Genomic DNA, 72,089 nt, shown 5'->3' on the forward strand with positions numbered 1-72,089 from the left:
CTTGCCTGACCCACTGGTGCTAATTTTCACTGCTACGAAAGTAGCAGTGAAAAGATTTGTGGATACAGCTGATTTTCGGATCAGCCGTCTCTGCGCCGGAGCAATGAGGAATGATCACTGATGATGAACTTGCGGCGAGTCAGAATGTTCATTATCAGGAGACACTGATAATACACATAATGATTATGCCCCTCAAACTTGACTTGTGATTTTAATTATGATTTTCCAGAACATATGTCATCACATTGGGGTCATCACATTGGGTATCTTATACCTTACCAACTATATTATTTTCATGAAATAGGAATTTGCTCTCTCACTATAATATGAATACTGATTGCAAACTACAGGCCACATCTACCTGAACACTTACCGTGGCCACTCAAACCTGTTTGTTTACAAGCTACAGTATACCGTTACCACAGTATTATGTCCAGCATTAACACTCTGATATTGTATAAATTACCATTTGGGAGTTTTATGTATAGTAACTGGTGGAGTGTATGGGACACATCAAGATCAGATCTCATCCTAATTTAGGAGATCAGTCATCTATATATACCTTCCTCATATCACACCTTCATTTTGGGATGTTTGAACCACCTAGAACACAGCTCAGTCTGTGACTCTATGATAAGTCACTCTGTGACACTTACTACCTACATGGTTCTCATTAGTTATCTGTTATTAATCATAAACCATTTGGGAGAACTAATTACAACATAGCTAAGTCAGCGACTTGTTATCTAGTATCATTGTGATACTGAATATCCTGAGGTTCTACTTGCTATCCATTATTAATCACTAGCTGGGATACACGTCGTTGACCAGGTTGAAGACTGAACCCTGAGGTACACCTGCAGCATTAATTTTTTTACATTGCCCTCGCCTATATCCTGGATAACTATGCAAATTAGGAGTAAATGACAGTGCAGGGAGCGTATTTTCATACTGTTTGGAATGGGGTATATCAGGAGCAGATTGACTTACAGAACAGAAGTCAGTATAGCTCATGTTTGCCTACTTATAAATTCTCCCTCCCGGGAGAAACCTGGGGAAAATAAGCAGGTGAGCGGGGCCGGCAGAGCTGAGTCATTAAGCTCCTCCTGCTCGCAGGTATTTGCCGCGAACGTTGGATATTTAAAATAGGAGGCGGAGCTTAATGAAACTATTTTCATAGAGTCGCGTCATTATGCCCCACCACCAACGGACAGACTCGCCGATCCCCGTTAATACTCTCCCCATTCTGCCCACTTCACTAGGAAGTGGGCAGAATGCGGGAGAAGTGCCTACCCTTCCGATGGTGCAGGGGGGTTACCCGAAAAATCAGGAGCCTCCCACGACTTCCGGGAGGGTAGGCAAGTATGGTATAGCTTCCAAATCACCTGACTTTCAGGAAGCACTGCAGAACAGAGGGGATGGTTCAGCTACAAACATATTCTATCGCAGCTGCTAACATGTCAGCAGCTGCTTTAGCTGTAATATGGTAATGCAGCAGAAGGCGTTATACCTCCTGCATGCATTATTGTTATAAGCTGCATCCAAGGACGTAGCATCGGATCATCTGCATTCGCTTCAGCCAGCTGAGTGACCATGGGGTTACGCAAGCCTGCCACCGCAGATGAGATCCTGGCCTCTCCACTACCCCTAACGGCGGCGACACGCCTCCATTTTGGGAAACGGTGGCCATCGCCGCCCACTCCCCTGCCAGAAACAGCAGCAGACTGTCAATCACTGACAGTCTGCTGCCAGACTGCATAAGGGATTGCAGACCCGCATTCAACATACGCAGTATGAGTCAGGAGCATGCGCAGATGCCTGATAATCGGGAATCTGTGTGATCCCTGTCACTGTGTCTGTAGTTGAATCACCCCCTGAATGCAGACCAACATGGAAGATCATGTCTAGCAGGGGTGCCATCGGAGGGGAATGCTGGGACTGAAGTCCTGTTACCGGGGATAAGGGGGCCCACCCACAGTGTCATTGTGTGGCTGCGATCAGTCTCCGCTGCTAGATATTTAAAAGAATATAGACCTGTTCTTCAAAAAGTATTTTGCATGCCCGTCTAGGTAGGGGGTACCCCTGAGTTACCCCAAAATAGTACAATGAAAGCAATTATGTGTTTCTACCTATACATGTGGCGCTTACTCTACTGGAACCAAGAAGAAATGAGGTACATGGTTTATATGAAGGACCTCACTGCATTTCGTGATATTAAAAGCAAATTTATTTCCATATGTAAGAACATAAGGTCAAATCCAATTTGAATGTAAAATAATAATAAAATCATAGGAGATATCACACAATAAGTAACATATGCATTTCAATGTATGAAAACTAAAATCGTCGCACACCTAGGGACTACATAAAGAAGATCCCATAAAGTGACAGTGTGCATATAAGTACATATAGGAGGGAAAAAAGACGCCTCCACCTTGACGTTAAGGAAAAAGGGCAGATCGTACCAGTCTTGGAGAGATGGAGCCGCAGGTGTTAGAAAAGAATACAAGGTTTCCCGGATACACCCTGTACTGGCTCCAAACTTTTTTTATCCAATCTGGTGGGCTCATCCGGCCAAGGAAATATTGTCTTGAACTTGTGGGCACTGATGGATCACCTACCGACGCGTTTCGAGACGTCCCAGTCTCTTCCTCAAGGCTTGACACAAATTTTGTTTTAATTGTTTTGCAGACGACTCTGTTTTGTTACAGCTCCTGTGGCACCAGATGTTAGGCGCTTAATATATACATGATGGAGTAGATGGGTCGGAGAAGTGTCACTGGCTTAGGAGAAGGTGTCACTGGCACCAGCCAGCTTTGGCGGGGGCATCTATGGTCTGCGTGCGATAACACAGGATGGGGTCGCCACAGCCCTTTGCCAAGGGCACCATAAGCTGGGTTTTCCCGTGGGGGCATTAACGGCCTTGTTAGGGGTGCCACTGTCCTAGTTGGGTGCACCACAGCCTGGCGTGGGGTCACCACAACCTTAGTTTTGGGCATCAATGGCCAAGTTGGGCGCACCACACCCTTGGTATGGGGTCACCAGTACCCGAGTTTGGGGCATGATCTGCTGTGATGTTGGCATTAATGGCTGATTTGGACTTGCCTTGGGTGGGCATGCCACAGTTTGAGGTTTGGGCACCTTAGACCGAGGTGGGCGTATCACAGGCAAGGCTTTAGTCAAATATGTTGACCGCAATGGGCGAGGTGGCGACCAATATGGTGACCTCTTCGGGCAATGTGGGGGTGGCACAGGGCAAGTTTGGGATGGCATAAGGTTAGGTTAGGTCCGACGTGGGGATGAAACAGGGCATGGTGGAAGAGGAACAGGGCGAGGAGAGGATGGAACATGGCGAGGTGGAGGAGGAACAGGGCGAGGTGGGAGTGGCAGGGGCTGTGGTGGAGGGACAAATAACCTATGTGGGGTCACAATATAACAACCTGAGTTGGAGATATCACCCTCCGTGGTGTTGGCATCAAAGGCCGAGTTGAGCATGCCATAGCCTGGGGTGGGCATGCCACAGATTGAGGTGGGGGCACCCTAAGCTAATTTGGGTGTACTAGAGGGGTTTGGTAAAATAGGTGACTGCATTGGGAGAGGTGGGGACCAATATGGTGATTTCCTTGGGTGATATAGAGACCAAACAGGGCAAAGTTGGGATGGCATAGGTGAGATCGGGTCCGATATAGGAATGGAACAGGTCAAGGTGGGAATGGAACAGGGCAAGGTGGAGGAAGAAGAGGATAAGGTAGGAGCGGCAGAGGCTGTTGTGGGAGAATAACAAGTGTGGTGGGCAGATAAAAAGCCTATGTGGGGGAGCAATTTGGCACAACAGCCCCGGGTGCCACAGGAGCAGTTGTGGTTGAAGCAGAATTAAATATCTTTATGTTCTGTCCTCTCTTTGTGGTTCAGGAGAACTCTCTGTATGATCTGGTCTTTTTCTCACTGAAGATATGGCAGTAAATTGCCTGGAGGTGAGCTTATATAGCCAAAAGGACCATGGGCCAGATGACAGCACAAACCCTAATTTAAAAAAATAACATTCAGTATAAATACAATATACACTGTCTATAATAACCAACACACTTGTCAATCAAAAGATTTCCTTTTTTTTCAGGAACTTCTCTTCTCTGAACCAGCATAAAGGGCTCTATTTATTAACATTATTTTTATTAAAATAAAGTAAAAAAGGGTGTTTTCACACCCTTTTCACATTATTTTAGTTTCACCTACATTTATTAAAGGGAAATTGGAGTAGAATTCCTAAAATTCTACTCCAAGCCCTAATTATCACATATTTTTAGTAATCCGATCGCATTTCCCATAATGGGAAATGCAATCTTCCTGGGATTTACTAAAAATTAAATGTGAAAAAATACCGGGGAAAGCCCTGTGATAATAACGCCACCTGGAGGTGGCGTTATCTAGGCTTTTCCCTGGTTGCCGGCTTCGGCAGCTGATCACTGGGGCCGGCTCCGGGGCTCTGCGCTCTGCTCTGCCTGTTAGAGCAGAGCCCCGGAGCCGGCCCCAGTGATCAGCTGTGTGGTCTAAACAGACCACACACTGATCACTGCTAAAAAATAGTAACTAAAAAAACTTACCTGAGTCCAGGGCCGGTGATCGGTGCTCCAGTGATGTTCTCCGTGGCTCCGATTAGCTGGTCTCCCATCCTGCACTGAGACCCGGTCAGCTGACCCGGTTCACAGTGCAGGATGAGAGACCAGCTGACCGGAGCCACGGGGGACATCACCGGAGCACCGATCACCTGAGGTAAGTGAAATTAAGGGGGGCCACTGCGGTCGCGGAGGTGGTCGCAATCATGGGTAGTGGTGGCTGGTCGCCGCATGCGTGGACACCTTGTCACTGTATTTTTTTAAGAAAAATATAGTGATAAGGCCGCGGAGGGGTTTTGCAGGGACAAAGCTTTATCGCATGTTCTGTCCCTGCAAGGGATTTTCAATAAATCCCTGTGATATTGCCTGAATTCGTAATGCGAATTCAGTAGGTAATATCACACTACAATCTGCATTTCAATGCGGATTGTAGTAAATAGAACCCAAAGTCTTCTACACTTAAGTTTTAGCGAAAATGTTTATATCATTTTTACATTACTTTGTCATCAGAGTATTTATTTATATATAGCATTTGTTTTACCATATCACATTTTTTAAACTCATGAACACTACTACCCTGTAATAACAACCTTTACCTCTGATAACTAACTTATGTCAGTAAATCTATCCGTCACTAATTGTCACCCAGTAATAACCGCAATATATTACACTCTGGGCCTTATTCAGTAAGGATCGCTATTCTAAAGCGTACGCAGATGGCCGAATGTTGTGTAATGCACATGCGTATGCATCGCAGTGCTCGTGCGCGAAGGCATCACTGTGATCACGGAGACCAATTAGCGCCATCGCAGACTGATTGACAGACAGTGAGCGTTTGGGGGCGGTGATGGAGGATGGTCAGAGAAAAGCAGGCGTGCCTGTCCATTTGAACGCTGTTGCCTGGGCGTGCAGAAATTAGCCATAGCGATTATATACACAGCATGAGTACTCACTGCATGCAACAAGGTTAGCAATTTAGGATCAGGGCTGCTGTAATTCTGCATGAGTGTCGATGGTACTCGATGTTACCGATGTTAGAGGAGATTTGCAAGGTATTACGGATGTGAAGTAGCGGTATTGGGAGTTAGTGGGCGTCTCTATGCTGGCAATGTGACGGCATTGCGATTGCATTCATTAGCATATTTTCACAGCAGACCTGCGTGCGATTACGAAGCTGCGATCACAATAGCGATCCGTAGTGAATCAGGTCATCTGTTAATTACTATATCTAAGAGGCTCTAGCTCTATATAGAAAGAGGTCTGTAAGCCTTTCCTCCCCCTTATCCGTAACTCCCACTAGACTAGGAAAAATACATTAACTCCTGTTTCACTGTTATAATAATTCTGGTTACCTAACTTATACAGGGCCTGATTCAGACCCGCTCGCGAGCGCATAGCACTCGCAAGCGGGTCGATGGTGGGCACTTCACTCGCTCCGGGGCTCGCTACAAGACAGGGCGGCTCTGTTGTCTGATAGTGTCAAACGGTAGCCGGGCTTACACTGCACATTTGTTAGTGTGTACAGTATATATATAAATAATAATACAATAATACAAATATACCAGGATGCGCAATAAATAACCTCTAGGAGTCCTTTTGACAGTTCATCAATAATGATTCAGAAAGTCTTTAATGTGCTTGCAGTCAAGATGACCCAATAGACTGGTTGGAGCCTTTAACTCTTAGGAGATGTACAGTATTCTTTGAACCAAAAGGACTTGATAGCTTCATAGCTAATCCAAACGATACTACAAGCGAATCTGGATGGAGCCAGTAAGAAACTGATTGATTCAAGATAGGACCTCGCCAACACCTCTTGGTGTTCAATCAATGGCGGGTCAAGGCCTTTATAATACTGTATATACAGTCAGGTGCATAAATATTGGGACATTGACAGAATTTTCATATTTTGGCCTCTATTCACCACCACAATGGCTTTGAAATTAAACAAACAAGATGTGCTTTAACTGCAGACTTTCAGATTTAATTTGAGGGTAATTACATCCAAATCAGATGAAAGGTGTAGGAATTACAACGGTTTCTATATGTGCCTCCCACTTTTTAAGGGGCCAAAAGTAATGGGACTATCAACTCAAAAGCTATTTCATGGACAGGTGTGGGCTATTCCCTCGTTATTTAATTATCAATTAAGCAGGTAAAAGGTCTGGAGTTGATTCTAGGTGTGACATTTGCATTTGGGATCAGTTGCTGTTGACTCTCAATATGAAATCCAAAGAGCTGTCACTATCACTGAAGCAAGCCATCATTAGGCTGAAAAATCAAAACAAACCCATCAGAGAGATAGCAAAAACATTAGGTGTGGCCAAATCAACTGTTTGGAACATTCTTAAAAAAAAAAAGAACGCACCGGAGAGCTCAGCAACACCAAAAGACCCGGAAGACCACGGAAAACAACTGTGGTGGATCAGAAGAATTATTCCCTGGTGAAGTAAAACCCCTTCACAACAGTTGGCCAAATCAAGAACACTCTCCAGGAGGTTGTCAAAGTCAACAATCAAGAGAAGACTTCACAAGAGTGAATATAGAGGGTTCACCACAAGATGTAAACCATTGGTGAGCCACAAAAACAGGAGGACCAGATTTTGCCAAACAACATCTAAAAAACCATTACAGTTCTAGAACAACATCCTATGGACAGATGAGACAAAGATCAACTTGTACCAGAGTGATGGGAAGAGAAGAGTATGGAGAAGGAAATAAACTGCTCATGATCCAAAGCATACCACCTCATCAGTGAAGCATGGTGGTGATAGTGTCATGGCGTGGGCATGTATGGCTGCCAATGGAACTGGTTCCCTTGTATTTATTGATGATGTGACTGCTGACAAATGCAGCAGAATTAATTCTGAAGTGTTTCGGGCAATATTATATGCTCATATTCAGTCAAATCCATCAGAACTCATTGGACGGCGCTTCACAGTGCAGATGGACAATGACCCGAAGCATACTGCAAAAGCAACTAAAGAGTTTTTTAAGGCTAAAAAGTGGAATGTTATGCAATGGCCAAGTCAATCCCCTGACCTGAATCCGATTGAGCATGCATTTCACTTGATTAAGACAAAACTGAAGGGAAAATGCCCCAAGAACAAGCAGCAACTGAAGACATTTGCAGTAGAGGCCTGGCAGAGCATCACCAGGGAAGAAACCCAGCGTCTGGTGATGTCTATGCGTTCCAGACTTCAGGCTGTAGTTGCCTGCAAAGGATTTGCAACAAAGTATTAAAAAGTTAAAGTTAGATTTAGGATTGTTTAGTTTGTCCCATTATGTTTGGCCCCTTAAAAAGTGGGAGGCACATATAGAAACCGTTGTAATTCCTACACCGTTCACCTGATTTGGATATAATTACCCTCAAATTAAATCTGAAAGTCTGCAGTTAAAGCACATCTTGTTTGTTTCATTTCAAAGCCATTGTGGTGGTGAATAGAGGCCAAAATATGAGAATTCTGTCAATGTCCCAATATTTATGCACCTGACTGTATTTATATCTTGGGATTGTTAGTTTATGTGGAATCCCAATTAGTTAATAATTTCAGAGCCTGTTGCGATCCACAGATATAAATTGCTACCTGTATTCATAGTGGGAGCATTGGGGCAGAAAGAGTCTCCCCAGCCTACTTTAGGAGCTAAAGGAAGATGAGTGTGAGATCCAGATTATTAGCCAGCAAGGTTATCTAGCAGGTCTGTTATAGTGTGAGCCAGAGCTGGCCCTAGCCAATTTAGTGCCCTAGGCAAAATTTTGGCAGGTGCCCCCTAGCAGATAATCGCACCACCAATTTTAAAGTGGGTACACAGCTGAAAGATATATCTGTAGATTATGGTTCTTCATTCACAGTGAACAACCATCTTCTCCGGTCCCCCTGGCCGGGGGTCGCATCGCGACCCCCTACCTGCCGGATTCTACAGCAAGTGTACGGGCGGGTGGTATATATATAGTGTGACACAGTTAGGTTAGGGGTCCCTCTCCTGGGTAGAGGACTCCTTCCTTACACACACACACAGCAGCAGGGAAGCAGCACACCAGTCTGGATGCAAGTACAAGCTGGTCGGCGCCAGTCTTTATTGTACAATGTCAGAAATAACATAAAGAAAACATAAACATAAATCCTAGCCCTGTCGGGGCACTAACTTCACAGGTAGTTCCCTCACTACCAGAACCTGGCAGGGCCTAATGCCCTCACCAGCAACAAAAGCACAGCACAACACTTACAGATAGGTTTTTCCAGTGTCTCTGAGCAAACTCCCTGTCTGCTCTCCCAGGTGAGACAATCAGCCCTCAACACACTAGGCTTATATTGGCCACTCTCAGGTGGGAACCCAATCAAGCCTGTAACCAGGCTGCGAGAACCAAAACCTGGAGTGGCCGTGGGTGGAGCCCTCCCTCTCCTCTCACCCACAACCCCCAGGTCCCAAACCGGCTTTTCAAAAAGCCGAAACTCAAGCCTGCTACACTGCAGACTTTCTCCTGGGGATTTTAAACACATAAGACAGGAATCTGGGATAAATGTCCCTGCCACAGACCACTTTGCCAGTGATCCTATCACAATAGATATATATAATTCATGTAGATATATATAATTTATTTACATAGTGAGTGGACTAACTACCAAGTGCACTATGTCAGTCTGTGCCACTGACTCTTTTTAGACAGTCACTGCCCTAGCTCAGCCTCACAGTCATTACCTTGTGGGATGATGACATCACCATCTCGCGAGAATCTGACTGTACAGAAGCTTCTCAGCTGCCGCTGTAAGAAAGAGCTGGGTCACTGAGGAGAACTACACTGTGCAGTGATTTAATATCGCAAGTAGTGGGGGAGTATGCAGACAGTGTGAGGGCCACGTGGGCAACCGTTCCAGTCGTCCCGCCCATAATTTCAGATCTGGACCAGACTTCGGCACCCGAATAATCCGGCACCCAGGGCCATGCAGCCCCAGACCACCTAGTTGTGGCCCTGTTTTATAGACTGTGCTAGATAAATGACAGAAGCTGGCATGCACAACCCCTACACTGTCAGACCCATTATCTCCATAAATACTTAAAAATAGAAAAATTGTATATTTTGCAGAGGAAAACAGAAATGCAGTTATAATACTTATGATTTATAGCAGACTGTGTGCCAGCTAGACAGATACGATGATGGGCCTATTTTTATGTGGGGGCCTGGAGCTGTAGTCCCATGCACCCCATTTTTAATCTAGCCCTGATGTGCATTCAGTGATTTTAATGGGTGCTATAACAAAAATAATATTGGGGTAAAGGTTTTTGTTTTCCAATTACTGTGTTTTAAAAGCAAAAAAAGTGACATGTCACAATATTCTGGTCTTTCTCAAATATAATGAACATTGCAGAGCTAAACATGTCGCTACTAGTTTGTTGTATAAGTGATTTCTGTTTTAAAATATGAAAAGATCAGACATATTAAACATATCTGATCATACTGAACTAATCACCAAAATGTATTAGATCTCCCATCACTAAAGGGGGGTATCCACTTAGTGAATTTACCAAGCGATTGCACGATAACGACGTCATTATTGTACAATCGCTTGCAAATCGTGCATGCATTGGGCATGTTTTGGTCGGAAGCGACCAGTGATGCGCGTGCCCGCTAGTCGTTTCCGACATCTATCATCGCCCGTACATGCTGGTCAACATTCAGTGTGCCTACACTGAACGAGTGAATGTTCGGTCTAGGCACCTCACTAGACATGGAAACGACAGCACGATTACAATGTCGTAATCGCGCTGTCGTTTCCATGTCTACTAGTGGATATGCGGCTTAAGAATCCCTCTCTCTTGAACGGAACCCAAGCACTACCAGCCATATCACTACGCCCCTTCTTCTCCTGTGCATGTGCATCCCACACACTTGGGCACATCCCACATAAACTGTCATTTAAATACATGAAACATATATGTTTTGTTTCTCGTAAATTGTACATACATATCCTTTACTACAGGCTATTTCTTAAAGAATGAATAAATTAGGCATGTTTTACCTCAATATACAACTATATATAAATGTCATATATAACATTTGTCAATCCATGTACACATAATACCACAGAATATGTATGTTTATTAATACTGTATTTATGTTAAGCCTTAACCAGGGTTACAATGTGGTTAATGGCGTTACCAGCACGGTTATCCAAAGCACTTTATATTGTAAAATGTGACCTTTGGGCCTCATTCAGACCCACTCGCAAGCGGCTGTCCGCTCGCAAGTGGGTCGATGGTGTGCACATGCGCCAGCCGCGACGAGCAAAGGACTTTCCTTCGCTCGTTGTGTCTGATCAAAGGGGGCGTGCTGTCGATGTTGATTGACAGCACGCCCCCTTTGGTGGGCGTGCCGGGGCGTGCCTGCCAGACGGAGGCGTTCCCAAGGGAACGCCTACCGTCAGAAGCCGGCCCCACTGACATCACTAGTGATGTCAGTGGGAGTGATTTTGGCTCTGATAGAGCCAAAATCACTCCAGGGCTTGTGGTCGAAAAACCCGACCACAGGCTTCTGGTCGCACTGGCGATGGTCACGATGGTAAAGACCATCGCGACCATCATCATGCACGCTCGTATGTGCTGTGGGTGGTGACCCACAGCTATACGAGCGTCCAGGAGGACGCTCCATTTTTATGGAGGTCGGCCCTCATTCAGAGCGAGCGCTCTGCTCAGAGCGTCCGGCTCTGAATGAGGGCCTTTGTCTCCTTCAGTAAGATCCTCTCACTAGGCCTTTAAGGGGCATACACACTAGATGATAAAGTGAGCGATATGGACGATAACTATATTGTTATTGTTCACATCGTTCAATATCGTCCAGTGTGGCCATTTTCCCAGTAATCTGCGCATGCGCAGAAAAGATGTCCCCGGGAAAGTAGGCATGCGCTGTAGATTCTGGCATGCTCAGTGCAAAGGAGCCGCGTCAGAGAGGAGGGGGCCCAAACGGAGGCTGCACACAGGCCCCCTCCTCTCTTAAAACGCCCCTGATTATGACCTACTACATCTGGAATTTACAGTGTGATCGCTCCCCCCCACAGGCATAGGAGACTGCTACGTAGCAGCCGGGAGCAGTCTCTCAGTGCAGCCCAGCACACAGCAGCGTATGCTGGGTTGCTGTAATGAAATAGGGAGGGGGGGCGGCGACGGACCTCTCCAGGAAGCCCGGGTAATTAGTACCCGCTCCCCCCCTTCTCAGCGCCCCTGCATATCAGAGCACTATACATAAGTCATGCCATGCTGCATTGTAATTACATGCGATGCTGCTTCTGTGCAGATATACACCTGATAACTGTCATGCAGCATGTGTTCCAGATATATCTGCTGAACGGCTGAACTGAACCATTCATAAGTATTCTGATCCTAAGCCAGAAACATTGCGACACCATGGGAGATGAAGCTTGGTCCTAGCTGGAGTACTGCCAGCATCTATCAGCCTGATGTGCGAGTGCCTTCCTTCCAAATAGAAATTCTTACTGTGACTTCTGGAAGCCGTGGTACCATCTTATATATAAATTAATTGGTCTGTTTGTTTGTATGTCTGTCCGACTATGCATTCAGACACCCCTCACCGAATGGGATGAAACCAACATGAGGTGGTCCAGTTGGATCCTGGCCAGGGTTTAGGTGGGTTAGGGTCCCAGACGGACCACACGTTGATGTACGCCGTGCAGAACTTTGACCCCGGGAGCCTGTCCTGAGACTTCCACTGGATGGATTTGGATGAAAACTTCAAAGAGTGGTAACATTGGATCCCAGAAGACATATTAGGGGGTTGAGGTCCCGGTCAGACCGCCCGTTGGTGTATGCTGGGCGGAACTTTGACCCAGGGAGCCTGTATTGGATCTTCCACTGGATGGATTTGGACGACATCTTCACAGAGTGGTAACATTGGATCCCAAAAGACATACTAGGGGGTTGAGGTCATGGTTGGACCTCCCGTTGGTGTAAGCGGGGCAGAACTTCTGTGAAGTTTTCATCCAAATCCATCCAGTGGAAAACCCAGAACAGGCTCTCTGGGTCAAAGTTCTGCTTGGCGCACTCCGACGTGAGTTCTGACCATTGTCCAAACCACTCCAAAGTGTACCCAGCCTTAACATACTGTAGGAGTTATCTTAAGGGGTTAACAATACTATCAGGACTAGTTTCAAGAGAGCAGTGTAGAATATCCAGTAGATCGAATCAACACTTTAGACCAGTGGTTCCCAAACTTTTTCAGTTCAAGGCACCCTTAGGATCTCCTTAATTTTTTCAAGGCACCCCTAAGCCAAACTAATTACCTGTAGTACTGTCCTTTATGTAGTGCCCCCTGTAGTAGTGCCCCTTATGCAATGCCCCCAGTGGTAGTGCCCATTATGCAATGCATCCAGTAGCATTGTCCCTTATGCAATGCATCCAGTAGTAGTGCACCTTATGCAATGCCTCCTGTAGTAGTGCCCCTTATACAATACCCCCAGTAGTAGTGCCTATTATGCAATGCCTACAGTAGTAGTGCCCCTTATGCAATGCCCCCAGTAGTGGTGCCCTTATGCAGTGCCCCCTGTAGTAGTACCTATTATGCAATGCCCACTATAGTAGTGCCCATTATTCAATGCCTCATAGTAGTAGTGCCCCTTATGCAATACCCCCCTGTAGTAGTGCCCCTTATGCAATGCCCCCTGTAATAGTGCCCCTTATGCAATGCCCCCAGTAGTAGTGCCCATTATGCAATGCCTCCAGTAGTATTGTCCCTTATGCAATGCCCCCAGTAGTAGTGCCCTTTATGCATTGCCTCCTGTAGTAGTGCCCCTTATACAATGCCTACAGTAGTGGTGCCCCTTATGCAATGCCCCCTGTAGTAGTACCCATTATGCAATGCCCACTATAGTAGTGCCCATTATTCAATGCCCCATAGTTGTAGTGCCCCTTATGCAATTCCCCCTGTAGTAGTGCTTCTTATGTAAGTCCCCTGTAGTACTGCTCATTATGCAATGCCCCCTGTAGTAGTGCCCCTTATGTAAAGTCCCCTGTAGTTATGCCCATTATGCAGTACCCTTTGTAGTAGTGTCCCCACACCCCAGAACTTACCTGACTAAAGTTCACGCTGGGGACCGCTCCTCCTGCTTAACTCCCCCTGCCGCTGCACTGACTGGATCAAGCTGGATCCAGCAGGCGTGCAGGATCCTCACAAGTTCCCAGTGATGCATTGCGCTGAGGCACGGGTGACGTCATGGCATCACCCGCACCCCCACGCACTGCATCACTGGGAACGCTGAAGCGATCAGAGACTTCTTTAGCCTGTGATAGCTTCAGAGGCCAGCAATCCAATTTCTGTAGGAAAGTTGATTGCGATCTACCGGCGGGAACTCCGCAAGCTATTGGTAGATCGCAATCAACGTTTTGGTCAGGCCTGCGGAGATGACAGCAGCTTCCCTCCGGCCGTGGCACCCCGGTGACAGGGCGCACAGTTTGGGAACCACTACTTTAGACAATAGATCTGATATGTATATGTTATTCCTACTGCTGTTGATCTACAAGTCCCAGCATCAGATACATGGAAAACCAGCCTGGTTTATTTGGTATGATTGGTATATTATGTTCTCTATTTAAACTCCAACATTTATTAGTGTTCTCTTCCAGAGACAAGACAATTTGCTGCGCTCTAATGTATGGCCGCTGTAGTAAACTGCCCCCATGGATGACATTTTCATGGAACAACAAAAGTTATCCTTCATGCATGATGGGTCAATATGGACGTCTCATCCACTCATAACATACTTGCCTGTGCCAGTCCTAGATAGGGAATTTCAGTCTTTTCAACCAATTGCCCACATTTATATGGAACCTGAAATGGACAACACCAATTGGCTCACCTTTGTTTTATTCCATGCCTCCACGGAGTTTTGGGACATTATAATGGTTTTTGTTGTGAATCAAGATCTCTTTCAGTCGGGGTGATTCAATTATTGCGTTGGCTGCAATATTTAATGAGCGTCTAGTTTTGCAATTCAGTTGCTCTGGTGCCTATTAATGATCGCGCTCTTCATGCCCTATTAGACCGAGTTTAGCCGCATAAAGAGGCTAAACCCGTCTAAAGTCCTGGTTAGGGCGCTCTAACAGCGGTTAATGCGCTCTAACCCAGGGCCGTAACTAGGGGGGGGCTGAGGGGTCATGTGCACCGGGCGCCATCCTCCAGCGGCATCGGCCACATACTTCTTTGTGCCGGAGGTCTGCAGATAGAGACCTCCGGCAGTGGTGCGCGCCGGACAGGGGTCACTGAAAGTCGGCGCAAGATCCCGCCCTCCCTCCTCCCCTCGGAAGTTAGGGTAAGAGCTCAGGGGGGGGAGGAGGGGGCGGAGAGGGACGGCAGTGCTGCACAGGGCGCACTGCCGTCTAGCTACGACGCTGTCTAACCACGGGTTTCTCTGCCATTTTTGCTTGTACCCTCCGGAGGGTGTGAGCAGAAGTGCTGGTGCCGGTGGCTATCACATTCAGACGGAGCATTAAAAGAATAGCCAACCTGAAAACAATTGAATTGCCCCCAGTGAGACCTTATCTTCCTACCTCGTACTATAAACGCAGTACGACTTGTTTTGGTGTTGCTGTATAAATGCAGCACTCCATGTCTGCATGTCCTTACTAATATTCTCTTGCTTATTTTCATGTGTTTACTTAAAAGGTCATAAAACATAATTCAGTGTCCCCATTGTAGACCATCATATCAGTGGGCCTGATTCAAAGTTGTACGCTGTGAGCATCGATGCTAAAATATGGTAATGCCGCAGGAGGCGCCTGAAGGCGGAGTACACCCACTGCTGGCACTGCAGATCCGAGTGATGCGTCGGAAGACGCAGCACCGGATCACCATCGGGCAGCCATCGGTCATCTCAGTAAGCCTGAACTTGCTCAAAATGGCAACCGGAATTCCTCTGCCTGGGCCAGGAAATCTGGGCCTGATTCAGACCCGCTCGCGAGTGCTATGCGCTCGCAAGCGGGTCGATGGTGGCCCAGTACGCATGCGCACGACGGAGCCAGCTCCGTTGTGCGCATGCGCGAGACCCGGATAGCAACGGGCAATCCGTTGCTCCGGGTCTCATAACAAAGGGGGCGTGCTGTTGATGTTGATTGACAGCACGCCCCCTTTGGTGGGCGGGCCGAGGGCGTGGCTGCCCAGATGGAGGCATTCCCATGGGAACGCCTACCGCCTGGAGCCGGCTCCACTGACATCACAAGTGATGTCAGTGGGAGTGCTTTCGGCTCTGCTAGAGCCGAAAGCACTCTGGGGCTTGCGGCAACGAGACCCTACCACTAGGGTCTCGTCGCAAGCCCGATGGTCGCGATGGTCTTGACCATCGCGACCATCTTCCTGGCCGCTCGCTATAGCTATGGGTGGTCACCCACAGCTATGCGAGCGGCCAGGAGGCCGCTCTAAAAAACCAGAAGGCCGGCCCTGATTCAGAGCGAGCGCCATGTCTCAGTTTTGTAAAACGCTTACCGTCGCTGCACCCACCCCCCAAACAGCCCCAGCATATCACCAATGCTATGGCTTAGGGGGCACTATGACCGTCATCGCAGACAGAGATCAGCACATGCACAGTACAGATCCTGCTCATGCGTTGATCCTAATTATGGAGTTGTAAACAATCGGGTTGACATACAACTCTGATTGAGGACCAATATCCATTGGTGAAGAGCACTCAGGCCCGAAGTAGTATTAATCCACCGATGGCCATCGGTGGATTAACCATTGATGGACATCCCTCCCTGCATGTGTTTAGAACAGGTGGCGGGCCAATCAGGTGATGGGGGTTGGGCTTAGTGGCATGTCAGTTAGAGCGGGGCGATGCTCCGTTCCCCCTGTGCTGGCTAAAATAAAAATATTGCTGAGTCCATGTTATAAGTGGTGGAGAACCAACGGACCTCCACCATCAATGGCAAAACCATCGGAAACCAGAGGCAAGCCATCGATGGTTGTTATCCAACAATGGTCAATGGCCATCCCAACCCAATGCCCAGTTGTGGCACAACAGGAAAGTCATGCATCTAGTACACACCACCACTCATCACATGAGCTTCTGACCTTCTCTTATAGAAGGAAGAATAGGGCAGGCAAATAATAGCACTATCGTTTTGTCAGCAGTCAGTAAGATAAGCTCCTCCACCACCACCACCACAGCTTCAGCGGATATGGTTGCTGATGCCGAACATTTATAGGGGTCAATTCAATTAGGGATGAAATGAGTGCCGGGCGATGCCCACGATGTGCCATTCTGACATCGGAACGCTGACAACGGCACTTTACATTATCTCAATTTTGTCACTGAATCCTGCATTTAAGTTTGCAGCCCTATAGGGATGTGTATTATATAAGCGATGTAGGAGCTACTGTAAGTGTGGCTGACGTGCGCACACTGCAATACCGGCATCGCTCCTCATTGAGTCACCCCCACAGTCTCTGTGACATCACTCATTAGGAAAGCTCAGCCCCAACTGTCATTGATGACCCTCCTCACAGTGTAGTGATCTGTTACAGTCAGTGGCGCAAGTTCATCGCAGTCGCCTGGAGGCAAGTTAGAGGCGTGCCCCCCCCCCACCCCGAGAAAAGGAAAAATAAATAAAGTGCATATATATATATATATATTATATATATATATATCTATCAATATATTTACGCGCACAGGCGTATAGCGGCGATACAAAATTATTCTTATCGAGACTAGTAATTAATAAATATCCCACTTTGGCGCCCCAGATCAGTCTATATATAAATGCGTTCAGTTTATAGATCCCTCACACAGCTCTCCCCTGTCACTCAGATCCCATCCCCCCCCCACCCCCCTACACACACAAAGCTGCCTCAGATCTCCCCATACAGCTTTCCACCCCCTCACTCAGCTCCCTGGCTCACACAGGCACCGCACTCCACCCACACACTTCAACCATCTCACACAGACTCCCCACACAGACACACATCCCCCATCTCACACACACACACACGGGCGCCGAGAGGGGGGGGAGCGGGTACAGATTACCCGGGCCCGGGCTTCCTGAGGGGCCCGGCGGGGGCCCGGGTCCGACGCCGCCCCCCCCTCCCTCACAGCAGCCCAGCACACAGCATGTGCTGAGCTGCAGTTGGAGACTGCTCGTGGCTGCTGAGCAGCATCCACAGCAGTCTCCTATGCCTGTGCGGGGGAGAGATCACACTGATCGCGCCCCCCCTGGCTTTGCGCTGGGCTGAGGGGGCTCAGAGCGCCCCCCTCCCCGGCATGCGGCGCTGCAAATCTTTTTTCTTTTTTTCAGCAAGGGGGCGTGGCCACGCCTTCCGAGATTAGGCCACGCCCCCTATTACCGTAGCCCGCCTTGGCTCTTGGCGGCCCTGCACACACACACTCCCCTCAGCCCATACGGCTTGCACTTACTATGTTTTTCAGCCACAGAAGCCACTGCTCAGCCTCTGTCGACTCCCATCCGCTCCCCAGCGACAGCTGCCGGCAGCACTGATTCCCGTCCACGCTCCAGTGCCCCCACAGTGACTGCTGCTGCACAGCCCTTACACACCCAAGCCCGCCGAACTGTCTTCCTCCGGCTCCTCAGTCGGGCAGGTTCAGCCTCAGGGAGGGTGGAGGTCACGTTATGTGACGCCGTCCGCCGTCAGAGCAGTCCAGTCAGGAGGAGCGCTGCTGATGCAGATCGGGGCTCAGCTCGGCGACTCCTCTGTTCCAGCACAGGCACAGCAGGACACGGAACTGGTGACAATGGAGGAGTTGCCCCCTTCACGGCTGGCGCCCGGCGGCAACTGACTCAATTGTCTCCGGCAGTTCCGCCGCTGGTTACAGTTTCTCAGTGCTGCCAGTTCCAGTTCTATTGACACCATACTCACAGCTTATATCTTGGCTTTGGATAGAATAGAATAGTAGATATGGCTTGAAGCACGGACGTCCTACTGTTAGATAGATTTTAAATAAAGTTTTATTTTTAACTGATAAATGTGACTATTTAGTTTACATGTATTTACTTTCTACAAATGTGTCTATTTGGTTAAAAGGTAGATATAATATAAGCCGTAATGGCTGTCCAGATTATAGGAGATAGTCCAGGGTCACATTTCTGTGTATATAGCACAGGTACTATGTGATATTATTAACACTTTGTCTATATCAGAAGGATCATTGTTGAGGGTCTATTGTTTGAAATTAGATTCTAACTAACGTTCTATATAGACATCAACAGTGGGCATAAATAGTATTTGTACCTATAGACATTAGTGCATATTGCTGTACACATTATTATTATTATCTATTTTAATGTATTTTTTGTTTCTGTCTTGCACTATTTTTTTGGTTGTAATACTATGCCAGATGATAATTTTAATTATATTTAATAAAAGGTATGTTTTAGACATATAGAGGTATTCAATATGGGTGCGATAACATCATTTTTGCTTTAATATTGGAGCTATGACGTCATTATCGCAGGTTTTAGTTTTACACTGTATTCAATATCAAAGACTTATCGCAGTTTTGAAAAGTCTTTGATAAAAAACGGGGATAACTTTTCACCATTGAATAGGTGTCGAAAAAAAGTGCAGAATTGGGGTTTAGGGGTGCAGGCTTAAAAAAAATAGCCTGTACCCCTGGGACTGACATTTAAAAAAGAACTGTGTCAAAAAAAGTAAAAAAAAAATAGGGACACCCCAAAAAATTAATTTAAAAATTGGGGTGAAAAAAAAAATGGGAAAAAATTGTTTAACAATAGGGAAGTAGGTTCAGGGCTATTCTGCAAGTATGCGGCAGGTGTTTTCTAGAATAGAATTATAACGGCAGGTGCACAAATGCAGAATTTTTAAAAACTTACTTTAGGGACTTAAAAATATGCTAGTACCCATTTTCATGTACCCCAAATTTGATGGGACCACTTAAAAAAACGAAAAAAATAACCTAAGTGCTCTTCTGCAACACTTCAATGTCGGGAAAAAAACACCTGCTGCGGCTATTTAATTCCCTGACTTTCATTTAAAGGCTAAAACGGGGGTACCCATAGTGATCCCCCATGCTTTTACAACTTTAGGAGGGTCTTACAATTTTTTTAAGGAAAAATTCGTAACTTTACGCAAATCCAACTTCGGAGGCTCCCGTTTTCGTTAATTTTATATTGAATACGGGGATAAGCGGGCGCGCGCCCGATACTTTAACGCAAGTAAAAACTCCGATATGAAACGTTAACTTCGACAGTGAAGTTAACGTTTCATATTGAATACCCCTCATAGATCTTTGTCTCTCTCCCCTGTTGGGGTGAGCCCTTTCCAGGAGTCCTTCTTTCTCTTTTGTTCTCCCCCATAAACATCCTTGTGGATGCCTGATACTGAGGCCTTGGTATAGTGCTCCTTCGGAAAGTGAGTGTGTATCAGTGTTTGTCCCTAACCTGTTAGTTGTTTGAATGAATCTGTTGCATTTTGCTGCAATTAATTCTTGTTAAATACAAAATGAAGATTTCTAGAGATATCAAATATTTAAATTTAATTGCAAATTAAAAGTCCAGTACAATCAGAGTTACAACAAGCGGGTTGGATTCCGGCAGCCGGGATAATAACTACGGGCCTGATTCAGAGCTGTTCGCTATTTGTGGTCGTTCGTTCAAAAACAAGGGGTGGCTATTCAAATGATCCGTTCGCAAATTGCAGTCTGTTCCCACCTCTAAGTCTGAACGAGCGAGCAAAACATACGCTCGTTTTTTTTATAAAAACGCCCCCTGGCCGCACGCACCATACGTCATGTCCGCTATTTATTAGATTAATCGAGTACATCGTACAGCGTATGAACTGCTCGCTATTCTTGTGGTTGGTGTTTTCAACCGCTATTTTGCGAGCAGTTCTGAGTTTAAAAAAACCAAGTGACGTGGTCAATGACGCTGCTGTATTAAATATGCACTCCCTTAAAACGCCCGTTTTGACCTTTAAGCACGCCTGCGTTCGGATCTCCACTCCCCGTTTTCAAGCACCTTCCCCTGTTACCACCCACATACGCCTCATTCTGTCACTCAAAATAGCAGGCCCTCGCTATATTGCGTACCAACGATTTTCGGCCGCACTGACTGGTTCGCGCATGCGTACTAAAAACCGTACGCATGCGCAGATGTGCGAACATCGCTCGGGACGAGCGTACTGCCGCTAGCGAGTGGCTCTGAATGAGGGCCTACATCCCCAACAAACATTAGGCTGGCTAATCTTATCAAGGCCCGAAGTATACAATGTGGTTTTGTGATCTGCAGAACTACAAGTACCAACACAGGCTCTCACGTCCTGGCAATAGGGAATGTAGAGGCGCACTGATTTGTAAAATAACACTCCAAGCAATTAGATGCAACATATACAAAGAAAGATTAATTCTTTATCTACATGTGACACACCTTAAATAAATAATAATTAAGTGGCTGCTCCCAATTAGTGATAGGGATTGGTACCCAAAGTGAATATAAAGAAATGAAAAAAGAAAGCGCCTACTAGTGTCTAAAAAATATAAATGAACCACAGGTGAGACCAAAAATTAGGATTATTTCACTACTTATCTGGTAAAGAATTCTTCGGTCATATGACCATTGGGAGAAATATATGGAAAAAAAAAAAAAAGAACCAACAAAAAAAAGGAGGATCAATGTACAGCAAAACCCAAGGTACAGCAAACCCAGCGCGTTTCATCTGTAGGACTTGATGAAGTCCTAGAGACTAAGGGCCTGATTCAGAGCCGGACGCAATTTGCGGATGGTCGTTCAGGAAAAAGGGGTGGCTATTCAAATGAACAGTTCGCTCTTTGCGGTCTGTTCACGCCTCTATGTCTGAACGAGCGAACAAAACTTGCGGTCGTTTTTTGGATAACTACGCCCCCTGGCCGCTCGCATCCTACGTCATGTCCGCTATTTATTAGATTAATCGAGTACATCGACCAGCGTATGAACTGCTCGCTATTCTTGTGGTTGGTTTTTCCTACCACAATCTTGCGAGCAGTTCTGACTATAAAATAACCCAGTGACGTGGTCAATGACGCTGCTGTATTAATTATGCACACCCATAAAACGCCCGTTTTGACCTTTAAGCACGCCTGCGTTCGGATCTCCACTCCCCGTTTACAAGCACCTTCCCCTGTTACCACCTACATACGCCTCCTTCTGTCACTCGTATTAGCAGGCATTCGCTATTTAGCAAACAAACGATTTTCGACCGCAATGACTGGTTCGCGCATGCGTATTATGATCCGTACGCATGCGCAGTTGGGAAAACATCGCTTGGAACGAACGAGCGGCCGCTTACGAGCGGCTCTGAATCAGGCCCTAAACGCGTTGGGTTTGCTGTACCTTGGGTTTTGCTGTACCTTGATCCTCCTTGAACAGATAAGCATATAATATTTACTTTTCTTGTACGTGTGTTTTTTTACCATTTTATGTCACTGTGTTATTAAAAAACTTTTTTTAACATTGAAAAACCTATTATGACCTCTTGATTGAGCTATATCTTGGGAAAAGATTGTTTCTCATAAAAAAGGGTCTAATTTAAGTTTTCCTTGTGTTCTATATAATAACATACAGTGCGGTACAATACACACTACGTTGGTTCTTTTTTTTTTCCAAATATTTCTCCCAATGGTCATATGACCGAAGAATTCTTTACCAGATAAGTAGTGAAATAATCCTCATTTTTGGTCTCACCTGTGGTTCATTTATATTTTTTAGACACTAGTAGGCGCTTTCTTTTTTCATTTCTTACACATAATATATATATATATATATATATATATATACATATATTATTATATTATGTACGCATTCTTATTGTTATGACACAAAGTCAGTGAGGAAGTGTTTCATCAATTTTATTGACATGCATAAAGATGACTTGGTTGCGCTGTGTTGGAATACATTGGTGGTCTATGGTGCGGCAGATCGGTGCACAGTAACATCCCTGTTGCTCTAAACCTCTATGGACTTCATAATCCATTTCCGCAGGCGGCGCACATTTGCGTAGAAGCCGTACTTCCCATCGCGGTCACATCCTTCACCCCATGACACAATTCCCATCTGGTACCAGCGGCTGGTTATTGGGTCCTAGGAGGAGAAGAGACTTGGTAACTTGGCATGCGGTGCTGGTAAGATGGAAAAGCGATCACATGGTAAAACGGAAGCATAGCAGGACACTGACCAAAGGCCAAATATTTGACTTTTCATTTCGCCCTTGCTTATGGCGTAAACCTGGACGGTGGACACACATGTGCAAGTGCCTGAGGAACTTCCATTATGGCTCCAGTAATATTTATATAGCCAGGGCTGACACTGGAAAAGATTTACCAAGCCACAGTAGCTGTTTAGGGGTCTATGGACTAAGCCTTGGGGAGAGCTAAAGTACCAACCAAGCAGCTCCTGTCACTTTACAGGCTGTGTTTGAAAAAATTACAGTAGATGATTGGCTGGCACATTTTATCTCCATCCTGTTTGTCTCTCCCCAAGGCTTAGTACATAGGCCCCTTAGTCTGTTTGAAGGTAACATATCTCCAGAGCAACATATTTGTTCAAAGTTCTACAGGGGACATTAGCAAGGGTGAGTGTCTGAGCAGGCTGGAATAAGAAAGGTTCATTGAGGAGATTTTTCCAGTAATCATTAATGGGAGCACTTCTATAGCATGTCCAGGGGCTGGCTGGCAACTTTTAGCCTGGGGGGCAAATGCATGCAGGCGGCCCTGGCAGAGGAGTAGCGTGTAGCCAGAGTGCCTGAAGAACGTGCGTGCTACGTTGCCCCCCCCTTCAAGTGTTCCAGGGAGGAGGCGGGTCCATATGGGATTAATGTAAAGTAAGAATAAAGGGCAGCCCCCTGTCGTGGTGCCCATATGCAGTGCCCCCCTGTGCCCCAGGAGAGGACCCCCTTATGCAGGCCTCCAGTAGTGATCCCCCCTATTCAGTGCCCCTTATACAGTGCCCCCAGTAGTGGTCCCCCCTGTGCAGTGCCCCTTGTGCCCCCAGTAGTAAGCCCCTTATATAGTGCCCCCCCTGTGCAGTGCCCCTTGTGCCCCCAGTAGTAAGACCCTTATATAGTGCCCCCAATAGTGGTACCCCCTATGCAGTGCTCCTTATATAGTGCCCCCAATAGCAGTCCACCCCCCATGCAGTTCTCCAAATAGTGATAACCCTTATGCAGTGCCCCTTAAATAGTGGCCCCAGTTGCAGTCTTCCCCCTATGCAGTACCCCCAGTATTGCCTTTTATATAGAGCCCCCAGCAGCGGTCCCTCAATACCCCCAGTGGTAGTCCCCTCCCCTCTATGTAGTGCCCCTAGTAGTAGTCCCCTCCCCCCTATGCAGTGCCCCCCAGTAGTAGTAGTCCCCAGTAGTAGTAGTCCCCCCCTTGTAGTGCCCCCCAGTAGTAGTCCCCCCCTTGTAGTGCCCCCAGTAGTAGTAGTCCCCAGTAGTAGTAGTCCCCCCTTGTAGTGCCCCCAGTAGTAGTAGTCCCCCCCTTGTAGTGCCCCCAGTGGTAGTAGTCCCCAGTAGTAGTAGTCCCCCCCCTTGTAGTGCCCCCAGTAGTAGTAGTCCCCCCTTGTAGTGCCCCCTGTAGTAGTAGTCCCCCCTTGCAGTGCCCCCAGTAGTGGTCTCCCCCTTGTAGTACCAGCCCCCCCCCCAAGTAGACACACGTATTAAAAAAAAAAAAAAACACCTGAATCCCCGCTCCCGTTGCCGCCATCCGCTCCTCCATCTGTCCTCCCGGGCCGGGCCGCTCTGCATTACGGGAGAGACGTCATGACCCCTCCCCCATTACCCACTGCGGGAGCTGGAAGATGGAGCAGCTCCTGCAGTGGGCGCAGCAGCAGCTAATGAGAGTCTGTCAGACTCTCATTGGCTGCTGATCAAAACAAACACACTCCGTCCGGTCAGCGCTACACACGCGGTACAGCCTGTGTCACAGAGACACAGACTGCCCGTGGCCCGCGGGGCACATGGCACACTGCCCCCCGGCCCAGCCCGCCACTGAGCATGTCTTCAGTCTAAAATGGGTTTGTTGTTGTAAGGTAGATTTAATGGTAATAAGATGTGTAACTGTGGGGAGAATCTGGGGGAGATGTGCCAAACCTTGGAGAAAGATTAAGGGCCATATTCAATTTGAGGCGAAAACGGGTTATTTTCGCCTGTTTCCATTATCCCCGTATTCAATTTCAATGACTTTTCGCCGGTGCGAAAAGTCTTTGTAAAACAACGGGGATAAGTTTTCTCCTCTGAATACGTGGCGAGAAAAAGTGCAGAATTGGGGTTTAGAGGTGCAGGTTATAAAATAATAGCCTGCACCCCTGGGAATGTCCCCTAAAAGTAATGTGTGACAAAAAAAGTAAAAAAAAAATTGATTCCAGAGGAGTTCCCAAGTATGCGGCAGGTGTTTTCTTCATTGCGGGTGGTAGCGGCAGGTGTATTTTTGAAGAATTTTTTAAAAATATGCTTGCACCCATTTTCATGTACCCCAAAATTGATGGCCATAGTTATTTTTCCCAAAAGAAATAGCTAAATGCTATTCTTCACCTGTTGGTACTTTATCTCTCCCTAGGTTATCTCTCCAAGCTTTGATAAATCTCCCCCTTTACCTCTCTCCAAGATTTGATACATCTCCCCCTGAATCTTAAGAATCTCTTCGAAACATAAGGATGAAAATATTTTTTTACAAATACCTTCATGACAAAGGGACCTCCGCTGTCCCCTTCGCAGGCATCCCCTCTCACGTTGTCCTCAGGACTGTAACCTGTAAAAATATAGGTGACAGTTGTGTGCGTAGTCCTATGACAGTCCAACATTCTTCATGACATCCGTGAAACAAAGACTCACAGCCATTGTACAGTTGTTGCAAATTAATAAATAGACAAAACAGTCAATCTGTGTGTATCTAGCATATTAGAACAGGTGATGGTAAAGTTTTATAGGCAAAACAGGCTTCATTTTAAAATGTACACATACATGATGATGGAGCATAGTTTCAAAATTAACCAAAACATTTTTGAATCCAGAAAATCCACTTATTTACCTGCGCAGAACATGTTTTCTGTTACTTTTATCTTAGTGGAGGCTTTGCATGTATCCTGGTCAACAAGAGGAAGATTTATCTGCTGGAGGACCTGGGGCAGCTGTGGGCCTCCTGTCGTCCATGATTCCTTAAGGTTCCCCCATCCTGTAACTCTACCTTTGTGTCCTGAATGCTCTAACCTGTAAAGAGACCATTTGTGTCAGATAACAGAGAGACCAGGCACCACTGACTTGACGCAATATGTCAGGATTTGGAGGCCATTTGTTGTCTAGACCAAGCATTGGCTGGTTACTGGAGGGCCCCTTACCGCTGTGCAATCTCCAGCGTGGGCAGGCAGACAGGGTGGATATAATTGGTGAAGGTTAGAGGCTTTTTCAGTTGCATAAGTGCAATATCGCGGTCAAGATTTTCTTTCCAGTTGTACTTGGAATGGACAATAATGCGTTCAAGCTGCAGGATTTTCTCTGTTGTCCTCTCGTACCTACATGGGCAGGAAAAAAACAGCCAACATTAAACATTTACGGTCCATTGTTTATTTTATTCTGTCTGGTAGATTGTACATTTATTTAAATGGATAAAATAGAAAAACTAAAACATTACATATTTTAAAATCAACCTAAAACCAAGCGGCACACTTAGGGAGGGGTTGCGGTTGCCAGGACTCCCTCCTCTCTATGGCTGGAATCACTACTGTAGTCACATTAGTTTATAATTCCATTAATTAGCATAAAATAGGGCTAAATTAAACAGTGGCGGCACTTCTTTCTATTACTCACATAGGGCCTGATTCAGAGCCGGACGCTATTTGCGCTCGCTCGTTCAGAAAAAAGGGGTGGCTATTCAAATGAACCGTTCGCTCTTTGCGGTCTGTTCACGCCTCTAGGTCTGAACGAGCGAACAAAACTTGCGGTCGTTTTTTGGAAAACTACGCCCCCTGGCCGCTCGCATCCTACGTAATGTCCGCTATTTATTAGATTAATCAAGTACATCGACCAGCGTATGAACTGCTCGCTATTCTTGTGGTTGGTTTTTCCTACCGCAATCATGCGAGCAGTTCTGACTATAAAATAACCCAGTGACGTGGTCAATGACGCTGCTGTATTAATTATGCACACCCATAAAACGCCCGTTTTGACCTTTAAGCACGCCTGCGTTCGGATCTCCACTCCCCATTTTCAAGCACCTTCCCCTGTTACCACCCACATACGCCTCCTCCTGTCACTCAAAATAGCAGGCATTCGCTATTTAGCGAACAAACGATTTTCGGCCGCACTGACTGGTTCGCGCATGCGTATTACGATCCGTACGCATGCGCAGTTGTGCAAACATCGCTCGGAACGAACGAGCGGCCGCTTACGAGCGGCTCTGAATCAGGCCCATAGGCCCTCATTCAGAGGCGGTCGGAGGATGCAAGCGGTCGCTGAGAAACTGGGCGGCCCCTTGCATCCTCACCGGCCGCCTCTGTTTCGGTCGTTAGGCTGTGGGTTTACACCCACAGCTCTAATGACCGCTAGGGTGATGGTCACGATGGTCATAGACCATCGGGGCTTACGACGAGACCCTAGGGTAGGGTCTCATTTGTCGTAAGCCCCGGAGAGCTTCTGGCTCTGATAGAGCCGGAAGCCCTCCACTGACATCATTAGTGATGTCAGTGGGGCCTCCCCCAAACGGCAGGCGTTCCCATGGGAACGCCTCCATTTGGGCTGCCAAACGCCTTCCAAACGGGGCGAGCTGTCAATCAACATCGACAGCTCGCCCCCTTTGGAAAGAGACCCGCTACGACCGGTGCTGTCGGTCGTAGCAGGTCTCACGAAGGAGCACGAAGGAGCCGGCTCCCTCGTGCGCATGCGCACTGGACAAACATCGAATGAAGCCCATAAAGCCTGATTCTGAAGACAGATCTCTGTTCACGGGGGCGCAAATAGTGATTGTTACCCTAAAGCGCAGAAGCCATTCTACGCATTTGTGCAAACCTACTATGGATTCTGAGTCAAACGGATCTCTACCGGATCTCACTTTGCATGAAATGGGCTGAAACTGGGCCGCAACACACAAGAGATCTGTCTCGTGTTATTGTCATGGGCGTGTAGCTAAAGCTATTTGCGGTTCTGAGTCGTGCATATGCAGAAAAGTAGCCTGTTTCTGACAGACCTAGTATGGGGTTGGTGCAAGTGACGATACTAATGAGGATGTCAGTTCCTGCAGTATGCATAAAATCGTTGGGGGGTGCGGCTTCCGGCTTGAAGACGTACGGGCTCTCACATTAGCTTAAGGCAGTAAATCTATCTTCTGCGGCTTCACGCAAAAACAGTTAAGGTGCGTATCCAGTGGCGTCCTTACCTGAAATCGCACCTGGTGCGGGTAGGGAGGACAGATACCCTTCACGGCTCAGCCAGGCGGCTGGAAGATTAGGGGACGTGGTCTCGCGGGTGGGCGTAGCCTGGCGGGTGAAGGCGTGGCCCCACAGGCCGAACCCCCGTTTTTTGTTACACCGGGGGTGCTGGAGGTGCAGGCTGCCCGCCGGGGACCAGCCTGTTTGAGTGCTGGCTCCCTCGCTGAGCAAGGAGCCGAGTGCTGCACATAATGCAGCACCCGGCTCCTGTCACTGAGGGGGAGCCAGCACTTTGGTGTCACCCCTCAGCTGGTGACACCCGGTGCGGACCGCTCCCCCCTTGTGACGCGAGTGAGCGTATACACTAGCAGATAGTGGAATGACAGTATGATTACAACATTGTAATAGTACAGTCGTTCATCTCCCCCTGCAGTGCCTACACTGAACGATATGTCATTCGGTGTAAGCACCCTCCCTCATTTTTGAACATGGTCAATCTGTCGTTATCGTCAGATTGACCAGCATGTTCAGGCGATGATTGATGTCGGAAATGACCAGCGGGAGCACACATCGCTGGTCGTTTTTTAAATTTTCATGCCTGATTTATGAACGATTAATCAACGATTGAGCGATAACGATATCCTTATCGTTCAATTGCTCATTTTAATCGGCTAGTGTATACCCGCCTTTACTTTGTGCCTGACTTGAAAACAGGCCTATAGTGTTGTTCCTTCACAGATCTGATGCTTAATTAATACAACTTTTTTAAGATCCATGCATAGGTTTTATTTTACAGCAAGATGACATACTCAGGGGCGCCAGGAAATCTGTAGGGACCTAGTACTCAGGAGAACCAGGAAATCTGTAGGAACCCGGTACTAGGGGAAGGGATCAAACATATGGAGGCTCACTACACTTGCTGCAGAAGGCATGGTCACCCCATCTTGGTATCATGACATGGTGATGAATGGGACTGTATGATATTACCCATCAGTGATGCTGTGTAATATTGTTGGTAAATTAAGCTGTATAATTGGTGGTAAATGGGAATATATGACATTACCCATCAGTGATGCTGTGTAATATTGTTGGTAAAGGAAGCTGTATTATTTGCAGATGAATGGACTGTATGATATTACCCATCAGTGAAGCTGTATAATATTGTTGGTAAATGGAGCTGTATAATCAGTGATGAATGGGACTGTATGATATTACCCATCAGTGATGCTGTGTAATATTGTTGGTAAATGAAGCTGTATAATCAGTGATGAATGGGACTGTATGATATTACCCATCAGTGATGCTGTGTAATATTGTTGGTAAATGAAGCTGTATAATCAGTGATGAATGGGACTGTATAAAAATTCTCTTACTTTGCACGAAAGTGTTTTCCTATCCGCACCAGAAGGTCGTCAACTGTGAAATTCTTATCCCAGGGAGGGTAGAAGATGCAATGAGCAGCTGTCAGCACCCAGCGGTCACTTATTAGACTGGCCCCACAGAGCAACTCCTGAGGACTCCTCTTAAACAGCATCACCTGCCTGTGTACAGTAATGAGCAAGGTTAGAGAGCATATTATTTATTATAAGACACACATATAGAGTACTGTTGTTTTGTGTTTTATGCAGATGGAATAAATCAGGATAATTAGGCCACAGATTAAAACAATGTTGCTGCCTTTTACCAGGGCCTCCAGGAGATGCCAGAGGGGAAAGCTCAGGTACAGGAGATATGGCGCTGTAAATTGCAGAGCCTTGATGACACGAGTCATGGAAAATTGCGCTGTGGATCCTTGAGGAAGTGGGCCGATCTCAGACACTGGCCTACACTTTAGGACAGTGTTTCCCAAACTCATTCATCAGGAAGCACAGTGCTTGGTTCTATTCCTGGCCAGGGCCGCCATCAGGCGGGACTACCGGGACTGGAGTCCCACGCTCGGGCAGTTGTCAGAAAGGAGGGGAAGTCCTCTCCTACAGCGCCCCCATACAACTAGGACCCACCGCATCTCTAAAAGCTCTGGTCCGTCCAGAAACGCACGGGTGCATCATTGCCCCGGATAGGAGACTGCACGCGAATCGGGTAAGTTCAAACGTGCTGTGCCTTGAAGGGGCGGGGGGCTCGATACACAGAAGGTGGCCTAGCTGGACACGCAGAAAGGGGCCCAGCTGGACACACATAAAGGGGGCTGGCTGGACACACATAAGGGGGGCTGGCTGGACACATACGGGGGCTGGATGGACACATAAGGGGGGCTGGATGGACACATAAGGGGGGCTGGATGGACACATAAGGGGGGTTGGCTGGACACATAAGGGGGGCTGGTTGGACACACATAAAGGGGGCTGGCTGGACACAAGGGGGGCTGGTAGGACACACATAAGGGGGCCTGGCAGGACGCACATAAGGGGGGCTGGCTGTATGCAGTGAAATGGGGTCTGGCGGGACACACATACAGTAAGGTGGGGCTGACTGAACACAATAGAGGGCAGGCTTGATATTTTTTGGTCAACTTTTTTTTTTGTAGGAATAAGGAGGAGGGGGAAGGGGGGGAGCCTGCCAATTTTGTCAGTCCCAAGCCCTACAATTTCTGATGGCAACCCTGTTCCGGGATGACACATTTTAAAAGATCCACAGGTGGAGCTATTGTGATTCTGTGAGTAGACCTGGAAAACATGCACTGTTAGTGCTCTTTGATGAATGAGTTTGAGAAACACTGCTCTAGGGAGCCCTGGAGGGCTGCCTAAAATTAGGAAGTCTCCTGGACTTCCGGGAGAGTAGATGAGTATTATTGAGAATCTAGATTGCGGCCCACAGACCTTCATTGATATCTCAAACTTAAAGTTGTATAGCTATTTTCAACTTACAAGGCAAAAATAGATCATTCTGGAAGTCAATAGAGATTATCTATGAAGATTTATACATCAGACTCCAGTGTAACAATATGTATTAGTGAAACCACATTTTGTTCTCCTACCATGGCGCGCTACCATGCTTGGCCTCCTCTCCATTAACAACCCGGCCTTGGATGTAGGATTCCAGGAGCTCATGCTCGGTCTTGTCCTCTATTTTCTTCTGTTCGAAGAGCGGCCTCACACCACACACTGCACGCAGAGACCGAGATGATGAAATAATGGACGTTACCAGGATTGACAAGTCACACACACATAGGTACCAGCCCCCAATATGTCACAGCTTTCTCATTACAGACCACCTTAGGAGAAGATCAGAGCTGGAGCCAAGTTGTCAGCAATTGCATCTGCATGGCGTCCTCAAATCTAAATGTGGGTATTAGTCAATATATTCACAGCGTGAGCCATCCATCTATTTGGCTGCACCGCCCTTATCTATACATTTGGATCAATATCAGTCATCATTATCACAGTTCATCAGTTAATCAGATCAGTCTTTGTATACACACAACTCAGGACAGCCGCCAATTCTGCTTACACACATAAGGGGGGCTGCAGCAAATTGATGCCCCAGTAACACCCAGTTATGCCCATTCAGCTGCACATGGGGGTGTGACCGTGATGCTAATGACTCACAATCGCCGCCGTATGTGAGTGCTTGGCTACGGAGCATGCACAGTGCTCACAATCACAAGGTACATCTACACTATGGGCCTGTGCTCAACACTGCATCAGCCTGTGTGAGTGTGTAGCTCTGGTTCAGGGTCCCATATTATTTTTGCCCTCTGAAGAAGTGCTATACTACAGCAATAAAATGCGTATGGCCGCAAACTCTTGCTGGACCAGTTTTTCTTCCACCTTTATTCGGGACAGCTCGGTCCCTCAAACGCATCTCTTGCTTTAAGAGGCTCATCTTTTTGGGTACCTTCCACATTGGAGGCTGGTTCTGGCGTCATATTCTGGACTACCATCGTGAAATTGTGCTTGTATATCTCATGTGAATCACCTCTCCTATTTGTTTATAAATATTTGGACAGGCAGTTGTTTATATGGGACTTGTAGTTCCTTATACAGATTTAGGGCCACATTCAATATATTACGATATGATAATTAACATTCCTACTCATGGCGAGCGCTGGAACAACTCATCATTGCTCCTGCACGGGGACAGTTGGATCCTGGCCAGGTTTTAGGGCATACTTGCCTACTTTTGAAAAAGCATTTCAGGGAGATTGTGAAAGCAGCACCTATGAGCGCAGCGGTAAAGTGGGCGTGTACTGATACATCTCAGAGGCGTGTCATAAAATTGATTTACATCCACATGTAAATGAGCCCCAAAGCAGTTAGTAAGATCTACTTGTTGATGAAAACACACTGATACTTCTCAGAAAATACATGTAACCATAGGGATCATTGTGCCTTATAATAACCAATGCAGAGAAATTATACTAATAATCCAATTTGAATGTATATATCTCTGTTTTTTATTTTATATAACAGTGTCATAATGGGGTAAGGTGAAATGAGGGAGATTGGTAGACTCTTCAGGGAGACAGGGAGATTGCTGCTATTTCAGGGAGTCTCCCTGACAATGAGGGAGAGTTGGCAAGTATGTTTTAGGGGAGTTAGGGTCGGACCTCCCGTTGGTGTCCGCTGGGCAGAATTTTGACGAACACTTCAGAGTGGTAACATTGGATCCCAGAAGACATACTAGAGGGTTGAGGTCCCGGTCGGACCTCCCGTTTGTGTACGCTGGACAGAACTTTGACCAGGGGAGCCTTCCACTGGGTGGATTTGGATGAAAACATCATAGAGGGGTGGGCAATAGGTCTGGGATACCTAACGTAATAAATTGAAGATTTAAACCAGAGCAACACCGGGTACTTCAGCTAGTAATTCATATGCGCAAAAGAATTGTATTACTGTATTTGGTACATTGCAGTATGATGATTTAACATGTGCATATTTATTTTAAGAAATTGTATGTTTCTGATTGGCTGGAACGCCATTTATCATACACAACGAGTTTTAAAACTTGTTGCGTATGATAAAGTTTGTTGATAAATGGCCCCTGTGACAGGCTGTAGCATGGTCAGCAAGCAGATTTGGTACACATAACAGTTTTGTCAATGCCAGGGGATTATGCAGATAGAAGTGAGGTCAGTAGCCAAGGTCAAAACAGGAGGTTCAAGCAAGCCCAAGTGGTCAAGCAAAAAGCAGGTCAAAAAGCAAGCCAGGTCAGAAGGACAGCGGAGACAGTAGACACTCAAAACACTTAGGGGTATATTTACTAAAGCGTGGGTCTTTAGAAGTAGAAATCAAACAGCAAGATAAATGGTACCAGGATGTAGAGTGGACTTTGCGCTTTAAAATCTTACATCTCTATTTAGTGACTACAATAAGACATGTTATCATGCAGCATTTTCAGATTACAGACAAGATTTTCCTCACCTGCCTCTCCTTGACCAAAATAGTTTGTATCAAAGAACGTCTTATGCTGTGCATCATCTGTGCGGCCTGCCTGGCCACAGGTAGAACATGGATTCTCATCTATAGGGCCATCTGCCAGAGAGAGAGGTCAAGACACATGCAAGGTTGGGTGTTCAGAGGAAATGGATTTATAAAGTTAGAAAAAAAAAAACATGAAAACTTTCTGTTAACATATAAAGTTAAATATGCTTTAAATTACAAAACAGGCTCACCAAAAAGCTATTAAGCTAAACCTATGCAAAACAGTAATACAAACATTTATTTTGCTTTTATAACTGAGGAAGAGAGGTCACATGATCAACGGAATGAAAAAATAAACAAACACCTGCAAGTTATGTATACGTGGTACACTTGCGTGGCGTAAAAACGTTGCAAAAAGTCGGCTTCAAATAACCACGCCACATAACAATCTTGTTTCATACCTTGACAAAGCTATGAAGGAAATGCACGTCGACATATCCGCTGTTATGCCGTCTACCATACAAACCCATACTAAACTGACCGAAATTTGAAATGTACAAAACAATAATTATGTTGTAGTGGAAACGAGAGGGGGGTGAGGTTAAACATTAAATTGACAGTTCAGATCCTCAAACATCTCTATGTGGAGGAATGCCTGAGGACTGTACTATATAAAAGCAATAGAAGGAAGACTATTTAGAATCCTTCATAATCTGTGAATCAAGTAATTGTACAATTTCATACAAAATAGTGCTCAGTAATAACCTAATTAAGAATGGTAACCAGAAGAATCTATTGTGACAGATTTCAAAATCTATCATACATAATGACGACTTGATGTGGCTGTTTTAGGGGACTTAAGTATGAGATTATACCACAGCTGCCATATTGTGATGACAACAGTATTTTGCAATTGCCACCGTATAAAATATACACAGGGTCTGATGACAGAGATGGACGCAGTTTGCATCCCCGCTGTGTTTTTGGACGACTTTGGGGAATCTACTTCACTAGAATCCTGGATTAATACTGAAGCAAGAACCTCAAAATCAACCGCGTACATAGATGGCATTTGCAACCGCGTACATAGATGGCTGATTGTTAAGTACTGTACATGCGTATGCACCACAGTGCGCAGGCGCAGGATAGGACTGCGATCACACTGCAATCACACATGTACAAAGAAAGCCATCGCAGAGTGAGTGACAGGACGTCAGCATTTGAGGGTGGTGACGGGGGAGTGGTCGGAGAAACAGAGGCGTGCCTGTCTATTTGAACTCCGTTACATGGGCGTGCTTAAATTAGCCACTGTGACGGCATACGCAGCTTGTGTACTCACTGCGTGAGGCTTGTAATTCCTGAGTCAGATCAAAGCTGCCGTAATTGTACGCAGAGGGCCGATGTTACTCGATGTTACCAATGTGTAAGCAGGAGTGTGAGGTCTTACGGATATGAGAAAGCGATGTGCGCCTCTACGCTGGCTGACCTGTAGCAGGACATTAGCATACTTTCTCAGGAGACCTGCATGCGATTATGGAGCTGCGATCGCTGCGATCGCAATAGTTCAATTAAAAAACAGCAACACTTTTTTGTTCAATTTTATTTGACGTTGTAGAATGAGCAAAAAGACTAATGGTATTTTATGAAGAAGAAAAAAAGAGTCTTCTGAAAGTATAATTTGTGTGGGTACTGCTTAAAAAAATTCCCAATATTGATGTTGGAATGTGATGAGCGTAAAGGAAAATACAAAACATGGACTCAGCACAAGACTAAGAAAACCCCTAAAGATAATCTTTAGAATTGTGACACAGCATCCATTATTTTCTATGACAGACAATATGAAAGTTGATTATCGTCATTGCTTACCACAATAATTCAAGTTGCAATATTCAAACGTCTTATTAGGGTGTGATACATAGCACCATACGCCCTCATCATCCCCGTCTGGGTTCCTGCAGTAATTTTCTTTCAGGACCACCTCTTTGACGAAGTCCTTACGGCTGTGCACCTGAACGGCTGGCGAGTCCCAGGCTAAGCACGGAAGCCCTGACACTGACACCGCCAACGTCCCCTCATACTGCGCGCCACGATTCATCTCGCAGGTTGTGTCATCCACCTTCACTTTATCCACCTGTAGCTTTATAGGCTCAACGGTAGTCTCTTTCTTACCTGTAGGGATCAGAAGGGATGGATTGTAGTGGCACGTGTCCTGATCACAAAGCGCAATGTTTAAAGAAAAGAAAACCCATATTTACTAAAGTGAGAGTTTTTAGAAGTGGAGATGTTGCCCATAGCAACCATTCATATCTCATGTATCCCCAATTTCCAGGGACAGCCTCAAGTTTTAGGGAGTTGAAAAGTCCCTATATTTTTATTTACCAGCCACTCACCCGACAACCAGCAAAACAGTGGGGATCTCATCCCTACCAGTACTGCTACAAGCAGGGGTCATTGTTCCCGTTCCGCAGTCTCAACACGGGACGGGGTACTATTCTACTCTGTTTCTGGTACAGAAGCCCAATGCTTCTCATCACCCTATCCTGAATTTGAAGTCTCTGAACAAATACCTCAGGGTTCCGAAGTTCAGGATGGAAACGTTACGTTCCATCATTCTGGCGATGGAACCCGGGGATTACATGGTCTCCCTGGATATCCAGGACGCCTATCTTCATGTGCCCATAGCACTGGCATACCAGAGGTATCGGAGGTTTGCTATCCTGCAATGTCACTACCAGTTTCGGGCATTGCCTTTTGGCCTTTCCACGGCTCCGAGGGTGTTCACCAAGGTGATGGCAATTATGGCCGCCCACCTTCGGGGCCAGGGCATACGGCTTCTGCCGTATCTGGACGATCTTCTGCTGGCGGGCTCCCCGGAGGTACTTCGACATCTCCATCTGACCATTGCTTGTCTTCAAGCACAGGGGTGGTTGATAAATTGGAAGAAGTCATCTCTGATCCCATCACAACGGATGGTTTATTTGGGAGCCCTTCTGGATGCTCGTCAGCAAAGGATTTTCCTGACTCCGGAAAAGGTGTCTTCCCTACAACTGCGGATACACAGTTGCCTGAGCAGTGCCAGGGTGTCGGTACACTCGGCCATGAGAGTCCTAGGGTCCATGGTGTCGGCATTCGACATGGTGGAATTTGCCCAGTTCCATTCCAAGCCCCTGCAGGGGCAGATTCTATCAGGGTGGAACGGGTTGCCTCACCAGATCCGATCCCAGACACTGGTTTTGTCCTCGGAAGTGCGCCAGTCTCTAGCTTGGTGGCTTCAGCCAGCTCATCTCATCGAGGGTCGCCCCTATTGGATCCCGGACTGGGTTCTGCTCACAACAGATGCCAGTCTCCGAGGTTGGGGGACAGTGACCGTCTCGTTGTCTCTTCGGGGCCGTTGGTCTGCAGAGGAAGCAGTTCTTCCCATAAACGTGCTGGAGCTGCGAGCCGTGTACAGGGCTCTGCTGTCGTCAGGCACCGCTCTTCACGGAAGGGCAGTGCAGGTGCAATCCGACAACGCCACCACGGTGGCGTACATCAATCACCAGGGAGGAACTCGCAGCCGAGCTGTGATGTCAGAGGTGTCTCAGATCCTGGCTTGGGCGGAGCGCCACCTTCCAGCGATCTCGGCAGTCTTCATCCCGGGAGTCCTCAATTGGGAGGCAGACTTCCTCAGCCGTCACGACGTGCATCCCGGGGAATGGTCGCTTCACCCAGAGGTGTTTCAACTTCTCGTGGACAGATGGGGACTGCCGGAGTTGGACCTGATGGCCTCTCGTCACAATTACAAGTTACCCGTGTATGGCTCAAGGACAAGGGACGCAGGCGCAAGCCTGGTGGACGTGCTGTCAGTGAAATGGACATTTAACCTAGCGTATCTGTTCCCTCCGATCTCCCTGCTCCCTCGAGTACTAAGAAAAATCAAACAGGATGGGGGCACGTTTCTGCTGGTGGCTCCAGCGTGGCCCAGATGTCCTTGGTACTCCGATCTCAGGAGCTTGTCCGTCGATGCTCCGTTCCTTCTACCTCAGTGTCGGGACCTGCTGTCTCAGGGGCCTTGCATTTACCCAGATCTGGGTCGGTGGTCTTTGACGGCATGGCTCTTGAGACAGCCGTCTTAAGGTCCCGGGGCTTTTCAAGCTCTGTCATCGGTACCATGCTGAGGGCGCGTTAACAGACCTCTGCACGGATTTACCACAGAGTGTGGCACACTTATTTTCAGTGGTGTGAATCTAGAAACTTTGATCCTCAGGTGTTCAGGGTTTCTAGGATTTTGGCATTTCTGCAGTCAGGTCTTGACCTGGGCTTGCGTCTTGCTTCCCTGAAGGTTCATGTATCGGCTCTGTCGGTGTGGTTCCAACGTAGAATCGCTGCACTGCCTGACGTTCATACCTTTTTCCAGGGTGTTCTTAGAATCCAGCCTCCTTTAGTGCCTCCAGTGGCTCCGTGGGACTTGGCTGTGGTTCTTCGGGTCCTGCAGGGACCTCCTTTTGAACCTCTTGAGTCGGTTGACCTCAAGAGGTTAACACTTAAGACTGTGTTTCTCCTGGCAATTGCTTCGGCCAGGAGAGTATCCGAGTTGGGGGCAATTTCCTGTAGTCCCCCCTTCTTAATTTCTCACCAGGACAGAGCAGTGCTTCTCACTCGTCCTGAGTTTTTGCCTAAAGTTGTCTCTAAGTTCCCCATCACTCAGGAACTGGTGGTGCCAGCTTTTCAGTCAAAAAAATACAAATAAGACTTGCGCTGCTGATGTATAATAAATCACTGTTTAATAATACATTCCACAAGGGGATATCAAAGTATAGAATTCGCAATAAAACACATAAATAAAAATAAATGATATTACATGGGTATATAAAAAAAAAGATCTACACGTGTAGAATAGTAAGAACAAGTTTGAAACTAAATCAAATAGAGAGATATAAAGTATCAAAATAAAACCATAATGGGAAACAATGTGTCGTTTCCTAAAAAAAACAGCTGGTGACTAAAAAAAGAGGATGATTGAAGTTCCTTTTAAACAAGTGATGGGCCTACTTGGCACAACAGAGTCTGTTGGAGATTTAAAGGTGATCCCTAAATAAGGGCACAGATCCTCAATTGGCACACTGAATGTTCCCACTGTGTAAATATGCAACAAGGAAAATGACTGAGGATATTTTAAACAGGTAATAAGCCTCCTTGGCACAACATAGTCAGTTGGAGGTTTAAAGGTATTCCCTAATTAAGGGCACAATTCCTCAATTAGCACACTGAATGTTCCCGCTGGTAGTATGCAAAAATAGTAAGTATACACTCACAGTGAGGTGGCAAATCCTGAATGATTTCTTAAATTAGGCACAAACTTCAATAGGTATGTATAAAGTCCGGTAGATGATATGCAAAAATCAACTCACAGTTAGATGAATGAATCTTGGAGTAATGATAATGCCGTTTGTCCCCGGTGTTCAACGCGGACTTGTAAGGTCTGCGCTGTAGATGGAGCGCATGGAATGGCAGACGACTGTAAGGAGGTACACCATATCGATCCGAGCGTCCTCGGAGATCAGTGAGTGATGGAACAACTGTGCTGGAGTCCGGTGTGGGTCCAGATGGGACGAGTGGACAATCTAGTGCAGTGACAGAAAAATGCGGTCTCCAAGAACGGGACCAAGGTAATCCGCTTGTCTCCACGGCACAGGTGCAGTTAAAAAAAAACGGCAATGGCAACTGGAGCAGCCGGACACTCCGGTGTCTCTGGAAGTCAGGTATCAAAGAAGCCCTTAACGCATTTCGTCACGGGTTTTTTTGAACTGCACCTGTGCCTTGGAGACAAGCGGACTACCTTGGTCCCGTTCTTGGAGACCGCATTTTTCTGTCACTGCACTTGATTGTCCACTCGTCCCATCTAGACCCACACCGGACTCAAGCACAGTTGTTCCATTACTCACTGATCTCCGAGGACGCTCGGATCGATCTGGTGTACCTCCGTACAGTCGTCTGCCATTCCATGCGCTCCATCTACAGCGCAGACCTTACAAGTCCGCGTTGAACACCGGGGACAAACGGCATTATCATTACTCCAAGATTCATTCATCTAACTGTGAGTTGATTTTTGCATATCATCTACGGGACTTTATACATACCTATTGAAGTTTGTGCCTTATTTAAGAAATCATTCAGGATTTGTCCACCTCACTGTGAGTGTATACTTACTATTTTTGCATACTACCAGCAGGAACATTCAGTGTGCTAATTGAGGAATTGTGCCCTTAATTAGGGAATACCTTTAAACCTCCAACTGACTATGTTGTGCCAAGGAGGCTTATTACCTGTTTAAAATATCCTCAGTCATTTTCCTTGTTGCATATTTACACAGTGGGAACATTCAGTGTGCCAATTGAGGATCTGTGCCCTTATTTAGGGATCACCTTTAAATCTCCAACAGACTCTGTTGTGCCAAGTAGGCCCATCACTTGTTTAAAAGGAACTTCAATCATCCTCTTTTTTAGTCACCAGCTGTTTTTTTTAGGAAACGACACATTGTTTCCCATTATGGTTTTATTTTGATACTTTATATCTCTCTATTTGATTTAGTTTCAAACTTGTTCTTACTATTCTACACGTGTAGATCTTTTTATATACCCATGTAATATCATTTATTTTTATATATGTGTTTTATTGTGAATTCTATACTTTGATATCCCCTTGTGGAATTTATTATTTTACAGTGATCTATTATACATCAGCAGCGCAAGTCTTATTTGTATTTTTTTGTTTCTATTTTTCTGGAACCTTCACAGTAGGTTTCTTTGGACCTGCAGCGCTGAGGGCATATATATCACTGGTGTACCATTACTACATATTTGGACCTTCTTAAAGCGCCCTGTATTTTGTTGTTTGTTCCCAGCTTTTCAGTCACCTGATCTTTCAGCTGGTGAGGCTTCGTTGGACGTTGTCCGTGCTCTAAGAATTTATGTTGATCGGACTGCTTCTGTTAGAAGGTCCGATTTGTTGTCTGTCCTCTTTGGTTTTCATAAGAGGGGTTGGCCTGCCAACAAACAAACCTTAGCCCGTTGGCTTTGTTCTGTTATTAGGGAGGCTTATGTACAGGAAGGTTTACCTGTTCCAGCCTCTGTTAAGGCTCATTCCACTCACTCAATCTGTGGGTCCTTCTTGGGCTGCTAGACGTGGTGCCTCCGCTGTTCAGCTGTGCAAGGCAGCCACTTGGTCTTCCATTCAGACGTTTTTGAGGTTTTATGCGTTTGACACCTTTGCCTCTCAGGATGCATCCTTTGGGCGCAGGATTCTCCTTTCTGCACAGGAGCGTCCCCGCCCTTAGTTGAACTGCTTTGGGACATCCCCAAGGTCAACCCTGTGGATCCCCTATGGACCCTGAAGTAGAAAACAAGAGATATGGTAAGAACTTACCTTTGTTATCTCTGTTTCTACGAAGTCCATAGGGTCCACAGGGTGCCCGCCCTGACGCACCTGGCTTCAAAAGGGCTGTGTTGCTGGTCACCGGTTTTCCATCTCCCTTTTCTGTGAGTATGGTTTTCTTGTGTGTTCCAGTCTTCCTTCTCTCTGTTTAGTCTCCTCCTCCGGCCTGGGCTGCTTACCAACTGAGGTGCCTGTGGCTCGGGGGCGGGGTATAGAGGAGGATGGACCCAAGTGCATCCTGGGAGCAGCTAAAGCTTTAACTGCGTGGTGCCCGTGGATCCAGATCCAGCTATACCCCAAGGTCACCCTGTGGACCCTATGGACTTCGTAGAAACAGAGATAACAAAGGTAAATTCTTACCATATCTCTTGTTTTTTAAGATGTTTTTTTCCCTGATTTGCTAACGAATTGCCGATCATCAATGACTGCAGATCTGCATTTTTCATCGGCGGATCAGCATCAGGGAATTGCACTGTAGATGTATAGCCCGCATTACGCGGCACTGTTTGCACCTCCTCTTGAAAGTTACTCTTATCGTCGACACAGTGAGGGTATCAGGTGCAGCACCAATGGGAGGGCTCCCGATTCTAACAAGGGAACCACACAGTGCTACTTGGAAAGGTGAGGGCTGGTGAATAAACATTCATTTGTGATTGGGTCAATTATTTCATTATTTTAAAATATGACTATATGGGATAAATTTACTTAAGTGAGAGTTTTTAGAAGTGTTGCCCATAGCAACCAATCAGATTCTAGCTATTATCTTCTAGAAGGTTAAGGAGAATATACAGGGTTAAGGAGAATATACTGGTTCAGACATCCCAAAAACTTCTGCCTCTACTGTGTTTACATGATGGGTAGACTTTAAAAAAAGTTGCAACATGTTGAACCTAGGAAATGGGTTTTTCTAAGGCAGAGGTTCCCAAACTCCGCCATTACAGCTCAGCTCACCTTTTAAGGATATCTATGCTTGAGCTCAGATGGTTAAATCAAATCGACTGAGGTACTAATTAAGTCACCTGTGGTGAAGCATGGATATCCTTAAAACGTAGACTGTAATGGCAAGGTTTGGGAACCTCTGTTCTCTGGGGTCCATTCATCATCCCTTAATTTCTACAAAATTAGATGAAAATTAACTTTTTCACCTCTTTTTGTACATATTAAGGATCGGCGCCATTCATTATAAATGTAATACAGGCGATATCACGGATATCTCCTGCTTACCTTTCACTCCCGATCTGGCCCGGTGTTCCCATCTATGTGGACAACATTCATCAAGCTCCAAAATCTAAAATTTTCGGAGTTTGACAGCCGGAACCTTTGTCATCTTCAGATGGCAGCAATTCCTGATCCCACCTCTGGACGTCTGGGCTTCCTGCGCATGTGTGAACCTAAGTTTAACACATGCGCACTAGCTCGGCAGTGCTAAGTTTCACTGCTACGGAAGTACGATCGCGGAGGTAGCTGATCTTTGAATCTTCACCTGTCTCCGCACCAGAGAAATGTTGAATTGCTCTGGTGATTTTTTATCCTACACTGCTACTTGCAGCGAGTTGGATACTTCATTATCAGGGGTCACTCTGCCCCTGATAATTAACATGTTGAATGTGGAAATGCCCACAGTGCCATGTCATTTTCTCTCTAATGGTGACCTATGACTAACAACTGAAAATCCATACGTAAGAAGATTCACTGGTCATAGACAATAATTACTAAGGATGATGGCAGCACTGCAAATTATTAATGTCCGTTCATCGTGTAGTTACCACATATAGGCACTGCACACTCCTCTCTGGGTTTTTCGGGGTCCTTCGTGTAGCACCATGGCCCCAATGGATTGTCATCCGGGTTCCGGCAAAAGTTCTCCGTTAAGGACTTGTTTGGGTGGGTGACCGGGTTAATTCTGCAAAACAAATGGAGAGTCAGCAGCTTTCAGAGGTCAGATCAGAGCCACAAACACAATCATATCTAAGGGATCTTTTAGTGATATTGTCGCATTCCTTTCTTCATAGATGTATACCTGTATAACATATATAGGGGCAGATGTACTAAGCTCTGGAAAGTGATAAATTGGAGAGTGATAAACTACCAACCAAGCAGCTCCTAATTGTCATTTTTCAAACGCAGCCTGTAACATGACAGTTATGAGCTGAGTGGTTGTTAGTTTATCACTCTCCCATTTATCACTTTCCAGAGCTTAGTACATCTCTCCCATAAAGAGGGATTGGCTTAGTGGTTAAGATAACTGACTATATAACAGTAAGCTCAAGTCCCAAGGGCGTGGTGGTGGCCCTGTGTATAATGCCATCTCTGTTGCCAACTGTCTTGCAATCTCTACACCCAGGGGCGTAACTAGGTACTTGAAGGCCCCATAGCAAAAGTTTGTAATGACCCCTATGTACCACCCAATGGTGAAAATGTGTATGACACATGTAACCTTGACAAGGAAGATGGACTTCCCTCAGCTCTGGGCCTCATAGCAGCTGCACCCCTGGCACCTATGATAGTTACACCCATAGTTACACCCCTTTCACCTGCACCCACATAGAGTTACCACAAGCATTACTTGTCAATGCCCATGCAACTGCAGTGAATGTCGGATCTGTCATTTGAAGCAGCAGCTCAGTGATATCAGTTGAATAAGATGCACGGATGAGAACAGAAGGTGGGTTTAATATCAAGTGAATATAGTGGTTAAAACAGGGAATCAGACTGTGGTAATCACAATGCTAAATAACAAATATATAAAATACAGACATTCACAGGACACACATAGTGATCCCTACTCACTTTGTCTTATGGGGAAAGTTGCTGGCCCAGTACTGACAAAATCGTCCAGATCTGGTGACGCTGATGTTTCCTATGTAATTTGTACCAATGTCCACTGCGCAGTCACCTGTCAATCAGAAATGTGTAGAGTTCAGGTCATAACAACACTGTGTATAGATGTCAGGTCACAGCAATTCTGTATATAGAGGTCAGTTCACAGCAATACTGTGTATAGAAGTTAGCTACAGCAACACTGTGTATAGAGTTCTGTCACAGAAACACTGTATAGAGTTCAGCTAGAGCAACACTGTGTATAGAGTTTAGCTAGAGCAACACTGTGTAGAGTTCAGATACAGCAACACTGTGTATAGAGTTTAGCTACAGCAACACTGTGTATAGAGTTTAGCTAGAGCAACACTGTGTATAGAGGGCCTGATTCAGAGCCGCTCGAAAGCGGCCGCTCGTTCGCTCCGAGCGATGTTCGCACATCTGCGCATGCGTATGGGTCGTAATGCGCATGCGCTAACAAGTCAGTGCTCGCAAAATGGCGAATGCCTGGTAATTTGAGTGACAGGATGAGGCGTTTGTGGGTGGTAACAGGGGAAGGTGCTTGAAAACGGGGAGTGGAGATCCGAACGCAGGCGTGCCAAACGGTCAAAACAGGCGTTTTAAGGGTGTGCATAATTAACAAAGCAGCGTCATCGACCACGTTACTTGGTTGTCTTTTAGCCTGAACTGCTCACAAGATTGCGGTAGGAATATGCTACCACAAGAATAGCGTGCAGTTCATACGCCTTTCGATGTACTCGATTAATCTAAAAAATAGCGGAGATGACGTATGATGCGAGCGGCCAAGGGGCGTCTTTACAAAATAGCGAGCGCATGTTTTGGATGCTCGCTCAGACAATAGAGGCGTCAACAGACCACAAAGAGCGAGCGCTCAATTTAAATATCCAGCCCCTTTTTCTGAACGAGTGAGCGCAAATAGCGTCCGGCTCTGAATCAGGCCCCGAGTTCAGATACAGCAACACTGTGTATAGAGTTTAGCTACAGCAACACTATGTATACAGTTCTATCACAGCAACACTGTGTATAGAGTTCAGCTAGAGCTACACTGTGTATAGAGTTCAGCTAGAGCAACACTGTGTATAGAGTTCAGCTAGAGCAACACTGTGTATAGAGTTCAGCTAGAGCAACACTGTGTATAGAGTTCTGTCACAGCAACACTGTGTATAGAGTTCTGTCACAGCAACACTGGGTATAGAGTTCAGCTAGAGCAACACTGTGTATAGAGTTCAGCTAGAGCAATACTGTGTATAGAGCTCTGTCACAGCAACACTGTGTATAGAGTTCTGTCACAGCAACACTGTGTATAGAGTTCAGCTAGAGCTACACTGTGTGTAGAGTTCAGCTAGAGCAACACTGTGTATAGAGTTCAGCTAGAGCAACACTGTGTATAGAGTTCAGCTAGAGCAACACTGTGTATAGAGTTCTGTCACAGCAACACTGTGTATAGAGTTCTGTCACAGCAACACTGTGTATAGAGTTCTGTCACAGCAACACTGTGTATAGAGTTCATCCATAGCAACACTGTGTATAGAGTTCAGCTAGAGCAACACTGTGTATAGAGTTCTGTCACAGCAACACTGTGTATAGAGTTCTGTCACAGCAACACTGGGTATAGAGTTCAGCTAGAGCAACACTGTGTATAGAGTTCAGCTAGAGCAATACTGTGTATAGAGTTCTGTCACAGCAACACTGTGTATAGAGTTCTGTCACAGCAACACTGTGTATAGAGTTCAGCTAGAGCTACACTGTGTATAGAGTTCAGCTAGAGCTACACTGTGTATAGAGTTCAGCTAGAGCAACACTGTGTATAGAGTTCAGCTAGAGCAATACTGTGTATAGAGTTCTGTCACAGCAACACTGTATATAGAGTTCTGTCACAGCAACACTGTGTATAGAGTTCTGTCACAGCAACACTGTGTATAGAGTTCTGTCACAGCAACACTGTGTATAGAGTTCTGTCACAGCAACACTGTGTATAGAGTTCAACCATAGCAACACTAATGTGTAGAGTTCAGATCATAACAATACTGTGCATAGAGGTCAGGTTACAGCAACACTGTGTATAGAGTTCAGCTACAGCAACACTGTGTATAGAGTGCTGTCACAGCAACACTGTGTATAGAGTTCTGTCACAGCAATACTGTGTATAGTGTTCTGTCACAGCAATACTGTGCATAGAGTTCTGTAACAGCAACTCTGTGTATAGAGTTCAGCTACAGCAACACTGTGTATAGAGCTCAGCCAGAGCAATGCCGTGTGTAGAGTGCAGACAGAGCAACACCGTGTATAGAGCTCAGCCATAGCAACACTATGTATAGAGTTCAGCCACAGCAACACTATGCATAGACTTCAACCACAGCAACACTGTGTATATTGTTCAGCCAGAGCAACACCATGTATAGAGCTCAGCCACAGCAACGCTGTGCATAGAGGGGATGCGGTTAGGATCCCGACAAGCAGGATGCCGTCTGTCAGAACCCCGGCATCGGAACCCCGATCTCCAAGACAGCACCAGCGCCGAAATCCCGACATGACTCTGGATGCTGGCATCGGGATCTCGGCAGACGGCATCCCGATCATAAGGACACCGGCGAAAGGTAAGTATCAGCCACAGGGGGGAGGACTCAGGTTTAGGCACCCCCGGGGGGAGTTAGCATTAGGCTATTGGAGGGGGGAGGTTGGGGTTAGGCTAAGGGCAGGGGGGTCAGGTTCAGGCACCACCGGGGGGAGGTTAGGGTTAGGCATGAAGGGGGAGGATAAGGGACTAAGGGGGAAGGGTTAGGTTTAGGCACTTACCGGGAGAGTTAGGGTACCAGGTAGGGAGGTTTAATTTAAGGATGCAGGAAAGGAGGGTTAGGGGATAAATAGGACAGGAGAACATTACTTACCGTTCCCCTGTCGGGATTTTAACCATATGGATGCCGCTGTCAGTGTACTGACAGCCGGCACCCCGTCCATCGTTATTTCATACCGATTTCATATAGAGTACAGCCAGAGCAACACTCTGTGTAGAGTACAGCCAGAGCAGAACTGTGTGTAGAGCTCAGCCACAACAACACCGTTTATAGAGCTCAGCCACAGCAACACTGTGTATAGAGCTCAGCCACAGCAACACTGTGTATAGAGCTCAGCCACAGCAACACCGTGTATAGAGCTCAGCCACAGCAACACCATGTATAGAGCTCAGCCACAGCAACACTGTGTATAGAGCTCAGCCACAGCAACACTGTGTATAGAGCTCAGCCACAGCAACACCGTGTATAGAGCTCAGCCACAGCAACACCATGTATAGAGCTCAGCCACAGCAACACCATGTATAGAGCTCAGCCACAGCAACACCGTGTATAGAGCTCAGCCACAGCAACACCATGTATAGAGCTCAGCCACAGCAACACCATGTATAGAGCTCAGCCACAGCAACACCGTGTATAGAGCTCAGCCACAGCAACACCGTGTATAGAGCTCAGCCACAGCAACACCATGTATAGAGCTCAGGCACAGTAACACCATGTATAGAGCTCAGCCACAGCAACACTGTGTATAGAGTTCAAAGCAACAGCTTTGTTATGTACAGTATGCTGCAGCACCAATATTGTGAACAGAGGGGGTCATTCAGACCCGCTCGCGAGCGGCAGGATGCTCGCAAGTGGGTCGATGTTCCCCACTGCGCATGCGCACGACGGAGGGAGCTCCGTCGTGTGCTTGCGCGAGACCCGGCAAGCGATGGGCTCACCATCGCTCCGGGTCTCGCACCAAAGGGGGCGTGCTGTCGATGTTGATTGACAGCACGCCCCCTTTGGTGGGCATGCCGGGGGCGTGCCTGCCAGACGGAGGCGTTCCCATGGGAACGCCTACCGTCTCAAGCCAGCCCCACTGACATCACTAGTGATGTCAGTGGGAGTGATTTTGGCTCTGATAGAGCCAAAATCACTCCAGGGCTTGCGGCAGCGAGACCCTACCGCAGGGTCTCCGTCGCAAGCCCGATGGTCGCGATGGTCAAGACCATCGCGACCATCATCATGGACGCTCGCTATAACTGTGGGTGGTAACCCACAGCTATGCGAGCGTCCATGAGGACGCTCCAAAAAAAGGTAGGAGGGCCCTGATTCAGAGCGAGCGCTCTGGTCAGAGCGTTCAGCTCTGAATCAGGCCCAGAGCGCAATCACAACGATACTTGTATAGCATTGAATGAGCACATAATATTGATAATAAAATGAATGTTAATGCATTGCTAATTGCACTATTTTATTAATAACTTGAAAATGATAGACCACCAGGTACAAGACAAAGAGGGTGCACAAACTAATAAATGATAGTGTTTGATGGAAATAACAGATACCAGTGCTCACCTGCTATACAGAGATCCAGAGATTGCCTTGGTGGCTTCCTTTCAGGATGACAAGCTGTGGATGAGACAGAGATCAGCTTTAAAGTTTAAACTATGTCCAAAACACTAGCTGTCTAAAATGAAGCATAGTCAGAGAATCTCTAAAGGTAAAGATAGTAGGGCTGCGGATATCGAGGTGGATTTAGAGTCATCTGTGGCCGCATTGCATGCTTAGAAATGTGGATCTCCTTCTGTATTCAGAGTTCAGATCTCCGCCTGTATTCAGAGTTCAGATCTCCGCTGACTTGTCCACTCTTCCTGGTGGCCGGGAGTGTCACCCAATTTTCGGGAGCTTCCCAGCCATTTCGGGAGAGTAGGCAAGTATGGTTTGATTCCTACCCTACCTGTGTGGAGTTTGTATGTTCTTCTCACATTTGCGTGGGTTTCCTCTGGGTACGTTGGTATCCTCCCACAATCCAAAAACATACTTTTAGGTGGATTATAAAACAAAAAGAAATAAAATCCTTATGTATGTGTGAGTCCATGAGGTAGGGAATATGGATTGTAAGCTCCACTGGGGCAGGTATGGAGGAGGAGGTGGTATAATGTGCGGTCTAAGTTAAAAGGCCGCACATTACACTTCTTCCTCCGTGCATGCAGTGCAGGGGCTGTGTAGCCTATTGTTATAATGTGCACAGCCCCTGCCTGCCGCCTACTCCTTCCTGATGGTCCCGTCCTCCCCTTTCCGGGGTGCTGGCCTCTTCCTCCATCATGCTACCGGCCAGCAACAGGTGAGATGGAGGGAGAGGAAGCGTGGGTGGGGACAAGGGGGGAGGGGGTCTCTAAAATAAAATCATCTCTTACCCACCCCAACATTAAATAATTGTGACGCGGGGGGGGCGTGGCCTGACCGTTGAAAGAGATGGATGCACGCAGCCTGAGCTCCCGCTGATTAAGGAGATTATCCGGCTACTGCCAAGGCTTGGCAGCTGACTTTCACCCACTACACCCGCCTGTGTACTGCCTGAACGAAGGTGCGGGGTCCGCGGAATCGGGCAGTGAGATTTTACGCTGCTGCAGGTTGCAGCCTCCAAACACCAAGCACACATCAAGCAGCGGCCTCGATTTCCGGTCGCCTACAGGCGGGACTCACGGCTGCCACACACGCTGCACATTAAGGTACCCCCTCTCCCTCCACCCTGCAGTGATACCCCCGCGACTTACTTTCACTATCCCGCGGTGATCCTCAGGATCCGGAGCTGCCCTCTGGTACGTGTCTTGCGGTGGGTCTGAGAGGAGACGCCGGCGCCATTTTGGAGAGCACTGTGAGCAGTGCGCTGGTCGCGGCTCACGGCTCAAGAGCAAAACACTGGGAGACGGGGGACTCATTAATCTCTCTGTCCTCCTAGCTCTCGTGGCAGACTCTGTCCACCCTTGCTGGGTCCTTTCCTTCTCCTCCACATCTGGTGCGTGCTGCGTTTGGCCCCAGTTTGCTACATACTGCACAGGCCCGCTATCACTTTCTGACATGCTGTGAAGATCTGCTGGACCTTAGGCAGGATATGGCTTAGATCTATATTACTACTCCATTGCCACCCCGACTATATGTTAACCGCCTTTTAGGCGTTTACGACCCCCCTCTTTATTTAATATATCTCCTGCTGAGTGTCTCCACTGTATGGAGAAATTCTTCCCTCCGCTGATGCCAGGAAAATCAAATCAGAAACAACGGGTAGACAGACGCAGGGATTCCACTATGGCCGCTGTCATTGAGCCGCAGGTGAAAGACTCTAACTTACTGACTTCCGACTTGATCTCTACTAAACCTACATTTTCTAACCCTGAACAGCCTATAAGTTATGCATCAATGGTGCAGGCTATAAAAGACACAATGGGTCTGATGCTGCAAGATCAAGCATCCATCTTTACACAGGCTATAGCAGATATTAAGTCTAATGTTGCACGAGTGGAAACTCTTGTGGACACAATTGAAAATAGAGTGGGGGTCAACTTCCATGACATACAAATCCTTAAAAGTAAATGTGAAACACTGGAAAAGTCTAATTACCAACTATGCAATAAGATCGATGACTTAGAAAATCGTTCCAGAAGGAACAACCTGCGTCTAGTGGGACTTTCTGAATCTATCAAAGGAACTGCCTTATACCATTTCTTACGTCAGTCCCTGCCTGAATTGCTGGAGTTGGGTGATATTAGCTCTGATTTGGTAATTGAACGAGCGCACCGCCTAGGGCCTGTCAGAGATACAGGTTCAAATAGACCTAGGGTGGTCATCTTCAAATGCTTAAATTTTGCACATAAGGAAGCCATATGGTCAGCCTCTCGACGCAAGTGCAATCTGATGTGGGAAAACACCAAGTTATTTTTGTTCCAAGACTATTCTACCGAGGTCACCAGAGCACGTAAAGAGTTCAACCCAGTGTGCTCTCGTCTGATTAGAGATGGCCTCAAATTTGCATTATTATTTCCTGCACGCCTTCGATTGTTTGATGGCTCCTCATATCAAGATTTTTCCACGGCGGCAGATGCGATGGCATTTCTATCGGAGGAGGGCGACGCAACTCAGGCATCTCCACCCGTCCACTCTGCCTCCTCAGTGGGGTGACTTAGAGACTTTCTTCATTGTATCCATAAAAAATGCATATTGCATAGGGTAATTACTACGATTTTCATAAATGTTCTTTTTTCCTTTGTTGGTGAATTTTGACGTTCTAACTATTTACGTTAATTGTCAACACATATATCATAGGGCCGTGGCGGGCTAAAACATATAATGTATTATATTGTTTTTCTGTTCTTTTTCTATGTATTTGCCTGAGGTTTTGGGTATTAATGCTTTTCATGTCAGAGGTTTTCATGCGCTGCCTGAGGGCTTCAGTTATAGATTGCCTCCCTGTGGAGCGTAATTTTATGTGTTTTTATTTTGTTATTTTTATTATTATGATTTTTTTGAATGTTTTCTTTTCTCTTCTTTCCCCTCTTTCTCTTCTCTTCCCTCCTACTTACCCACCCTTCCCTCCCCGACTTGATGAGGATAATGTACTTAATATGCAACATGAGTCTTTTAAAAATGTTCTAGAATTTATTATTACTGATCCTATATATGGTATAACCTTTGGTAGTCCTGCTAATGTGAGACCTGTTTTATTTTCCACACAATGGGCTCATTGAATATTGGTTCGTGGAACCTGGGTGGGTTGCATTCCCCTATTAAAAGGAAAAGGGTGTTTACTTATATTCGCAAATTACACATTAATCTAATGATGTTTCAGGAAACCCATTTATTAGACCCTGAAATAAATAAATTGAATATGTTTCAATATAAAGTTATGGCCTATGCCTCTTTTACCTCCAAAGCAAGAGGTTTGGTAATATTGATACATAAAAAACACTCCTATGTGATATATTCTTCCGTCCTAGACCCAGAGGGTCGTTTTGTAATAATTGATGTGACTATTAATGGTACTAACTACAGATTGTGCAATGTTTATGCTCCAAATGTATATAACAGATCTTTCTTCCAAAAAATTCTGAATAAACTAAACTCGCCTTCTGGGACTAGGCTTATTGTGGGAGGTGATTTTAACATCATTTCGTCTCCGATTCTAGACAGACAGACAATTAGAACCCGTCCAATTAAACCACCTAAACTTGGTATTTTAGCCTTTGAAAAACAATTAGATCTTATAGACATATGGAGAGCGTTACATCCACTAGAAAAAGAATACACGTTTGTCAGCTGCTCATGGCTCTCTTTCTAGAATCGACTATTTGTTAATCTCGACTACCCTTTTTCCCAAGGTACAAGAGGGACATATTGAAACAATCTATCTCGGATCACGCACTAATTCGCGTCACTATTAAGGAAGAAATTGACAAGGGTTCTTATAGACAATGGAGATTCCCCACACACTTAGTTAACTCAATTGAGTTTAGATCTATGCTAGAGTCCACCTGGCAAACCTATAAAACTAATAATGAGGAGCACAGGCTCACGAACCCTACCCTATTCTGGCAAGCATCCAAAACAGTAATAAGAGGCGAGATAATATCGTATGTGAAACAACATACGAAGAATTATTATAATAATTACCATAAGGCCCAACGAGAGCTAACGGACGCTTTCCAAACATATAAATTGACTCTCTCTCCCATACATAAAAGAATTTACCTAGATAAAAAATTGACTTTTGACTCTATTGTGTCAAACTATCATGATAGATCACAATATATCTCAGATTTTAAATTTCACAAATTCGGCAACAAAACAGGGCATCTTCTCTCCAATTTATTACGTGGCCCTCGTACAACAAATATCATCCAATCCCTGATAGATCCAAAGGGTACACGTGTGCATACCGGTACTCAAATATCCGAAACCCTTAGGACGTTTTATTCAGATCTTTATGCAAACAGTCAAATAGATTATACACAAAGAGATAGATTCTGGGAACAATTACACTTACCCCAGATTAGTCAGGAAGCTGCAGAAAAACTATGTGCCCCTATTACAATATCAGAACTCTCTAGAGCTATACGCTCTCTCAAACCCAATAAGGCCCCAGGACCCGACGGCCTTACTGGAGAGTATTTGAAAATTCTCTTCCCTCAATTTGGAGACACTTTATTAGAAATGTATAATGATATACTTCAAAATAAATTTCTGCCACTTTATTTTAACAGCGCCATTCTTAAATTACTCCCTAAACCAGGAAGAGATCCTGAACATCCGGGGTCTTACAGGCCTATCTCTTTACTAAATTCGGATTATAAACTCTTTACAAAAATTTTGGCAGATCGCCTTAAATTATGCTTGCCAGCGGTAATACATACAGACCAAACCGGTTTTATCATGGGTAGGCACTCAGTGACCAATATTCGGAGAGTTGTTTCGATTATGCAAGGATTAGAACTCAGAGAGAACCGGGGGACACCTTTACTTCTCTCTTTGGATGCCGAGAAGGCGTTCGATTTACTAACTTGGGATCATCTTTTCGAATCTCTAAGATGTTTTGGCTTCCCTGATAATTTTATAAATTTAATTTCAGCTACTTATACTAATCCAATAACCCAGATTGCCTGTAACGGTTACCTGTCTCATCCTATTGTGATAGGCAGGGGGACGAGGCAGGGTTGCCCGTTGTCCCCCTTGCTGTTCGCAGAAGCACTGGAACCTCTGGCGGTTACGCTGAGGAATGATGAGCAGTTCTCTGGTATCAAGATAGGAACAGTGGAGTCCAAGTTGGCTCTATTTGCAGACAACATGTTGTTGTTTGTCTCCCATCCTGAATCTTCTATACCCTCAATTTTAGAAAATATTGAGCGCTTTGGATCTTTCTCGGGATATAGGGTAAATTTTAACAAATCTGAGTTGTTGTGTTTGGGATCGGACCCCCCTTCTATCCTACCCACGGTTTGTTCCCAATTTTTAAGATCACAGAACACTTTAAAATATTTGGGGGTATACATCCCCGACGTGACTACTAAAATATACCATTGTAATTTTTCCCCAATACTCTCGAAAATTTATAAGCAATTAGAGGATTGGCGTGAACTTTCTTTGTCGTTGTTGGGAAGAGTAGCGGTTTTGAAGAGTATAATCTTTCCGAAGATTGCTTATCTAATTCAAATGCTTCCTATTGCTCTTACCCAAAAGGATATTAATGCTTACTTAAAAGCAGCCTCCAAGTTTTTATGGCGAGGCAGGAAAACCAGAATAGCTCTAGCTAAGCTTCAGGGTGACAGGAAGAGGGGTGGTTTGGGCATCCCAGATCTGAAGGTCTTTTCAGCAGCTGTATTTTATAGATATGTGTTGGATTGGTGTCTTGGAAATAATATTTATACAGATCTGTCTCTGGAGACAGAATTACTTTCTCCTTTTGCTCCAAGTGCACTTTTACACACACCTAAATCCAAGCTCCCCAATCTAATTTTCAGTAATATAATTTTTCGTGACACCTACAAGGCGTGGTGGAACATTAACCAGAGACTCAACCGAAACGCCTGTTCTTCAAAATACAACACCCTTTGGGGTAATCCTATGTTTAGCCCAAGTTTAGATAACTCTCACTTCCTCGTTTGGAAGGCTAAAGGTCTAGCAAAAATCAAAGATGTTTTTGACCCAGGCGGCACCTTTCTTTCATTTCAAATTCTTAAGGATAAATTCAATCTTTCTAACTCTCAATTTTTCATGTATCTCCAAGTCAGACATTTTATCCAACATATCCCTCCTGCTTTGACAGACCCAGGTGCAAAAGATGCACTAGACTCCATATTTACGTTCACAATGCAAAATAATTACAAAACTAAACTTTTGACAACTGAATTCACTTCATCTAAAGCAAAATCCCTATAAATGCGCGAAGAGATGGGCAGTTGATATCCCCATAATTGATTCTCCTGAAATTCTTTTCAGATATTATGAGTCCACCCTGAAAATCCTACACTCGGCTCGCCTACAGGAAGTCCATGTGAAGATTTTACATAGGGCATATATTTCGCAGAGTAGCAGAGCTCATATGGTATTAGATGAGACGGGACAATGTGTGAAGTGCAAAGCCTCTAAAGCCACTTTTTGGCACAATATATGGGAATGTGGGCGCATCCGCAAATTCTGGGATAAACTTATGTGCTTTATAAATGATTCGTTATCAATACGTCTAGTAAAAGATCCCTTAGCTTTAATTTTTGCGAACTTTAGTAATTGGAATGTGTTCCCTCATAATAAGAAAACAGTTATTCCGCTCCTTACGATAATAGTGACCATCGCTAAGAAAGCGATTCTCATAAATTGGACGGTAAAGACCCCTCCTTTTCTTGGGGATGTTAAACGTATGATACTTCAAGTACTTTATTTTGACCGGCGTGACACTCTCCCGGATATAGAGAAGGGGGTAGAACGTTTCCAGAGAAAATGGGGCTTTTATATATCTCACTTGGATAACTCCACTCAATCCCATATTAATAACATTTTTGAAACCACATCATGGTACTTGCACCAAAAACTGGTTTAACTCATATATTATGTCTGTTTTCCTTAAGTGATCTGAATGACTTCTGTTCAAGCTTTCTGAATTAAATTATTAAAAGGTCTCTACTATAGAAGACTCAGTCCTAGAAACACCTAAAAATACGGGTACTTATCTCTCCTTCTCCCCCCCCCCTCTCTTCTATTCTCTTTCTCTTTATTCCTTTTCTTCATTATGTATATTGTCTATTTTTATTTTATATTATTATAAATATTATATTTTATATTATATTATTTTGTATTAGTTGGCTAAAGATATAAATTGTTTTCTTTTTTTTAATCTAATAGAGTACCAGAATCTGGAACCTTGAGGTTCTCAATTATTACAGTTTTGATGTGATTTTTGAGATTGGAACTTCTTTTAGAGTTCCTTACTTCTGTTTTGTTTAACCATATCTGTAATCATTCTCAGATGCTTGGAAATAACTGTATATTTCATGGTCGACTTTTTTGTCTTTATGTCATTGAGCAGTATGTTTGTATCTACTCTGTCATATTTAAATGACTTCTTTCTGTTATACCTACAAGAGTATTTTTGTTACTTTTTTGTATTTTTCTTGTCTGAAAAATCTAAAATAAAAAGATATTTGAAAAAAAATAAATAATTGTGACGCCTCTGCATGGTAGTGTTATACCAGTAGCAGTTAGGCAAAAAGCACTGTGACCGGGAACAAGTGCAAGCGTTATATTGAGTCAATTTTTTCTAACCTTGTTAAATGGTGTCCTTAGAGAGGGAGACTTCTGTTTAGTTAGAGCCGGATAGGCTAGGATTTATTTTATGATTTTGTTTATTTAGTTACACAAATAAATTAGCTGTGGACGCTTGTCTCAAGGCCCCGGACTGCTGTGATACTGACTGTCTGCAGCATGCAGAGTGCGTCCTTACACCAGGAAATGGCGCCCCCTAAACTGATCCTGCAACTCTATATAAATCATATTTGCCTACTCTCCCAGAAGGTGTGCGAGACTCTCATTATTTCGGGTAGCCCCCGGCACCCCCAGAAGAGAGGCCGGATCGACCTTCATCCCGCCCACCACCTAGTGAAGCACAAATGAACAGTCACAGGACATGTTGTGCTGGACAAACAGCCTGATGCAAACTCTGCTTTAGTATATTGCTTCATACATATCCCTTGTGACATCTAAGTGATGAGGAAATCAGCAAATAGATAAACAGTGGTCTGTGACAGCGAATACTCACATTGATACCGGGACCAAAATGCATCCTGTAACAAAGGAGAAACAGGACTGTTTAGGCATGACTACTGTACACAAACCGCAGCAGTTACTGTACATCATGTACTTGACTGTGTTGTAACAAGAATTGCCCACATACTGAATACATAACACATGGCAAACACACATGTTGTGTCCTGTCTGACACAATTATTACACAAACAACCATGTGAAGGAGGATTAAATAAAAGAGGGGGTGAGGGACAGTGTGTAACTGCCTGGAATACAGGATTATGCCATTCCACCTCAGATGAGGTAAAGCAATATGGCTGCCGTGGTTGATGTTAAAGGTGCAGCATATTCAAGTGTTTTCATGTACTGATTATTAGAGAACTAACAACAAATGTATTATGCACATGAACCAGGTCAATGTATTTCTGTTCAGGACCATAGATGAAAGTGCACCATTTGTTTTCACACAGAGGAGGAAGCCATTTTGTACGCTGAAGTATTATTCACGAGAGTGCAGCCTAATAAATAAATAGAGCATACATCTTAAGATCTGATTTGTCCCAATAAAATGCCTCTATTATCCCCCTAATCTGCTCCGTCAGTGCCATTGGGAAACGAAGACCCTGCTAATGTTTTGAAAGACCCCCCATGCCCCCCCCGCCATTGGGGCTCCAAGGGTCAAGTGCAAGAGAGCCTTAATAATTTGGAATTTGCACTGCATTATGGCATCAGGCAAGATCTCACCCACCTCACTAAGTTGGTGGGTGGGACACAGGAGGTTGGTCCCAAAAATTCAGGAGTCACCTTGACATTCCAGGAAAGCAGGTATGTATGGATAGAGGCCATGATGTGCTTCATACTACTGAGGCACTGTGTACAGGTGACAAATGCACACGAACAAGTATCTCTACACCCAGCAAAGTCATTTGGTAATGCAAATATACGAGGATGAGTCAAAAATTATCTGCACTCTGGCTGTAGAATTTATTTTTATCCACTTTCAGAAAAGACAAATATATTATTTTTCAACATAATTTCCCTGCTTTTCATTTCAATACACTTGTCCATCTGTTAACAAGCTTTCGTATAGCCTCATCAAAAATGTTTTAGGCTGAGCGGCGAGCCACGAATGCACCGCTGTCTTCACCTCTTCATCAGATGACCCATTGCTGAATTGCAAATGATTTGCAACATAACCCACTATCACGCATCTATCCAATAGAATAAGTTCACGTGCACGCTCAATGTTCTCATCAGTCGTGGATGTGGGCTTATTCATAGCTGACACTTGTGCGACCTTCTTTGAACTTCTTTGAACTTCTCTATCGATTCATACACACTTCTTCGCGACAAAACACTTTCTCCATACTGTGCACAAAGTATTCGATAAATATCAGCACCAGACACCCTCAGACCATAAAAAAATAAATCACTGCACGCTGCTCTTCTTTCGTGCAAGTCACAAGTGGGGCAGCCATTTTTTCTTGCACTGCAGTCACAAATGAACTGATGTAACACGTTCAAACCTGTACAGTGCAGCCAATAGAAGTTTTAATATAACTGGAGTGTGGACCATTTTTAGCTCACCCTCGTATCATGGATTTAGGATTTACACCTGCTCTAAAGAGTTTCCTGCCTACAGGGCACTTAACTATAGCTACTACGGTGCATGGGAGGCCAGATCCCTAGGCTGGTTTCCCACTGACATTGTGTTAAACACCAGTAAAACATGTCAAACCTGATTGCATTTGACATGCAGTGGTAACAAGTGCTGGCACTTGAGTCCAAGGTGGTCCTATAGAGTATATTCCTTAGACCCCAATTGTCAGGGGCTCCGATTCAGGGTCCTGACGTAGAGCCCAGCCAGCAGCCTTCAGTTCATGGTCCTGGGCAACCGCAGATCATCTTCGCGGCAACGCTCCAGCCGCAGGCCGTAGGTCTTCCTCTCTGCACTGACAGGCGTCCCTCGTGCAGTCTGACGTCATCCTCCAGGGTTGCCGGCGGTGTCCTCAGTTCATGGGTGCAGCCATCTTGTTGTAGCCAGGGGCCATCAGGATTTCCTGGTTCTCTAGTCAGCTGAGTCAGCCACCAATCACCAACAGGCACTGCATATTTAAACCCTTCCTAGATGCTCATTCAGTGCCTGTACAACGTCTTCTCAAGTCCTAGTATTTGGCTCCTGATATTGTCTAAGTCCTTGACTTTCTGAATGTCACCGTGACCTGCTCTTTGTCTACAATGCTACTTTGGGTACAAAACCTGAAGCATCTAAAAGACGCCAATCAGGGTACAAACCCGGAGCACCTATAGAACGCATACCTACACATTCTGTCTATACCACCATGACGCATCTCTGTGTGCTACATCTGGAGTTCGATGCACCGTTGTGCACCCAAAGACCCATAGTCATCGCAAGCCAAAGTCATCACAGTCTAGCTGGATATTCCTTTGACCTAGGATTCCCGTCTCGTCTTACTGGGTGAACCCCGGTGACTCGGACATAGAATTCCTGCTCCGTCGATCGTGGATATTCAGCATTATCTGACTAGTGTCCTGCTTGTTGTGGAGTTAATGCACTTATATCAGTCGTCCCACTCCTACTACGCTGCTACAGTCCCGTCACAGACTTCTCAAGTTTCATGTTCTTATCATTCTGGACTTGATAACAATCATTATCAAGCCAGGGACACACAGTTGATCCAATTCTGCATCTTCGGACGCATCATTGGATTAGAGAAGCCGGCAGTGTACGCAGCGGCTGTGCTACAGTGTCCTCCTCTAAGGAGGCCCATAGTATGTAAATTGGGTTATTGGGGAGCTGCTATAACCTTAAATGTTCTTCCAGACAGAGAGCGTTTGTTTATTTCACCTGGGAGGACCATCTGATTGGGGTTATCTATATAATAAAGCCAAGCGGTGATAAAAAAAAAAAATGATGTCATCAAGTTGGGGTGCGCACATGCTCATCAGACCCAAAGTGTGCTGTGCATGCTGACTGACAAATTTTAGTATCGAAAAACCGTCAGGCAAATTGTTTTTGCATATCCATTAAGCATTGTGTGTATTTTCTCATATTAAACATCAGTTTTTATTTTATTTCTTTTAATGCAATACTGAGAATCTCACCGTATCCACTTTGGACTCTTTTATCTCTCTTGCCTCCTCATAGTCACACAGCTCTTCCATACATTCTCTTTCCATATTACCCTGCTTCACCTCCTCCAAAAAAGTATTAGCTCTACGAGAGCGTTTCAGGAGAGACATGGCCTGCTGGCTATTGAGGAACACTGAGGAGACACAGAGAATATGTTAAGTAAAAAAATGCAAAAGGATATCGGCTGTTTGAGGCACTTTACAATGGGTTGTAAAGTGTATCTAAGTTAGTTTTGCTCTGGAAAAAAATAATCAGGTACTGAGTTCTGTTTACAAACACAGTGCATGTGTGCAGCAGTAGCCCATAGCAACCAACATTTGCTGGCATTGTCCAATTTGACCCGGATAGACCCATCAAAGCTAATTACATAAAATACAAAAATCTGCGCTGTCACCATACATGTCAAAAATTATTTAAATAGTAAACGTAGTAGTATATTTTAAATCATAAATAATTTAATCAAACAAATAAATATAAAAAATACACATTGATAAACAAGATAATAATACAACAAACAGGATGGTGTTCCTCTACAAGTAAAAGTGATAGTTGTCACTATATAAGCAGTATTGATACACAAGTAGCATAAAAAATATACATATATATATATATACACCTATAGATACAATAAGAATGTATGGTGACAGCGCAGATTTTTGTATTTTATGATTCTTTTGATCTCAAACGTACACAGAGTTTGATATCTGCTGCAGTCTTATACATTGTCCTTTTTATACATGTATTTGATGTAATTAGTGTCTAGCGCCAAGATTTACTTTAAAGCTAATTACAGATGGCTACTGTAAATTTGCACTGTTAGTTTAAGAATTATTATTACTATAATTTATTTTTAAGACACCGTACAGAACAATCATTATAAATCATTAAAAAAAACGATAGTGGGGCGTGGCCTGACTGGATACCAGGGCAGACGTGTTGCACCTCAGCTCCCTACAAACCCTCATAGAGTGCCCTGCTACGCCTGCCCCTCGCTGTTTGGGGAGACCTCTCCTGCATACTTACCCCCTCTGGGCTCCGCTGATCCCCCGGCTGGAGGTCGCGAAGGATTATCTCCTCCGGGGCCTTTGCGGCCTACTCCGCCTCCAGAGTCCCCGGCCTCGATTTTCAAGCCGGGCCCGCCGGTGCCGCACTTGCCGCCGATCGCGGCCGGACTTTCCCGCGGCCGTCCTGTCACCTTGGACCCCACTCTGCCTGACTGGAGTGGCGGTCTAGGTGGCCTGTGGAGTCGGGGAAACCCAGGAAGGTCCGGTAAACGGAGCCGCGAATCGCGGGGGGGGCGCCATTTTGGCTCCTTTATAACTCCCCCTGCATTACCTCAACATCTGCCGCTTGGGAGACCCTGACACCAGGAGTAAAGAGGACACCTTACCAGGGCCCCTTTGACCAACCACCTCTATACACAGGTACATGATAATATCAAATTAATTCCTGTGTTGAACTGTGGCTCCTGATCCCTGGCTCCCTTAAATCTGCTCCCTGAGTACACATTGAGATACTGCAGCTATAGGTGGCCGTGACGAGTGACCTGTCGGCTGGCCCGGGGTTGCAGTTTTGACTCTGGTCTCCTTAATATTGCAGTACCCTCTTCAGAGAGTAATCGAGTTATAGTAGACGCCATTTTGGATCTTCTGTGCAAACATATAATACCAAAATCAGTCACCTCTATGGTTATTGCTCTCTATGCCTACTTGTTCTCCAGGAGCCCGGGCGGATTACTGAAGTGTCGTTATTAGTTGTGACTCACTATGTCTCTCTGAAACAGCTTTCCGCGTTGACCCTGATGCCTCTCTGAAACTTATCAACATGCAGATTTAATCTTTCCTTCTCAATGTAACCACCGATCATAAATTTAAACATCACCAGTACCTGTATCTGCTCAACACTAGTTGGAGGTGCCGCTTCATTGGATCACATCGGTATGGCTCCAAAAAGAATAAAAGCGGCCAAATCAGCCCCACCTGTTCACTTTTTTGGATCCTCTTCTACCTCTACTAAAAGTCGTCTTCAACAATCACCACCTGAGTCTGCTACGTCTCCAAAATCCCCACCTAGACAAGCAAGTGGTCCTCCTGTACCTTCTCAGGAAAATGAGGACAGTTTAGATGGTCCAGTTACTCTGCGTTCCATTCATACTATGTTAACGTCATTTAAGGTGGATATAACCTCGGAATTAAAATCTACCATTCAATCTCTGAGAGCTGATATTAGTGAAATCGGAGATCGTACCGACCATTTGGAATCTAAAATGGAAGAATTGGTTGCATCACATAACGACCTAATCTCAGCACACGACTCTCTGCAGGAGGAATTAACCTCTGTGCGAGACAAGGTAACAGATCTGGAAGACCACTCCAGACGCAACAACATTAAAATAAGAGGTATTCCGGACTCCGTCACAAATGCTGAGTTATATGATTATGCCACGGAATTATTCCAGAAACTTCTTCCTGATGCCTTACCCTCTGATCTTCTGATTGACAGAATCCATAGACTTCCAAAATCCAAACAAGCTCCAGCCCAAGCACCCTCCTTAGAGTTCATTTCTTCCATATTAAGGAGCGTATACTTAAGGCTACTCTCCCTTCCTCCTCCACAGTTGAATGTCTGGACAATCTCCAACTTTTCCCTGACATTTCCCCAGCGACTCTGGCAAAACGACGTCTTTTTCTCCCAATTACACTGGCCTTGCGTAAAGAAAATATTCAGTACAGATGGGGATTCCCGACGAAACTGATTGTAACAAGAAATGGCTCGTATACAGTCATACAGTCTCCAGAAGATGGGCCGGCTATTCTTCAAAAATGGGGTGTTGCTCTTACTAACCCTACCAATATGCCTCCTAAACCTATACCCCAAGAATGGTCCACAGTGCCGAGGTGATCCCTTGGGGTGAAGTATCTTTACAGTTACTGGCTGTAGTTCTACCATTCCAAGCTATATTTAGTATTTTGTTATTCAATATGCTCTTTCTGTTTTTTATTATATTTGCGTGGTTATTTAGTGGATTGGGTTGATGAAGAATATACTCAATGTTATTGGTGGACCGATAGATAGCTTAATGGATAACTGGTAGTATATGAGTCTTCCATATAATTTGGGAACTGCTTTCCACAGTCTTTCAGTCTTTTGTAGTGGTTACATTGCATTTAATTTCTCCTTTTTTTTTTTCTTTTTTCTCCTTTCTTTATATACATAAATGATATTTGATAGGTTGTATCAAATATGGCTGTGTTTGAATGCTAACTATGTTGTTAATATTACAATTGAAGGAATTATTTGAAACGAGGGGTATTAGGTGGTCTTCTCTTTGAGCCTCCCCCCCCATACTTTCAATTTTTCTGTCATGTTCTGTTTCAATGACAGAAACTCTAGCTCCTTTATGGATGCTATTTCGGTTTGTTTTGTTTTTTTGTTTTATATGTTTGTTATTTTATTTATTAATTTTTTATGCATACAATCTCTGTATTTGTCATTTTTGTGCAGGTCTATTTGTAAAAAATCCACACCACATTTATCTGATTCCTCCCCATGGTCAATTTTTTAAGCATAAATGTTAAGGGCCTTAATTCACCTCACAAGCGACGTCTTGCATTAAAATACTTCTTAGATCAAAGAGCTGACATAGTAGCAATCCAAGAATCGCATTTCCCATTACATTCTACTCCTCAGTTTATTAATAAAGCCTATCCGACTTGCTATACCTCCTGTGGCCCATTTAAGAGGAATAGAGTAGCCATACTTTTGAGCAGATCATGCCCATTTAAAATAGAAAGTAAATGGGTGGATTGCAGTGGTAGATATATTATCTTGGTGGGGAAGATAGGTACTAAATACATCACTCTAGTGTCAATATATGTCCCTAATACAAGACAACCTAGTTTTCTTAAAAAGTTTTTACTTAAATTACAGGAGACTAGAAAGGGTGCTTTATTCATTATGGGCGACTTTAATCTTGCACCAGATCCTAAATTGGACAAATCTTCTTCTCTCGATAAACAATCATTGAATGTGGCTTCCTCCCTAGCTCGTTCCTTCTCGCACTTGTTGGCTGAACATGACCTCTATGATGTTTGGAGAATCAAACACTCAAGAACACGTGATTATACCTTCTATTCAGCAGTTCACAAATCATACTCTAGAATAGATCTTCTCTTGACTGATAAATGGTCTCTCCAGTCCATTCCCCGGATTGATATTTTACCAATTACTTGGTCCGACCATGCTCCCTTACTATGGTCTTGGACCCGCTTTCCCACGTCTCCCACCTGTAGACCTTGGCGTTTACAAGAATATATTTTATTAGATGATGTTGGCTCGCGTGTCATGACTGACACATTGACTACATATGTAGAACTAAATTCTCCCAAAGACACTTCAGCCACGAATCATTGGTGTGCACTCAAGGCGGTAATGAGGGGGGCTGCTAAACAAGCCGCAGTTAAGATTCGGAAATCGAATCAAGAAATATATCTCGCATATCAAGCTGATCTTTTAAAATTAGAAACACAACATAAACAAAATCCAAAGGATTCTATTGTCCTCTCTGCCCTATTAGAAGCCAGGAAGAAGTTAAATAATCTACACCTCTCCCAAATTCAACGTGCTATCACTAAATTAAATCAGAAGTTTTACTCTCTTGGAAATAGAGCCAATAAACTGCTAGCCTGCAAGCTTAGAGGGAAAAATGCTATCAATAGAATTAAAAGTCTCTCTAACCCCAATGGATCCTCAATATCAAATCCTAAAGATATTGCTCAACAATTCGCCTTATACTATGAAAAGCTTTATAACCTTTCTCAAGATACCCATATACCTCAGCCCTCTGAATCTGTGATAAATTCATTCTTAGATTCTATTAATCTTCCATGTCTTTCCCCTTTAGAAGCAGAAGCTCTATGTGTTCCTTGGAGTGATAGCGAAGTATTAAGAGCGGTTAAATCCCTTAAAAAAGATAAAGCACCTGGCCCAGACGGATTCATTAACAGTTTCTATACGCATTTTCAAACCATTTTGACCCCTATTTTAGTAAATTTATTCAACGATGTCTCTACTCAATCATTTCCTAAAGAAATGTTAGAAGCCCAAATCATCACTATTTTGAAGCCTGGCAAGGACCCGACACTTTGCCCAAACTATAGGCCAATAGCTCTATTAAATTCAGATATCAAATTATATGCAAAAATAATCGCTAATAGATTGCATCCTATTCTCCCTAATTTAGTTTCTTTTGATCAGGTGGGCTTTATCTTAGGGAGACAAGCGCCAGACAATACCAGAAGAGTTTTTTCCCTTCTGGAAGCCCAAGCAGCTTGTTCCGTGCCTATGGTTTTATTGTCCTTAGACGCGGAAAAAGCCTTTGATAGGCTACACTGGCTTTTCATGTCCCGTGTCCTGGTTAAGTTTGGCTTTTCTGGCTTGTTTTTGAAGGCTATCTTGAATCTCTACACTGTCCCTTCGGCTAGAGTATACAGTAATGGGTTTTTGTCCAACGGTTTTAATATCTCTAACGGGACTAGACAGGGGTGCCCCCTTTCACCTTTAATTTTTGCACTAGCTATGGAACCCCTCGCAGAAAAAATTAGATCCTCCTCCTCCTTTGTGGGCTTCAATATTGGCCATAAGCAGCATAGGATATGTCTTTTTGCTGATGACGTCCTGCTATTCGTCACGAAACCAGACATTTCCTTACCTGCTCTTCACAATATACTTCAAGAATATACTGCATCTTCATACTATAAACTAAATACCTTAAAATCAGAAGCAATAGCATTCAATATTGACCAGGCTTCCCTAGATAGTCTCCAGAATCAATACCCTTATGCCTGGCAGACATCATCTCTTAAATATCTGGGGATCAATATCCCTTTAAATCCTCAAAATATTATTAAATATAATTATCAGCCTTTGTTAGAACAATTCTCAGCACTTACCAAAGCATGGGTTAATTATGAAATCTCCTGGATGGGCCGTCTCTCTTCTGCAAAAATGATGCTTCTTCCAAAAATTATGTACTTATTTAGAGCCATTCCATATTTAGTTCCATTGACCCTGCTAAACAAATTCTATGCAGTTCTATCTACGTATATTTGGAAGGGTAAACGTCCTCGTATAGCTAGGACTCGACTATTTCGGTCCAAATCTAGAGGGGGACTAGCGGCTCCTAATCTCGAATTCTACCAACACGCTTGTCTTTTGGATCAGATGAAAGACTGGTTAGCCCCTCTACCGATTAAGCCATGGGTATCTATTGAAATCTCTGTATCTCAAACTCTCCCCTTACAGGACATCTTGTGGACTAAAACTGCTGATAGACCCCATAAATCCCTTATTCCAAAGAGCGTCTCTGATACCCTTATAGCTTGGGACAAATTGATTTCCACACATGGAGAATTTTCTCTTCCCTCGTCTCACATTTCTATATTAGCCCTTTCTCGACTGATCCAGGATCTAGTATTAACACCCTGGCATGAGAAAGGTATTATAACAGTTAGAGATCTTTATACTAACCATCAATTTAAATCCTTTCAACAATTACAGGATCAATATGGTATTCCCAAAACTGACTTTTTTAAATTTTTGCAGGTGAGACACTGGGTATTTTCTAACTCTGGCCCAAATCATCTCCTTCCCTCCCCACCTCCCTATATACTTTCTAAACTGTCTACTACTGGCCATAAGAGTGGTATTTCTATGTGGTATAATACGCTTATGACTCCGATAGAGGAGTCTAAACTTTCTATACAATTCAATTGGGAGTCGGATCTTAATATATCTCTAACTGAAGAAGATTGGTCTATTCTATTTATGAACATTTTCAAAATGTCCAAATGTTTGAACCATTCTGAAATGCTTTATAAACTAATTCACGGCTTATATTACACCCCGGTCAAGTTGCATAGAATCTGGCCAGACTCCTCTAAATTATGTTGGAGGAATTGCGGGTTAGACGGTACTCTGATACATATCTTTTGGTCTTGTCCTAATATATTTTCCTTATGGTCAGAGGTATTTCAATTAATAGCTCAGGTCACTATGGAGCCTCTTCCCCAATCTCCAGAAATCGCACTCCTACATTATTTTCCTCCTACAATACAATCACATAATAAGTATGTTGTTGGACACATTTTGATAGCTACAAGGGCAGCTCTAGCACAATATTGGAAGAGACCTGACCCCCCATCTCTCTCGATAATAATATCCAAAATTTAGAGAAGTTTTGAAATGGAAACCTCTGGATTTAAATATTCTTCATCATCCTCGTCCCCACTACTAAAATGGCGACCCTGGTCGGCCTTTATTGAATCATCTTCTCACACGACATCCATAATTGGCTAGCTTTAACACTGCCCAAACTCGATATGGAAAAGGTTAATATGACAGACCACACATGTTTTCCCACAATTAATGGTTGTATGTATTGTACTGTTCTGTTTTGTCTATTATAATTTATAGTAATGTTTTGTACTACTTGGTTTTTCTATGTAATACTTGCTATATTTTTATTTTCTTTTTTTTATATTATATAATTTGTCTAGTTTATATGTTTTTCTGTATTATATTTTTTTATTTTTTTTATTTTATTTCATTTGTATAAAATTTCAAAAATATAAAGTTTATATTATGATGATTGTAAATTACTGTTTACTATTGTCTTATCTGATGTATATTGGATTTTCTTGTTCTACTAATAAAAATTATTTGAGTTAAAAAAAAAAAAACGATAGTCAGATGAGGGGCACAGCAAGTTGGATGTTCAGAAATCAATCAAGTGAAGAAAAAAATACCTCAGTAAAGTGAATAAGAGACGTATAGTGCAGTGTTTCTCAAACTCGGTCCTCATTGAAGCCTAACAGTGCATGTTTTCCATATCATCTAGCTGTAGCACAGGTTTGTTAATTGACTAAAGGGGCCCATACACTAGCGACGAATCGCTGCGATGTTGCGAACCTGCATCTGAGGATCAGTGAAATCCAACATATTGGATTTCACTGATTTGCCAATCACGATCAAAATATGATCGTGATTTGCAAATCGGTGAAATTTAACATGGATTGTTTCACTGATCAACCGACGGGTTGGAGAACATCAATGGCGTTTCCGATCTGCATGCAGGATCGGGCAATCCATTTCCTTAATGTATGGGTGCCTTAGCACAGTAGATTTACAGGTGCTGCTAATTATTCCTAGGGATACCATGAAAACAAGCACTGTTAGTATTCAGTTAGGACCGAGTATGAGAAACACTGGTGCAGAGGAAATAAGATCTGGATAGACCAAAGCATACTTGCCTACTTCTAAAACGCAGTGCGCCATTGAGGGGGCATGGCATGCTCCACCCAAAGGGCGTGTCTAGCTCCACCTATGGACATATATATGCTTAAATGCTTGTTGTGAGATATTTCTATATAACAGTAGTAACAATATATTTTGGGAAATTTTGCAAGTATTAATACTAACATTGCCAGCAATGAGGAACTCACATTGGGAGTAATATATCCCACTGTATTTTAACTAGAGATTGCGAAAAAAAATTCTTACCCTCAGTCACAGCTCACACTATCAACAGCAGCAGAGGCTGTAACTCACTGCAGCATACACACAGAGATATAAATGAACAGTATGATCATCCTGCTGGGGCACCCCCAAGGGTCTCATGAGCAACAACAGCAGTAACTGTGACTGCAGAAAATGACTGTCTTTGCTCAGCAGCTCCATGGTGGTCCCCCGGCAGTTGAGTTGAGTGGCAGTGTAGAATCTGGTACTTTTGATTTACAATGTGAGGTAGAGGGCACTAGATAGTGATACGGGAGTCTACCACAGGATGCGGAAGGCAGTGGTAATTATGCACCAAAGGTGTGTTTGACAAGACTCTGGAAACTTTTTACTAACCTTCATCTCTTGTTAGTTCTATGTATGGCTTTGAGGAGGGCAAGAATATTGGGTTGCAATGCTCCCAGAAGCACACACCTGTGTGATTATGGCGCTTTTCATTCCACATTTACAGCAACTCATCTAATCAATTGAAATTGAAATTGAAATCATTCATGTAGATGTGTGTAAAATAAGGCTGGACAACACTTGCCTGTAGTTGCCCAAATTATCTTTTATGATATTAACAGCTCAATGTATTAAGCAGCGAAAAGACTGGATAATGGACCGGTGGAGAATGTTCCCAAAGCAAGCACAGGTTTGTGTATCTCAAAAAGTCACTGAGGGATTGAGAATTGATTCCTGTGTCCACCAACCATGAGTTTGGGCAGTGATGGGCAACAGACGGCCCTCCGAGACCTACCTTACGTTTCCGAGGTCCTTTCTGCTTGTTGTCATATTTGTTTTATAGCTTGTAATGCTTATTTGAAAGGCTCCTGATATGTTATTACAGATAGGTTACTATATATTTCATTTATCAGCTGTATTAATTTATATTACGATTGAGATTAATTCCTTGATTCAGAGGTGGACGCAGACGAGATTTCTTTAAATGTGAGACGCCCACTTGCAAATCCGTCTCGGTGCGTCTTTAGACGCCACCATCGAATGCACCATCGAAACTTGCACCACACCCCTATGGCAGGCGGAGATTCGCTGTCTGAGCACTGCGCCCTGTGTGAGCGGTTCTGCATCTTTGATATTGCCGCTGTAAGCCACACACTGCGACTGTCTAATCACTCCCGTTACTTACCAGTAATGGCAACTAAAATCCACACTCCCCGCTTCTAATTCATTCTGCGTCGCTGTGCGGTAACTATTGGGGAGGATGCGAAGTGCAACTCGGACGCATGCGCAGGACTTTCAACATCGGCCAACTGTGGGAATATCGCCATTGCATGGCGATAGCATCCAGCTCTGAACAGGCCGTAAGAGTAATCTACAATGCGTCATTTTTGAAGGTTAGTGGGTGACCCAACGCGGCCCTCAAAGGGAATCAGATTTTCCATCACTTGTCGTATCCAGTATTCCCTCGTCCTCTTTTCTTGGATAATGTGGAAAGTACCTGGTGTTCTAGTCTTGGTAAGAGGTGCTGTGGCAGAACATCTCTTGGCAGTTTTCGTAAGTTGAGAACTGCTCATATGTCTGTGACTTACCATTGTTACCAGAATCACATTTATGTGCTTACATTCTAAGGGCCGGATTCAATTAGTCACGATAAATTGATAAAATTCCGCGCATTGCTGGAATATTTTCACCTATTCTGGCAATGCGCGCTCCAGTTTTTCACCAAATCCTATTGCGAAACAGGCGAAAATGCATACGTACGATAGTTTTTCATGGCAAAACTGGCAAAAATTTCTCAACATTTTGGGAAATCAGTCTGTACTCCCAAAAAAGCCTAACTGACAAAGGAAACCAATATATAAGTGTAATGATGGGCGTAATAAAAGTATTTGGGGTTCTTAAATTGTGTCAATTGGCGGTTAAATGCTTATTTGCATAAGTGTAGAAAAATTATTAACAAAAAAAACTTTTTTTTTTTTTTTTTAGAAAATTACCGCTGGACATAAATTGGGGGTGCATTAAAATGGGTTCAAGTATATTTTTGTGTGTATAAAGTGCACTTTTAAAAAAATACACCTGCTGCAACCACCTGCAATGTTTAAAACACCTGTCCCATCCATACAGCCCCACCCCCAAATACCAGGCCCACTACTAAGTTTAAACCCATTTTCCACTACTTTTATTTTTTTGACCCAAAACTGAAATGTCATTTTTGACCAAATTAAGCTAATTTTTTTGGGTCCAAACGGTTCTGAACCAAATCCAATTTTTAAACAAAAAACATGGATTCAGCATTTTTTTTTTTCACCTGATCTGAGATCGTGAAAACTTATCGCCGGTTTCTCTCTATGCAATTATAGCACATGTGATAATTGAATTGTGCACATTTGAAATTATCGCGAAATCGGGGCTTATCGCATCTAATTGAATCTGGCTCTACGTTTTAAAACAATATTTCAAATTAATATTTTAACATTGTTTTTTTTTTTAAATAAAGTGTTTGTTTTTTCTATATTGCTCATTTGTAATTTCTTGTTATTTAATAATTGCTAAACAATAATGCAAAAAGAGAAAATAATTATGTCAGTAAATAGGCGCACATTTATTGTTCAATGATATAAAAACGTAACGTTTATTGGATATACCTTAAAATGTCCCTATATGGGACAATGGCCAGCGAAATAATGTTAAAAAAAAGATACTGAGTTGGTGATGAAGATAAGAATTGGAAAATGTGTATTAAAATTTAATTAAGAAAATCCCGGCTGTGTGTGTTCTTTATTAATTCGTCATTGAATAAATTCCATTCATTATGCTGAACTCAGGATTGTGACAAAGGTTGAGGATAGATTATAATTGTATGTAACCAACCTGTAGTTAATAAAACATCCAGCAGTTTTCAAATATTATATAGGTGTAATATTGCTGGTACATTAGTATATGGATATAATTTCCGATGTAGTGATCTGGTTCTATTATATGATATTTATAGCTAATCAGGTTAATCACACGTTATACAATGGTGACCTTAATCACAATTGATTTATATATTGTCACAGCGTGATAAGTGTGACAATCGCACTAATCTGGTATCGATCGCTGTGAATGATGTTAATAGAGGATAACAGATAAATCCTCCTTGTATTATCTTGATGTTTATTGTCACATATACCACTTTTACACCTAAATTCCGGGTCTGACCCGGAGGTTGGAACAGGGTTCCAATCCGGATCAGACCTGGTATTTAGCAGGCGCCGACCCAGGATTTTCCCGAGCCGGCGGCGTTCACACCGGAGCCGGGTCTGCATAGACTCGGCTTTTCCGGCGTTGAAGTGGACGCTTGGAGATGATGTAATCTCCAAGCAACACTGAGACCGGCCAATCGGTAGCCATGCGGCACGATCCAGGTCACCGTGACCCGGATCGCGCCGTTGACACTGCAGGGTATCACGGGTTATTACCGTGTTAAACCCTGTTAGTTACCTGTGTTATATTTTCGGGTCACTCCACCTGGCAATCCAACCCTTGCCCCTTTTACACCAAGGAGCTACCCGGTTAACCCTGCAATAACCCGGGTTTTAGCTCTGGTGTAAAAGGGGTAATAGACACTTAGAAAAAAATCTAATAAGATTACTAATCCCCTTCATTCAGTGATGTTAACCAGCCTGAAATTTGTGGCTTTCATCAACCCTTTTAATTATATTGTGACTTTTATAGATGTCCAATTGATAGCAGTGCTATTATCACAATTTCTAATTGATATTTTGGGATTTTTCACTGAGATTCATAGTGATTTATTATTATGGTCGCTGTATAAATCTTCAGAAGAAATATATATTACCAGCATCATCCCTTACACTACGATTGTGTATAACAGGTTCTTTGTCAGTGCTTTAAACCCCAGTATTATTCTGATCTGCAATTATTCATCATTTAGTATTGCGAATGTGACATAATACACTCTATTTTTGCAGTCCTGATGGTTAGTCATTTTAATTGCATTCAGAGCATTCCAAGTTAAAGTATAGCAACAATGTTGCCAATATTAATCCCTCTCGGACTCTGTATCAAAGGTTCATACACATCTCAGTGTCCATGTAACTAGGACAAGTTAGCACAAAACAATCTCATGATGTAACGTTATGAATGTAGAGTTAAAGCATCGCAAACATACATTTGTTCATTAACACACACGGGTTTGCCGACGCGTGTTTAGCTACTGAGGCTTGCTCAAGGCCTAACCCTAACCCTACCACCTAGGGGTGCC

At 44.6% G+C, this 72,089-nt stretch overlaps 1 protein-coding gene across 1 annotated transcript; it reads right to left on the bottom strand.

Annotated features, from left to right (window-relative positions):
• Positions 1-22,506: 22,506 nt before the first annotated feature.
• On the bottom strand, positions 22,507-60,735 carry F2 (coagulation factor II, thrombin). Its single transcript, XM_088461530.1, has 15 exons — positions 60,641-60,735; positions 60,329-60,543; positions 59,278-59,438; positions 56,165-56,189; positions 47,938-47,991; positions 43,541-43,646; positions 42,517-42,653; positions 35,204-35,506; positions 33,338-33,448; positions 30,952-31,078; positions 29,351-29,518; positions 25,953-26,126; positions 25,646-25,824; positions 25,296-25,366; positions 22,507-22,700 (listed from the first exon to the last, which is right to left on the bottom strand). Exons 1-15 carry the CDS (start codon positions 60,733-60,735, stop codon positions 22,566-22,568), a joined length of 2,061 nt encoding a protein of 686 aa, XP_088317656.1. The 3' UTR covers positions 22,507-22,565.
• Between the last annotated feature and the right edge of the window lie 11,354 nt (positions 60,736-72,089).

The sequence above is a fragment of the Taudactylus pleione genome, unplaced genomic scaffold (genome assembly GCF_031769625.1).
Source record: "Taudactylus pleione unplaced genomic scaffold, aTauple2 ptg001060l, whole genome shotgun sequence".
Classification (NCBI taxonomy): domain Eukaryota; kingdom Metazoa; phylum Chordata; class Amphibia; order Anura; family Myobatrachidae; genus Taudactylus; species Taudactylus pleione.

Coding starts and splice junctions, on each gene's coding strand:
- F2 (XM_088461530.1), bottom strand. CDS start 60,735: ATGTACCTGTGTATAGAGGTGGTTGGTCAAAGGGGCCCTGGTAAGGTG. Junction 60,544..60,640: donor CCCAAGCGGCAGATGTTGAG/GTAATGCAGGGG, acceptor CCGACTCCACAG/GCCACCTAGACCGCCACTCC. Junction 29,519..30,951: donor AAGCATGGTAGCGCGCCATG/GTAGGAGAACAA, acceptor TACTGTACACAG/GCAGGTGATGCTGTTTAAGA.